This window comes from Oncorhynchus masou, chromosome 30, assembly GCF_036934945.1.
Source record: "Oncorhynchus masou masou isolate Uvic2021 chromosome 30, UVic_Omas_1.1, whole genome shotgun sequence".
In the NCBI taxonomy this organism is placed as follows: domain Eukaryota; kingdom Metazoa; phylum Chordata; class Actinopteri; order Salmoniformes; family Salmonidae; genus Oncorhynchus; species Oncorhynchus masou.
In genome coordinates this window covers 32146502-32217822 of record NC_088241.1, presented here as the reverse complement: position 1 = coordinate 32217822, position 71321 = coordinate 32146502, and the positions used below count along the sequence as shown (strand labels likewise).

General features: G+C 44.3%; 3 protein-coding genes across 9 annotated transcripts in view; 1 reads left to right on the top strand and 2 right to left on the bottom strand.

Annotated features, from left to right (window-relative positions):
* Positions 1-12156: 12156 nt before the first annotated feature.
* LOC135522532 (cyclin-dependent kinase 13-like) lies at positions 12157-26480 on the bottom strand. Of its 2 annotated transcripts, none has more exons than XM_064948882.1 (14): positions 24496-26471; positions 19273-19836; positions 18997-19167; positions 18695-18834; positions 17833-18003; positions 17443-17632; positions 17168-17224; positions 16926-17027; positions 16710-16787; positions 15887-16003; positions 15636-15767; positions 14495-14694; positions 13899-14351; positions 12157-13719 (listed from the first exon to the last, which is right to left on the bottom strand). In XM_064948882.1, exons 1-14 carry the CDS (start codon positions 25632-25634, stop codon positions 13034-13036), a joined length of 4200 nt encoding a protein of 1399 aa, XP_064804954.1. In that variant the 5' UTR covers positions 25635-26471; the 3' UTR covers positions 12157-13033. The 2 variants fall into 2 exon arrangements, with proteins under 2 accessions (XP_064804954.1, XP_064804955.1); XM_064948883.1 differs by having other exon boundaries at positions 13472-13719; positions 13864-14351; positions 24496-26480.
* A 3730-nt stretch (positions 26481-30210) lies between these two features.
* LOC135522529 (uncharacterized) lies at positions 30211-60920 on the bottom strand. 6 transcript variants are annotated; one of them, XM_064948875.1, is made up of 18 exons: positions 60816-60920; positions 60435-60731; positions 60083-60157; positions 57637-57867; positions 56656-56796; positions 56197-56421; positions 55886-55990; positions 54529-54762; positions 54243-54338; positions 53071-53295; positions 46777-46891; positions 46662-46685; positions 46229-46272; positions 45893-46132; positions 45588-45713; positions 30883-31125; positions 30692-30796; positions 30211-30535 (listed from the first exon to the last, which is right to left on the bottom strand). In XM_064948875.1, exons 2-18 carry the CDS (start codon positions 60555-60557, stop codon positions 30506-30508), a joined length of 2382 nt encoding a protein of 793 aa, XP_064804947.1. In that variant the 5' UTR covers positions 60558-60731; positions 60816-60920; the 3' UTR covers positions 30211-30505. The 6 variants fall into 6 exon arrangements, with proteins under 6 accessions (XP_064804947.1, XP_064804951.1, XP_064804948.1 ...); XM_064948879.1 differs by having other exon boundaries at positions 54631-54762; XM_064948876.1 differs by having other exon boundaries at positions 57637-57858.
* Positions 60921-68200: 7280 nt separating this feature from the next.
* Positions 68201-71321, top strand: part of LOC135522528 (inositol monophosphatase 1-like) — an 8749-nt gene continuing 5628 nt past the window's right edge. The window contains exons 1-3 of the mRNA XM_064948874.1: positions 68201-68288; positions 68677-68774; positions 71035-71168. Of these exons, the coding sequence (XP_064804946.1) occupies positions 68712-68774; positions 71035-71168 (197 nt within the window). The 5' untranslated portion in view covers positions 68201-68288; positions 68677-68711. The remainder of the gene's footprint in view (positions 68289-68676; positions 68775-71034; positions 71169-71321) is intronic.

Sequence of the window (71321 nt, the reverse complement as noted above, 5' to 3'; positions counted from 1 at the left end):
CTGCATCCTGGGATGGTGTGATGGAGGAAGAGGGGGGATGTCGGGATTACGGATGGTGTTCTCACCGGTAGATATGGAGCAGGGGAGCATCGGGTGAGTCTCCTGGTTTTTTTTCTGCCTGGGTTTAGAATTTGAGTGTATTACATGTTTTTATTTTTTCATGGAGTCTAATTTTACTTTTGTTAGTTTAAATGTAAGGGGTTTAAGGGATTTTGTTAAGAGGAGGGCGGTTTTTAGTTATTTGGAGGGTGTGGGGTTTGATTTTTGTTTTTTACAGGAGGTTCACCTGAGGGATGGAGGGGATGTTAGTAGGTTTAAGAGGGAGTGGGACAAGGGGGAGTCGGTTTGGGGTGTTGGGGGGGTGCACTCATCGGGGGTAGGGATTTTGTGTGGGCACAGGGAGGTAAAAGTGGATGATTCTTTTGTGTTAATGCATGGGAGGGTTATAGGGGTGGATGTCACGATAAGGGATTGTAAATTTAGATTAGTGGTGGTGTATGGGCCACAGGTGGTGGCAGACAGGACAGGAGATGGTGGACTGTCTGACGCCCCTGTGTGTCACAAATAGGAAATTAGTGATAGGGGGGGATTTTAATACAGATTTAGGAAGAGGGGGATAGCAGTGCAGGCGCCATTGCCAGGCTAATGGCTTGCCATGGTCTGGTAGATGGTGGTCTGCACACTACTCCGAAAATGGACGGTCCTACATGGCGCAACTCCAGGGGGGTTGAGCGGAGGCTCGACTATATTTTTGTACCCAGGTCTTTGGGTAAGTTGTCTGGGCGGCTGTTGCCTGTTTTCTTTTCGGATCACGACGGGGTGCTCCTGCAGGTGGGGTCGCCAGTCTGCCTCTTTGGTAGGGGGTACTGGAAGCTAGATCGGGATGTGCTGGAGGAGCAGGCTTTTGTTGACGGGTTTTATGGTTTCTTTTGGAGGCTTGAGGGCCTCTGGTCCATGTGCGAGGGAGTGTTAGAGTGGTGGGAATTAGTTAAGGTGAGGATTAGGGCTTTTATAATAGGGTATTGCAAGAGGAAAAAAAGGGAGGAGAGGAGGGAGGTGGATCGTATCCAAAGGTTAATTGAACTCGAATACGAGGCAGGCAACCTCGGCGGGTCGTTTGACTGGGAGAGATCCGCAACCCTAAAGGCGCAGCTCAGGGAGTTGCAGGAGCGGAAGGCTCGAGCTTTCCTGGAGCGTTCGCATAGTGGCTTTCTAGAACATAATGAGACTTGTTCTGCTATGTTCTTTAAGTTGGTTAGGGCAAGACAGAGTAGGAAGGTAATGCATGGTGTTAGGGAAGAAAATGGTAGTATAGTTAGAGAACCAGAGGATATGGTCAGGGTGACAACTGATCATTTCCAAGGTTTATTTAAGGAAAGGGAAATAGATGTAGAGCAGGGAAATGTGTTTTTTGAACACTTGTCCAGGTGGTTGCCGGAGGACATTAGAGAAGTGATGGAGGCCCAGATCTCACTAGAAGAGGTTGAGAGCGCTCTTAGGAGGATGGGAAAAGGGAAGGTGCCTGGGATGGATGGGCTGCCGGCTGAGTTTTATCTCAAGTTTTGGGGTATACTTGGACAAGTGGTCCTCGAAGTCTTGAAGGCCATCCTTGAGACGGGGGTCCCGGGGGGGATCAATGGCTGTTGGTGTGCTGTCACTTTTATATAAGAAGGGGGAAGTAACAGACCTTGGCAACTGGCGGCCGTTGACCATGCTGTGTGTAGATTACAAGCTACTTGCAAAGGTTTTCAGACGTGCGGGGTAGAGGGCCGCTCTATTAGATGGAACCTACAGTTAATCAGGGACTCCATCGCTTGGGTTGAAGATAGAGGACTGCCTTTTATGGTAGCAGTGCTAGATCAGGCGAAAGCCTTCGATCGCGTGAATAGATCCTTTTTATTCAGAGTGTTAGGTCGATTAGGATTTGGGGAGAAGTTTATAGGATGGATTCGTACATTATATGTCGGAGCGGGGTGCCGAGTTAGTGTAAATAGTCACTTGGGTGACGATTTTGACCTCTCGTCTGGGGTCAGGCAGGGGTGCCCACTCTCGGCTCTCCTCTTCGTTCTGTACATGGAGCCTCTGGGGGCTTCCATTAGGGCAGACACAGGGGTGGAAGGTTTGCTGATCCCTGGAAGTGGTGGGCTGCGTGTTAAGATGACGCAGTACGCCGACGACACTTCCTTGCTGTTGTGCAAGGACTCGTACCTGACAAGGTCCCTTGCCATCTTTGGGGATTTCACCCGAGCGTCGGGAGCAGTTCTGAACCATGCAAAGTCTTCCGTCAAGTTTTTCGGAAGATGGCGCGGTAGAACGGATGTGCCTGGGGGGTTATCTCTCTGTGAGGGGGCCCTGAGGATTCTCGGGGTCATTTACATTTACATTTAAGTCATTTAGCAGACGCTCTTATCCAGAGCGACTTACAAATTGGTGAATTCACCTTCTGACATCCAGTGGAACAGCCACTTTACAATAGTGCATCTAAATCATTAAGGGGGGGGGTGAGAAGGATTACTTATCCTATCCTAGGTATTCCTTGAAGAGGTGGGGTTTCAGGTGTCTCCGGAAGGTGGTGATTGACTCCGCTGTCCTGGCGTCGTGAGGGAGTTTGTTCCACCATTGGGGGGCCAGAGCAGCGAACAGTTTTGACTGGGCTGAGCGGGAACTGTACTTCCTCAATGGTAGGGAGGCGAGCAGGCCAGAGGTGGATGAACGCAGTGCCCTTGCTTGGGTGTAGGGCCTGATCAGAGCCTGGAGGTACTGCGGTGCCGTTCCCCTCACAGCTCCGTAGGCAAGCACCATGGTCTTGTAGCGGATGCGAGCTTCAACTGGAAGCCAGTGGAGAGAGCGGAGGAGCGGGGTGACGTGAGAGAACTTGGGAAGGTTGAACACCAGACGGGCTGCGGCGTTCTGGATGAGTTGTAGGGGTTTAATGGCACAGGCAGGGAGCCCAGCCAACAGCGAGTTGCAGTAATCCAGACGGGAGATGACAAGTGCCTGGATTAGGACCTGCGCCGCTTCCTGTGTGAGGCAGGGTCGTACTCTGCGGATGTTGTAGAGCATGAACCTACAGGAACGGGCCACCGCCATGATGTTGGTTGAGAACGACAGGGTGTTGTCCAGGATCACGCCAAGGTTCTTAGCGCTCTGGGAGGAGGACACAATGGAGTTGTCAACCGTGATGGCGAGATCATGGAACGGGCAGTCCTTCCCCGGGAGGAAGAGCAGCTCCGTCTTGCCGAGGTTCAGCTTGAGGTGGTGATCCGTCATCCACACTGATATGTCTGCCAGACATGCAGAGATGCGATTCGCCACCTGGTCATCAGAAGGGGGAAAGGAGAAGATTAATTGTGTGTCGTCTGCATAGCAATGATAGGAGAGACCATGTGAGGTTATGACAGAGCCAAGTGACTTGGTGTATAGCGAGAATAGGAGAGGGCCTAGAACAGAGCCCTGGGGGACACCAGTGGTGAGAGCGCGTGGCGAGGAGACAGATTCTCGCCACGCCACCTGGTAGGAGCGACCTGTCAGGTAGGACGCAATCCAAGCGTGGGCCGCGCCGGAGATGCCCAACTCGGAGAGGGTGGAGAGGAGGATCTGATGGTTCACAGTATCGAAGGCAGCCGATAGGTCTAGAAGGATGAGAGCAGAGGAGAGAGAGTTAGCTTTAGCAGTGCGGAGCGCCTCCGTGATGCAGAGAAGAGCAGTCTCAGTTGAATGACTAGTCTTGAAACCTGACTGATTTGGATCAAGAAGGTCATTCTGAGAGAGATAGCGGGAGAGCTGGCCAAGGACGGCACGTTCAAGAGTTTTGGAGAGAAAAGAAAGAAGGGATACTGGTCTGTAGTTGTTGACATCGGAGGGATCGAGTGTAGGTTTCTTCAGAAGGGGTGCAACTCTCGCTCTCTTGAAGACGGAAGGGACGTAGCCAGCGGTCAGGGATGAGTTGATGAGCGAGGTGAGGTAAGGGAGAAGGTCCCCGGAAATGGTCTGGAGGAGAGAGGAGGGGATAGGGTCGAGCGGGCAGGTTGTTGGGCGGCCGGCCGTCACAAGAAGCGAGATTTCATCTGGAGAGAGAGGGGAGAAAGAGGTCAGAGCACAGGGTAGGGCAGTGTGAGCAGAACCAGCGGTGTCGTTTGACTTAGCAAACGAGGATCGGATGTCGTCGACCTTCTTTTCAAAATGGTTGACGAAGTCATCTGCAGAGAGGGAGGAGGGGGGGGGAGGATTCAGGAGGGAGGAGAAGGTGGCAAAGAGCTTCCTAGGGTTAGAGGCAGATGCTTGGAATTTAGAGTGGTAGAAAGTGGCTTTAGCAGCAGAGACAGAGGAGGAAAATGTAGAGAGGAGGGAGTGAAAGGATGCCAGGTCCGCAGGGAGGCGAGTTTTCCTCCATTTCCGCTCGGCTGCCCGGAGCTCTGTTCTGTGAGCTCGCAATGAGTCATCGAGCCACGGAGCGGGAGGGGAGGACCGAGCCGGCCTGGAGGATAGGGGACATAGAGAGTCAAAGGATGCAGAAAGGGAAGAGAGGAGGGTTGAGGAGGCAGAGTCAGGAGAAAGGTTGGAGAAGGTATGAGCAGAGGGAAGAGATGAAAGGATGGAAGAGGAAAGAGTAGCGGGGGAGAGAGAGCGAAGGTTGGGACGGCGCGATACCATCCGAGTAGGGGCAGTGTGGGAAGTGTTGGATGAGAGCGAGAGGGAAAAGGATACAAGGTAGTGGTCGGAGACTTGGAGGGGAGTTGCAGTGAGGTTAGTGGAAGAACAGCATCTAGTAAAGATGAGGTCGAGCGTATTGCCTGCCTTGTGAGTAGGGGGGAAGGTGAGAGGGTGAGGTCAAAGAGGAGAGGAGTGGAAAGAAGGAGGCAGAGAGGAATGAGTCAAAGGTAGACGTGGGGAGGTTAAAGTCGCCCAGGACTGTGAGAGGTGAGCCGTCCTCAGGAAAGGAGCTTATCAAGGCATCAAGCTCATTGATGAACTCTCCGAGGGAACCTGGAGGGCGATAAATGATAAGAATGTTAAGCTTGAAAGGGCTGGTAACTGTGACAGCATGGAATTCAAAGGAGGCGATAGATAGATGGGTAAGGGGAGAGAGAGAGAATGACCACTTGGGAGAGATGAGGATCCCGGTGCCACCACCCCGCTGACCAGAAGCTCTCGGGGTGTGCGAGAACACGTGGGCGGACGAAGAGAGAGCAGTAGGAGTAGCAGTGTTATCTGTGGTGATCCATGTTTCCGTCAGTGCCAGGAAGTCGAGGGACTGGAGGGAGGCATAGGCTGAGATGAACTCTGCCTTGTTGGCCGCAGATCGGCAGTTCCAGAGGCTACCGGAGACCAGGAACTCCACGTGGGTCGTGCGCGCTGGGACCACCAGATTAGGGTGGCCGCGGCCACGCGGTGTGGAGCGTTTGTATGGTCTGTGCAGAGAGGAGAGAACAGGGATAGATAGACACATAGTTAACAGGGTACAGAAGAGGCTACGCTAATGCAAAGGAGATTGGAATGACAAGTGGACTACACGTCTCGAATGTTCAGAAAGTTAAGCTTACGTAGCAAGAATCTTATTGACTAAAATGATTGAAATGAAACAGTACTGCTGGAGTAGGCTAGCTGGTAGTGGCTGCGATGTTGACACTACACTAAGGGAGGAGAGGAAGTGGGGGCAGCATGCTGCTCGGGAGAGGTGGAAGGGGGGTTTAGGGCTGGGTGTCATTTTGAGACCTCCGGCTCAGCGACACTAAACTGGAACATGCGTATCGCAGTGGTACAGAGGAAGCTAGCAATGTGGAAAGCTAGGTATTTGTCTTTTATGGGCAAAGTCCTGGTCCTAAAGGTGGATGTGTTGCCGTCTCTTTTGTATTTGGCATACATCTACACATTGCCGGCTGAGGAGGCCTCTAGTGAGGCTTGTGTTTCAGTTTATGTGTTTCAGTTTATGTGGAGTGGCAGGTGCGAGTGGGTCGCCAGGGCACGCATGATCTGTCCCATCGGGGAGGGAGGTAGGGGGGTACCACATTTCCCCCTCAAGCTGGACACAATTTTTGTTTCTTTCTTGTTAACGGAGCTTGCTCAGCCAGTGATACACCCGTCCGGTTACCTCCTGCGGGTGTTTTTCTCGTATCAGGCAAGAAGCATAATGGTGTGGTCTAACACGGGTCCTTGGGCGGAACAGCTGCCGTGGCACTTTGGTCATGCGGCCAAGTGGCTGCGTGCGCACCCTGAGGTTTAAGTTGCCCGAGTAGGTTTAGATCATAGGCACCTGTACGAGGAGGTCAGAAAGGCAGGGAGTCCGGCGCCTGTAGTGGGCATCTCGGAAGTGGTCTGGGAGGGAGTGCAGGCGCGGGGTCTGGACAACAGGCTCAAGGACCTGAATTGGTTGAGCCTTCATAAGTGTTTGCCGGTACGTTCCATCTTGTACCGATATAGTTTGGTGCAATCCCCCACCTGTCCAAGATCTTCTTGTGGCAGGGAGGAGACTGTGCGCCATGTCTTTTGGGACTGTGCCTTTGCCGGAGTAGTATGGGCTAGGGCACGGGTGTTGTTAGGTTTGGTAAAGGGGGATTTTGTATTGACGTGGGCCAGGTTAGAGAGGGGTGTAGGGAGAGCGAGAGGGACGGATAGGGACAGGTTTCTGCTCTGGCTTCTCATGAGTCTCTTTAAACGGGGGCTGTGGGAAGCAAGGCAGAACATGGTGAAGACAGGGAGAGATTGGGGGTGGAAGGGATAGTGAGGAGGGTGGAAGCAGATTTGGGGGGAGGATGAAGAGGGAGGAGAGGAAGTGGGGCAGCATGCTGCTCGGGAGAGGTGGAAGGGGGGTTTAGGGCTGGGTGTCATTTAGATTTGTAAGAGGATAGATTAGGGATGGGGAGATAGGGAAAGGTATTTGTAGGGTGACGGGGAGGGAAGATGCTCCCCTGAGGTTTTGTTTGGGGTTTATGTTTAGTTTAATTAGTTTAATTAAAATACCATTATTTGAGTATGTATGTAAATTATGAGTTGTAAAGAATGAATGGTATTGAAGATAATAAATTATTTTTTATAAAAAATAAAAAAAAGATAGGCTGTTTAGTTTTTTCACGTTTCCGTCTGTTGTTTTTGTACATTTCGGTATTTTCATGTCGTCATTTTTCCATCATTAAACATGAGTAACCACCACGCTGCATTTTGGTCCGCTCCTCCTTCAACAGAAGAACGTCGTTACATATGTGACACGTATTAATGCCAAAATAACATGCAAAACAGGCAACAACAACAATTTAAAATGTTTTTTTTTTGCTAAACAGGTGACGTGTTGCTACTGGCTTAAAGTATTTTGCTTCCTCTCTCAAAATAATGTTTGGTGAATCATGGATGACTTCGTCATTTGTAAAAAGTTTCTATAAATTCTAAAAAATAGTTTACATTTTTTTTCTCCCCATATTCCATCCAGTTTGGTTACTTTTTATAATATATTTCATGTGATCTTTCTTGAATAAGTCCCTCCATTTCTTTTTGTTTTTACTCTAACTTATTCTGTGCCTCTATGATACAGTTTTTATTGCTATCCATATCTGTACTGTTAGTTCCTCTATTTCCTTTTTTTAATATGAACTCTTTTGACCTAAATTGTTTTTGTTTTAAAGATTGAATTAAATGGCCTCTAAAGACACATTTATAAGTGTCCCAGAAAATAAGGGGTGGCAGGGTAGCCTAGTGGTTAGAGCGTTGGACTAGTAACCAGAAGGTTGCAAGTTCAAACCCCCGAGCTGACAAGGTACAAATCTGTCATTCTGCCCCTGAACAGGTAGTTAACCCACTGTTCCCAGGCTGTCATTGAAAATAACTGACTTGCCTGGTTAAATAAAATTAAAAAGGGGATCAGCTCTACCTACGTTATTTAGGAAAAAGGCAGTTATGGATTATTCTGCCTTGGTTAAAATCTATTAGTTATCCAGTAGGCTTTGATTAAATTTCCAATATCCTCGTCCTCACCGAAATTCTGTAAGAGTAATGTGTATACCAATGATTTGATGGTCCAACAGAATTCTGTCCCTTATCAGCACTCTTATCTTTTGGTGCCAGCGAAAATGACATAAGAAAATAGCCAGGACGACAAGCTTGATTAAGCCTCCGCCATGTATATCTCACTAGGTCAGGATATTTAAGCCTCTATATGTCCACTAGTTCCAATATATTAACAATATTAGTAATTTCCTTAAGCGCATGAGAGTGATAGTTTGTAGTGTGATTTCGTTTAAAGTCCATTGAGTTACTTAAAACTGTATTATAATCTCCCACCATAATAATGTAATCATGTATTGTCTTTAAGCTCAATAAATTATTATATACAATACCAGTCAAAGGTTCGGACACACCTACTCATTCAGGGTTTTTTCTTTATTTTTACTATTTTGTACATTGTAGAATAAAAATGAAGACATCAAAACTATGACATAACACATACGGAATCATGTAGTAACCAAAAATATTGGTGGTAGCCACCCTTTGCCTTGATGACAGCTTTGCACACTCCTCCTGTCTCAGCCTCCAGTATTTATGCTGCAGTAGTTTACGTGTTGGAGGGCTAGGGTCAGTCTGTTATCCGGTGTCCTGTGTGAATTTAAGTATGCTCTCTCTAATTCTCTCTTTCTTTCTTTCTCTCTCTCTCGGAGTACCTGAGCCCTAGGACCATGCCTCAGGACTACCTGGCTACACTCCTTGCTGTCCCCAGTCCACCTGGCCATGCTGCTGCTCCAGTTTCAACTGTTCTGCCTGTGGCTATGGAACCCTGACCTGTTCACTGGACGTGCTACCTGTCCCAGACCTGCCATTTTCAACTCTCTAGAGACAGCAGGAGCGGTAGAGATTGTAACGGTTTTCGTACTCCTCTTCTGAGGAGGAGAAGGAAGGATCGGACCAATACGCAGCGTGGTAAGGGTTCGTCATATTTTTAATTAATACTGAACACTGAACACGAATGGACGGGAGACTCCGGTAGCACAGGACAGGCAGGAGACTCCGGCAGCGCCGGAGTGAAGGGCGACTCTGGCAGCTCCTGATTGACGGGCGGCTCTGGCAGCTACTGACTGATGGGCGGCTCTGGCAGCTCCTGACTGACGGGCGGCTCTGGCAGCTCCTGACTGACGGGCGGCTCTGGCAGCTCCTGACTGACGGGCGGCTCTGGCAGCTCCTGACTGACGGGCGGCTCTGGCAGCTTCTGACTGACAGGTCCAGACAGGCAGCTCCGGACAGGAGGGAGGCTCTGGTAGCTCCGGACAGGAGGGAGGCTCTGGAAGCGCTGGACAGAAGGGAGACCCTGGAAGCTCTGGGCAGGAGGGAGCACCTGGAGGGAGGAGACGTAGAGACAGCCTGGTGCGTGGGGCTGCCACCGGAGGCCTGGTGCGTGGAGGAGGCACCGTATGGACCTGACCATGGAGGCGCACTGGAGGTCTCGAGCACCGAGCCTGCACAACCTGTCCTGGCTGGATACTCCCCGTAGCCCGGGAAGTGCGGCGGGGTGGAACAGACCGCACTGGGCTGTGCTGGCGAACCGGGGACACCGTGCGTAGGGCTGGTGCCATATAACCTAGGCCGAGGAGACGCACTAGAGACCAGATGTGCTGAGCTGGCTTCATAGCTCCTGACTCGATGCCCACTCTAGCCCGGCCGATACGAGGAGCTGCGATGTAGCGCACCGGGCTATGCCTGGGCACTAGCGACACCGTGCGCCTCACGGCATATCAGGTGCCTGCCCGGTCCACCTCTCGCTACGGTAAGCACGGGGAGTTGGCTCAGGTCTCCTAACTGACTTAGCCACACTCCTTGTGTGCATCCCCCCAAGAAATATTTGGGGCTGCCTCTCGTCCCTGTTGTGCTGCCGTGCTACCTCCTCATAATGCCGCCGCTCTGCTTTGGCTGCCTCCAGCTCTTCCCTGGGGTGGCGATATTCCCCAGCCTGTGCCTCGGGTCCCTTTCCGTCCAGAATCTCCTCCCATGTCCAGGAGTCCAGAACCCTCTGCTCCTGGTTACCACGCTGCTTGGTCCGGTTGTGGTGGGTGATTCTGTAATGGTTTTCATCCTCCTCTTCTGAGGAGGAGTAGGAAGGATCGGACCAATACGCAGCATGGTAAGTGTTCGTCATATTCTTAATTAATACTGAACACTACACAAAATGAAAACGAAACAGTTCTGTATGAAAACACAGAAAACAATCACCCACAACCAAAATGGGGAAAACAGGCTACCTTAGTATGATTCTCAATCAGAGACAACAATCGACAGCTGCCTCTGATTGAGAACCATACCAGGCCAAACACAGAAATACAACATAGAAAAAAGAACATAGACTACCCACCCCAAGGCAGCAGCTACTCTTCCTGGGGTCCAGGCAAATTTAAGCAGTTTATACAATTTTAAAAACATTACAATACATATCACAGATTTCACAACACACTGTGTTCCCTCAGGCCCCTACTCCACCACTACCACATATCTACAGTACTAAATCTATGTGTGTGTGTATAGTGCGTATGTTATTGTGGTACTGGTACTGTATATTAACATGATATATTGATTTCCACAATTGCCGAATAGTATGCGTAATAATATAAGCACTTCTACGAAGGATTGTTACCCATAACAACAGCCGGTAGTAGGAATTCTACATTTCTGTCAACAGTTGTGGGATGCATACTCATTCACTCACCCAACAACCCCTCCCCCCCAACCCACACACACACACAACAACACACAAGCACAAATATTCAACAGTTTTTCCATTTCCGAGCCTGACTTATGAGAAAACTTGTTGAGTGAATGCGTATACAGTTTGGCTTTTTAAGAAGGCATGCCAAATTGAGCAGAAATGGGAAGATTTGATTAATCAATATCTAGTCCAAGTTGATGGAGCCTGGATACCCCCCTTCCCCCTAATACAAACACAAGCTGGTCCCCCGTTGTGACCCATTTTCCCAAGCACCTCTGTGCAGTCAAACCGTTTGATTATTCTGTGCCGGGTACTCCATTGGCTAGTTATGAGGTCGTCAAGGTTCTCATTAGCAGCTTGGAGAAAATCCTTGTACATTATGCTCACCCAACCGGGGGTTACAACAATGCAGTTCAAGTAAGAGTTAAGAAAATATTTACCAAATAAACTAATGTAAAAATGATCAAAAGTACAATAAAAGAAAAATAACGAGGCTATATAGAGGTGGTACCAGTCCCGAGTCAATGTGCAGGGGTAAAGTGACTATGCATAATGTTAAGTAGCCTTTTGGTCCTAGACTTGGCACTCCGGTACCACTTGCCACCTAGCATTTAGTCATTAAACACAACCGAAGCCACAGTTGTCTTTAATGAGTCTTTCCTTCTCACACATGCCATCAGCCTTGGATATGTCGACATTTCTACCAAAATCATGACTTACTCCATTCAGCTCCTAGTGTATCTCCAGTGAACTCTGTCCTGGGTGGCTTTCTTGACTTCATCCCAGGTGGTTCCTACCTTCATCTCATTCTCATTCATCCATGCCTTCTTTTGGCAGCAAAACTACCAACCCAAAATAGTATTGTATAGAAAAAAACAAACATCTAATCACTGTCATTCATCAGTTTGTCTTTTCTAGGCGATGAATTTAAATTGTCTGTTTCTCAGACAATTGTCAAATTTTTGCTCAGTTGTTGTTTGACTTACACTGCACTCCAGTGGTTAGTATGTTCAGGTATGATAACAAAGACAGTACAGTATGAAGACAGGCTAAAACTACTTCTCCAATAGAAATCCCAGATCACACTTGTAGGCGATGTCGGCTAGCTAAGCTCATGCATAGAAACACGTCATCAGGTCTAATGGTCATCTCGCGCCAAACTGCACATGTGCAGGCTTTCAAATCATAGACACTCGTTTGATATAAAAGCTCATGAAAATGTTAGTTTCTCACTTTCACAGTTGTAGTAATAACATGTTCAACGATTTAATACATTGACTGGAATCTAGGTTGTGCCTTTAGACTGAGAAAATGTAATAAAAGGATGAATTTTTCACTTTTCCCACTGTCTTCTCAAACCCCGGCCTGATCTGTTTAGCAAGCGTTCACGTAAGTCCTGCGATGTTGCAACTCTGTGTTTAGAGAAACCGATGATACCTCATGACTATCGTTCATCAAAAAAGTACACTCAAAGAAAGCATTGTTGACATTTTTTTAATAAACATTTGCCAAATGGGGGAAGAAAAATCACATTTTAGTACAAAAGGACAGTTGCTTGTCTCCTTTTTGAATTTTGAACTTGGGTTACATCTCTTTTTGTTTTACATATGATTTTACAATGGCAATTGGCAGAGGGCTTGTGTAATTTAAAGTGAACACAGCCTTCCATCAAGTCATTCAGTAGCTATCAGTTTTACTGCATTCACCCAAGAGCTACCAGTCTTTCTGGAACCAATGATCTCTTCACTGTTGGGTAGAGCTTGCAAGTTAAGCATTTCACTGTACTTGTGGATGTGACAATAACACTTGAACCTTTCATCAAAAACAAGCCCAGAGAAGCCTTATCAACTGAGACCTCCTGGTTGCAACATATTCTTAACCCCCAAAAACTACATAACAGGTATTTTTATAATTGTGCAGATATAGCACTTCATTCATTTCATACCTAAATTGTTCTCACCTTCTTTAGTCAGTAGTGCAAAAAAAATATTAATTAGTCTGCTCGGGAGTAATTAAAGAACGGCTAAAGTACATATTTAAAACGCATACCTAGCCTGGTACACTTGAAAAATGTGTGTTTAATTTAAAAGACAGAAGTAGAATAGATTACCAAAAAAAATACAAAATGTTACGAGCAGGAAAAGCCCTCTCCTTCTGCAAGATACCCCATATTCCAGATAAATTAGGACTACAATGCTTGACAAAGATTTTTTTTTTAATTATTACAAAATCAGGTGCACATTTCCAGATCCCTCTGGTCAGCCTGAGAGAGTTTGGGGCTCAGTTTCTTTTGAGTCCTCAAGTCTGGGGTGTTTCCATCATCACACCCCGCCCCGTTCACTATGCCACAGCCAATCAGAAGGGGAGGCCTCGCCCTCGGATGGCTGTTGAGTTCACATTTGTGTTGAAGCCAAGGGGCATAGATGGGGCCCCGGCCTGGGAAGGGGAGCCCCAGGACTGGCCCGGAGGTGGGATGGGCGGGGGAGGTGTGGCATGGTTGTAGAGCTGGATGTTGGTGGGGTTGACCTGCCCTTCCACAAGCAAGGAGTGGCTTTGATTGTACTCAAAACGGTGGTCTTTGTCCCCGCTGAACACCATGCTACTGCCACCTCTACCTCCCCCTGTGCCTGAAGGGTAGGGCTCCTGGAGTGAGGGGGCCAGGGACCCGGCAGCTGAGGACGAGCCGGGGGTTGGAGCGCTGCTGGTGAACACCTCCCTCAGGGCGTGGGGGGGCAGGCCGCCCCCCAGCATGTGGCCCATGTAGCTGTTGCCAAAACCTGCAGGAGGGAAGGGTGGAGGGGGTGGGCGGCTGTAGTCACCACCATAGCCCGGTCCTTCTGCGCTGGGGTGTGGTGAGTAAACTTGCTTCGGGAACCGTCCTCCCTCACCTGAGATCAGCATGGGCAGCAGGTGGCCAGTCTTGGGCTCCATCTTCTGCCGGTAGTCCAGGTCCTCGCAGCAGGGAGGGGGCTCTGGAGGTTCAGGAGGTCTCTGGTCAGGGGGTAGGATGGGTCTGGAGGAAACTCCACTCCCCTCAGACACTAAGGGGGAAATGCACAAGACATGATGTTAATTCAATGCAAAGGGATAGTTCTAGTTGGAGTTCTATCCAACATTAAATTCATTGTGTCCAGAAATTAGAGCCTGATAGAGAGAGAGATATATATATATATAAGTGTAGTTACCTGGTGAGACAGGGATGGGACAGGGGTGTAGTTACCTGGTGAGACAGGGATGGGCTCTTGGGGCTGCTTGGGCTCAGGGGGTGGCGGAGGCCGTCCTGCTAGTGGGTTTCTGCCGACTGCCTCGTCCCTGGCCTCTTGCCTCTGTTGGGCCTGGAGGAGCTGGGCCAGCAGCATGGTGACCGCCGTCTGGGTGGCTGACGATGCTTCACCTTCAGGCTTTCCCTGCGAAACCGACGAGGGAGGTGGTGATGGGAGCTTGGGCATTGGGGGCACTCCACCCAGCAGAGGGGGCTTGGGCTCTGGGGGTGGCTCTGGGGGCTGGTTGGAGTCAGAGGGCGCTGGTGGCAGGACCTTGGAGAGCTGCTGCAGTGTCTCAGAATTGACCTTAGCGATCTGGGCTGCGTTGACAGTGCTCTTAGACTGGCCAAGCAGCTTGAGGAGGACCGCCAGCTGTTCCTGGGTCAGCTGGCAGTTGGGACCTTTTGGGTCTACGGGAGACAAGGGAAAACATGATTTACTAAAAAGTAACTATTAATTCACTCCAAGTTGTTGTTAGTGTGTAACTGACAAGGCATGAGGCAAGTATGGTGGGTTGACTTTGCAGTACTAGACTAGAGACACAGTCACTCACCCAGTAGGGCCGAGGCAGCCACAGTCTGGGCTTTGAGCCCCCCGGGTGGAGGGAAGCCCTGGGGGGTGTTGCTACGACTGTCATCTCCCAGCCCCAGCTCCTTACGGGGGGCCTTGGGAGCTGGCAGCTCCTCTGGCATTTGCTTCTGTTTCCGCCGCTTCTTACTCCACAACTCATGGCAGTCCTGCCACAGGGGGAGACTGGAAAGGAGCAATGGGGACTTCAGTTTCTTTGCAATTTCTCGCATGGAATAGCCTTCATTTCTCAGAACGACAATGTTTCAGAAGAAAGTGCTTTGTTTCTGGCTATTTTGAGCCTGTAATTGAACACACAAATGCGATTGCTCCAGATACTCAACTAGTCTAAAAGGCCAGTTTTATTGCTTCTTTAAATCAGAACAACAGTTTTCAGCTGTACTAACAATTACAAAAGGGTTTTCTAATGATCAATTAGCTTTATAAAATGATAAACATGGATTAGCTAACACAACGTGCCATTGGAACACAGGGGTGATAGTTGCTGTAAATGGGCCTCTGTACGCCTATATAGATATTCCATTAAAAAAAATCTGCCGTTTCCAGCTACATTATTCATTTACAACATTAACAATGTCTACACTGGATTTCTGATCAATCTGATGTTATTTAAAAAATATATTTTTTTTTTTACCCCTTTTTCTCCCCAATTTCGTGGTATCCAATTGTAGTAGTAGCTACTATCTTGTCTCATCGCTACAACTCCCGTACGTGCTAGAGAAAGACGAAGGTTGAAAGTCATGCGTCCTCTGATACACAACCCAACCAAGCCGCACTGCTTCTTAACACAGCGTGCATCCAACCCGGAAGCCAGCCGCACCAATGCGCCACAGGAGTCGCTGGTGCGCGATGAGACAAGGACACCCCTACCGACCAAGCCCTCCCTAACCCGGGCAACGCTAGGCCAATTGTGCGTCGCCCCACGGACCTCCCGGTCGCGGCCACCCGGGATGCCTAATTTGATGTTATTTTAATGGACATTTTTTTTTGCTTTTCTTTAAAAAACAAGAACATTTCTAAGTGCCCCCAAACTTTTGAACGGAAGTGTACAATTCTACAGTGATGGATCACAGACACTGAGGTGTAACGGCTTTTCCCAAACATACTCTGGTGGGGGCATCTTGGTTGGGTCCACGTCTTTGAGGAATTCACTGCTTAGCGCCGCCTCGGCCGCGCAGCGCCTGCTGGGGTCCAGCGACATCATGTGATCAAACAGGTCCAGGGCTGAGGGTGGAATACTGACCAGAGAGAAAGACCAAGTGATTAGTCAAACACGGCCAAAGAATAATGCTATGTATTATTTTCATACGTCAATGACGAACCCATTTACTGAATTCAAACAAGATGATTGACTCACAAAGCATACTCCTCTCTGAGCCGCCGCCGGTACTGTTTCTTTGGTTTCATGGTGTTGAAGTAGGGCAGCTTGATGACGTCTGGCCACACGGCGGGGCAGGGGCTGCCACAGATACGACTGGAAGGGAGAGAAGCCATCAGTTTGGGCTAGAGTTCAGTAATGTGCCCCATTTGGAAACACTGTCAAATGAGATAGCTGAAGGCCTTTCAGACAGTTAAAGATGCAATATGTACATTTTTGGGGGACCTAACAAAATTCACACAGAAATGTGAGTTATAGATCTGTCAATCATTGAAAGCAAATCTAAGAAGTGGCTGATCTGTTCTGTGTGTGCCATTTCTATGCTTCTTGTTTTTAAGTTTTGTTTTTGCGTCTTTTACTCTCAGTTTTGTACATCAGCTTCAAACAGCTGAAAATACAATATTTTTGGCTATGGAAAATATATTTCACAGCAGTTTAGATGGTAGAATGATTCTCTACACCAGGGCTCTCCAACCCTGTTCCTGTAGGTTTTCGCTCCAACCCCAGTTGTAACTAACCTGAGTCAGCTTATCAATCAGCTAGTTATTAGAGTCAGGTGCGCTAGATTAGGGTTGGCGTAAAAACCTACTGGACTGTTGCTCTCCAGGAAAACACGATTGGAGAGCCCTGCTCTACTCTTTATTTTCTTGTTTTGTCACATACTGAAATTCGGCGAACTATTAGCATTTTAGCAACCAGGAAATGACGACAGAGCAATTTCTTAATAGTGAATCTTTAAACGAATACTGAGAAAAAGACAATGACAGATTTATAGTACCCGTTTCCTCTGACCACAACGTACCTGATCAGCTCTAACTGGGCAAGCTCCTGGTTGGCTTGGAAAATGGGCTTCTTTGTGAACAGCTCCCCCAGAATGCACCTGGATTTCAGACAAAAACAGAATGAATACATTATCATCTTTATAGAACCATGATCATCTGTCCTTGGTTCAAGAATCATGAATCTCATAACCCAGTGAAACACCATACCGAATGTCAACGCAATGTATGTCTCTTACCCGCAGCTCCATACGTCAATGGCAGGTGTGTACCTCTCCTCCCCCAGCAAAAGCTCAGGGGGTCTGTACCACAGGGTGATCACCTTGTTGGTGTACGGGCGGCTATTACAAAATGCATCAGTGTCAATAATATCATCCACAACAAAACACAGTTGAGACCTATGTTTGATGAAACATATATACATCTGAAAATCCAATAACTATGGGCAGTAATCAACTGTAAGCAATATCGGGACACTTACCTCTCATCAGAGTTATAAAGTCGAGCCAGTCCAAAATCTGCCAGCTTTATTTGACCCCTGGCGGAGAGAACAGAACACGGCTTTAACTTGACCTCCAAACCCTTTCTGTCAGACACTGCCACCGCAGTGGATAGAAACAGGTTCTTTGACGTTGGCTACCCTTTAGCATGGTCCCAGATCTGCTTGTGCTTTGGCGTGACAATGACCATAGGAGTTGACAAGACAGCACCGACAGATATGGGACCAGCAGGCTAGCTATCCTGAGGAGCACTCACTTGTTATTGAGCAAGATGTTGGAGCACTTGATGTCCCTGTGCAGAAAGTTCTTTTTGTGGCAGTAGTCAAGGCCCTCCAGCAGCTGCCTCATGAAGGACTTGATGTGGCTCTCGTTGAAGTGGACCAGGCCTGACTCCAAGAGGCCCATCAGGTCATGGTCCATATACTCAAACACCAGGTAGAATGCACCTGTAGGAGGAGGATGGATCATATAGAAGGGAAACAGATGCATAGATAAACACAATGCAGACACATGGGGCTGCGTCCCAAACGCTTTTCCCTATAGTGCACTACATTTGACCAGGTCCTATAGGGCTCTGGTCAAAAGTGGTGCACTATTTAGGGAACGGAGTGCGGACATACTAATACAGAGGGTTTGTCATATGGACCTTTGTCGTTCTTGAAGTCAAGGGCATCCTCCTTGTCGGTGACTATCTCCTTCATGTTGATGATGCTCTTGTGGTTGAGCTGCCGGAGGATCTTGATCTCCCTGATGGCGGTGATAGGGAAGCCCTCCTTCTCGTTGTCCAGACGCACCTTCTTCAAGGCCACCATCTCAGCTACACCATGGGGATAGAGATAAAGGGCAGAGTATATTATAAAATACATTGTGGCAGACGGCAGGGAGAGGTGAGGGGAGTGGTAATTGAGGAACGATAGCTTGCAGGCTCTACCCACAAGCCTTTATATGGACTTCCTGCCCCAACAAGGCAAGACTGAATTGTTAAGCCAGGGAGTGCTTGCGGATTAAGAATGGAGCAGCCTACACAAAGGGGCAGAGGAGCTGAGACAAGAGAGAAAAATCTGTGTGATTGCCCATTGTGACCTGGGCTGTCGGACTACCCCTCCATGTACCAGACCAGATTGGCTGAGAACCCGAGTGTGAGGATTACCCCTGGAAAACGGAACGACTTGTGGACTGTGAGGTGATGGGTGAATTCCCCCTTCTTTCCCCGTGTACCAAAATCCCTAATAAACTTCCCCTTTGCATTACATTTGGGCTAGTGGTGGTGCCTGTTTTGTTATTGAACTTGGTGATGTGGAAACCCCACACCCTTGATCCTGCTACAACATGTTCACACATAAATGATACACAGGGCATAGAAAGAATTCAATTTTGAGTAGAGCGTGTAGAGACATTTAAAATGTTGATAGTGAAATAATTATTATAATATGAGCTACCAGGAAGATAGGGCGTAGCCTATGATCTACATTAAATGTTGACAAAAGAAAGCATTAAGTAGTCCTCACCTGTGTCTTTGTCTTTTGCCTTGTACACCTGGCCGTAGGTGCCCTCTCCCGTGATGCCGATAATCTCAAACTTGTCCACGCACCGTTTCCCCCAGTCTATCTCAGTCTCCTTGATCTCCCCAAAACGTGGGCCGCAGATCCTGGGAGACAAACAAACCAACTAGAGATTAGGTCAAGCAGTGGTGGTCAACAACAGGTAGTAGAAACTCAAGGAGCATTAAGAAGCATAGGCCATGGAAGAGGTAGGGTGAGTATAATGGTTTCACAGAGCAGACACAGAAGGCCAAGGGGCTCAGACATACTTGGGCCGACGGTGAAGCGCGGTGGTCTTCTTCTCATTTAATGGGCTGTGGGGGGAGGAGGCGCCGCCTCCGGGGAGCTCAGGAGGAAGGGGCAGGTCGGCAAGGAGGTGGCGGGCCTTCTGATGCTCTGCTGGCTTCTTCCCTGAGAGCGAAGGTATGACCTCCTTCAAGCTGCACAGGGGAAGAAGAGAATGAGAAGTTAGGCTATGGAACAGCACAGAGAGGTAGAGTGATGAAAACGATAATAAAAGCTATTTTCTATTACGTTCCATTTACCTGTCTGCTCCATCTAAGTGCTCGAGGACGTGCAGGGGCAGGAGTAGAGATGTCAGTGTAGAGGCAGTCGGGGCAGCTACTCGCCCCTTCTCTTTGCCCTGTCCAGATGCTGGTGCTTTCCTCTTGTCCCGTTGCTCTGAGGGGTGCCGCTCTCTGTCCCTGCTGGGCTGATGGGGCTCTGTGCTCCTCTTGGAGGTCCTGTCTGCAGGGGACTGGGGCTGGCTCAACACAGGGGTCCTGGGACCCTTCTCGGGAGGTGGCGGGGAAGGGGGCCGGCCCATCTTGATGGTGGGGTTGGCCTTAGGGCTGGGCTGGAGGGAGCCTGTAGAGGGGCCCTTGGTGGCATTGGAGGCGTTGCTGGAGCTTTTGGCCCGGGCAGCTGCCTCGGCAGCTTTTGCCTTCTTTTGCTTGCCGAGCTCGGCCGCTAGGCTGCTCTTGAAGGTCAGAGTGCTGGGGGAGAGGCTGGAAGGTCGACTGTGGGAGCAAGAGTGGCGGTGACGGCTGCGTGAGCGGGAGTGCCTCAAGGAGGAATACGGGCTCCTGCTTCGAGACTTGCCAGATCGCCTGGAGAAAGGAGACACACAGGTTGTATGATGAACCTTTATCACAGGAGAAAAGTTCTCATTAAAAAGGTGCATAATTTCTACCTAGTGCAAATCTAGCAGACTACTGAAATGGACATTTATATTTAGAGCCATTAAAAGCATCATTACAACCTTAATCACAATCTAGTAAAACAGTTCTACTAATATGTTTCACAAAGCAGAGCTTTCTCAGGCAATCCAGATTCCACCCTGACCTCATATTTACACCAATGTTTCTGAGTAGCTAGGTTTCCATCCAATTGGCCACAGATTTATGCAACTATATATATATATTTTGTAATCAGCATGAAAACAACATGCACTTTTTCCCCACAAGAGATGTGTTGCCATCAAATTAACTTGTGGATAAAATGCTGGGCGTGGTGATGAAGATTCTAAGCTAACATATAGAATTGTTTAATGATGATACCAAGGAGAATTTATCTATTTGATTTTGAATTTTAAGACCCCTTTTTATTTTATTTCACCTTTATTTAACTAGTTATTTAGGTCAGTTGAGAAGTTCTCATTTACAACTGTGACCTGGCCAAGATAAAGCAAAGCAGTGCAATAAAAACAACACAGTTACACATGAGATAAGCAAACGTACAGTCAATAACACAAGAGAAGTCCATGTACAGTGTGTGCAAATGTAGTAAGATTAGGGAGGTAAGGCAATAAATAGCCAATAGTGGCGAAATAATTACAATTTTGCATTAACACTAGAGTGACAGATGTGCAGATGATGATGTGCAAGTAGAGATACTGGGGTGCAAAATAGCAAAAAATAAATAACAATATGGAGATGAGGTAGATGGGTGTGTTATTTATAGATGGGCTGTGTACAGGTACAGTGATCGGTAAGCTGCTCTGACAGCTGATGCTTAACGTTAGTGAGGGAGATATAGGTCCTCAGCTTCAGTGGTTTTTGCAGTTCGTTCCAGTCATTGGCAGCAGAGAACTGAAAGGAAAGGTGGCCAAAGGAGGCGTTGGCTTTGGGCATGACCAGTGAAATATACCTGCTGGAGAGCGTGCTACGGGTGGGTGCTGCTATGGTGACCAGTGAGTTGAAATAAGGCGGGGCTTAACCTAGCAAAGACTTATAGATGACCTGGAGCCAGTGGGTTTGGCGACTAATATGTAGCGAGGGCCAGCCAACAAGGGCATACAGGTCGCAGTGGTGGGTAGTATATGGGGCTTTGGTGACAAAACGGATGGCACTGTAATAGACTAAATTCAATTTTCTGAGTAGAGTGTTGGAAGCTATTTTGTAAATGACATCGCCGAAGTCAAGGATCGGTAGGATAGTCAGTTTTACGAAGGTATTTTTGGCAGCATGAGTGAAGGAGGCTTTGTTGCAAAATAGGAAGCCAATTCTAGATTTAATTTTGTATTGGAGATTCTTAATGTGAGTCTGGAAGGGGAGTTTACAGTCTAACCAGACAACTAGGTATTTGTAGTTGTCCACATATTCTAAGTCAGAACCGTCCAGAGTAGTGATGCTAGGCGGGCGGGCGCATCAATCGGTTGAAGAGCATGCATTTAGTGTTAAGCTTTTAAGAGTAGTTAGAGGCCACGGGCGGAGTGTTGTATACCATTGATGCTCGTTTGGAGGTTTAACACCGTGTCCAAGGAAAGGCTAGATGTATACAGAATGGTGTTGTCTGCGTAGAGGTGGATCAGAGAATCACAAGCAGCAAGAGAGACATCATTGACATATACAGAGAGAGTCGGCCTGAGAATTGAACCCTGTGGTACCCCCATAGAGACTGCTAGAGGCCCGGACAACAGGCCCTCCGATTTGACACACTGAACTCTGAGAAGTAGTTGGTGAACCTGGCAAAGCAGTCAGGTTCACCAAAGCAGTGAGAAACCAAGGCTATTGACTCTGCACCCCTTGATGAAATACTGAATTTGGCATTACTGCTAGTATCCAATTGAAACGCATTGAACAGATGCACTAATTAAACATACATATATATACATACATATATACACACACACATATATATACACACATATGTATGTGTGTGTATATATATATATACATACACAGTGCCTTGCGAAAGTATTCGGCCCCCTTGAATTTTGCACGCCCACTTTTTCAGTTTTTGATTTGTTAAAAAGTTTGAAATATCCAATAAATGTCATTCCACTTCATGATTGTGTCCCACTTGTTGATTCTTCACAAAAAAATACAGTTTTATATCTTTATGTTTGAAGCCTGAAATGTGGCAAAAGGTCGCAATGTTCAAGGGGGCCGAATACTTTCGCAAGGCACTGTACTTCCATTCATTTTTTGTTGTTGTTGCTGGTACTGGGGAGCTTCAGACAATGGATGGGAGGTGGCCCATGCAAAAAACATCTCCCAATCTTAAAAACAGATGGATTTTGATGGGGATGTTATTAAATCGATTTCCACGGGACTGCGGAAATTGCAGGTTGAGGGGTTAATAAAGTGTTTGTAATTCAACAAGAAGCACTTAATTATTTTTTATTTTATTTTTTTAAACATCAAATTTAATGCCAGATTTCAATTTTCAGAGTATTTTGGGGAAGTGTATACTGGCTCCTGAGTCTCAAGATGGTCAAAGAGTACTATTGCGGTTTAATTGTTAAAAAAAAAATATATATACAGGGGGGTGCCGGTACAGAGTCAATGTGCAGGGGGCACCGGTTAGTTGAGGTAGTATGTACATGTAGGTAGAGTTGATTAAAGTGACTATGCATAGATGACAACAGAGAGTAGCAGTGGTGTGGAGAGGGGGGAGAAGGGCAATGCAAATAGCCCGGGTAGTCATTTGACTAGATGTTCAGGAGTCTTATGGTTTCGGGGTAGAAGCTGTTTAGAAGCCTCTTGGACCTAGACTTGGTACCCCAGTACCACTTGCCATGCGGTAGCAGAGAGAAGTCTATGACTAGGGTGGCTGGAGTCTGACAATTTTTAGGGCCTTCCTCTGACTCCGCCTGGTATAGAGGTCCTGGATGGCAGGAAGCTTGGCCCCAGTGATGTACCACTGTTGCGTCATCGGCAAACTTAATGATGGTGTTGGAGTCGTGCCTGCCCATGCAATCGGGGCAGCAGCGTAGCCTAGTGGTTAGAGCGTTGGACTAGTAAATGAAAGGCTGCAAGATCAAATCCCTGAAAAATGAAAGAGAAATGCAAACGACAGCAGTAGAGTCCTGTATGGCAATATATTCAGAAGTTAAATGGGAAGGAAATGCAAAATTAAAATTGTCACACCCCTAGTGTATATATATATGCCTTAATACATTTTTTAAATAGACTCAGCTTTCATTTGACACCCAATTTGCCATACTTCTATTTACTTCATGTTGGTGCTAATGGGTCCTTTAATATGGAAACATGAACATAAAATATTGCAGTTGTAAATAACTGCTACTGAACTAAAAATTAAGAGCTGAGAAATAAAAAGAATACCTACAGAAAGCTGTCAACAGGACAGCATTGCTTTGCCAGCAATTGGATTTTAAAATATTATACAATCAGAGCATTTCCCCCCCCCCCGGGAAAGGAGCGAGAGGCTCGCTCGACACAGCAGCAGACCCTAGTGAAACAGATACCGTGACAGGCAGACACTTTCATTACTGGAATCATGAGGATTTTAGCCTCCTAAAAAATGGGAACTGGTTGACTGAAATGGTTTCACTCTGGAGCCTTGAGGTGACATGTGTAGTCCACTGTGTAGCCTTATTTCAAACACTGAAACTTTAGTAAATAAAAACAAAGAAAATGGATGATTCAAAATATTAACTTTGTAACCATTCCCATTTAATCCCCTCAAGCCAGTGTTGCATAACTTTAGTCAACCAAAGCAAAAGATTTTGAAACTCTGGTGTCTCCTGTGGATGAAGTCAGCACACAACGTGATAAGCAGCAGAAATAATGTATCCGTCAGAATGTATGGAATACATCAAAGTGAATAGCTAGCTAACATTTTTTATCATGTTACAATGCGTATCTAGATACATTGCACTTGTACATTTGGGTACTGATACAATGGCAGGCAGCATTTAAAGCACCTAGCGGCACCATGACTGAGAGTACCAGTCAAGCGCTTACTTACTATTGATAAGCCAAATGTGCATGCTGTTACTGTCACCGTTTCCATGTGCCAAGTTAATTCAACACTTCGTAGGCCAAAGCGTTCTGTTGTCTTAAGCCATCTTGCATTTTGAAAAGGAGATGGCCTCTCTTCCAAACTAAGGCCTTCTGTGTAATCATATTTACATAATGAGGAAGTATGTGTAACGGGGGTCAGTGTACTGCTAACAGCTTAGCTTCCTCCACTGTACATACTAGACTCGAACTCTGCTTCACAACACATGTAACCGGCCTCTTCGACAACGTTCCAATGGGTTGAGCCACCCAAAGGGCACTGATTGGATGGCTCCATTTGCAACATTGCAAGCTAGCTATGCAGTGAGCTTACAGCACGTTTTTAACGCAGCAATCCATGGGCATAAAACACAATATTGAACATGATCACACAAGAGAAGCTAAAACACTGGTCCAAATCAGTCAGGTAGGTAGTTAGACGATTGACACCTGGAATTATACCAGGCGTGTTATCTTTGACTTTAATACAGGTACAGTACCATCTGATTGACTGCTTACCTTATGACTGGACTTGGGCTGAGTGACTTTCGGTATGGACTTCGTGATCGCCGACGGGTACCGTAGGGACTTGAGACAAGTTCTCCCTGTTCAAATGGACTATGTCGGCCATAGCTTGGAGAACTGCGCCTGTTGAATGGGCTCGTTGGAGACCGCTTTCTTTTGTTGCTTGAGTATGAACTGGGCGACTTTGAAATGTTGTAGGCGCCATAGACCTCAGCATCTCGGCTGTAGTATGTCAAACTCGGGGATAGCCTTTTGTTCCCATAACTGGGACTTCTTCTACATATAAACTGTTTATTATAACTACCACTAGGAGACTGGTATCCATAGGAATAAGATGTCCCATGTGGACTTTCTGCCTTGAAACCAGGACTTCTTATGGAGGCTCCGAGTTCTTCACAGTCATCTCGGTATGATTGTGGTGCATCCCTGTATGCAGTCAGGGCCTCTTTTTCAGACCGTGACTTACTTTTGTGCCGTTTAGACTCCCTTTTATCCAAAGACATGGGCGGCAATGTTGTAGACGTCTTCTTGCCGTTGCTGTCACTGTTTCTCGCACTATCTCGGTTGTTTTTGGTGGCACTAAGGCTACTTCCGCCACGAGATTTCGAGTCCCTCTCACCGCTCTGGCGTTCCTTTCTTTTCGGTTCCTTCTCTTGTCTATTCCTCTCGGATGAACCACTGGTTTGTTCATCCTTCCTGAGATGCACTATATCCCGGTCTCTTCGAGACCATCTCTCTCGGGATGTCGGTCCGTTGATGTCTGTAAACTCAATTTTGCTAAATCGATCGGCCGAAATCCGAGCATGCGGTTCTGGTTTAGGTGAAGGGCTCCCAGAAAAGCGTTCCGATTGGGAACTCACGTCGTCATATTCCACCAAAGTCCGAGGTTCACCTTCTCTTACGAGAGTGCTTCTCCGTTCACTGCCTGGTTCATCTGGCGTATGCCATGGTTCTTTCTCCCTAGCGTGACTGTGTTTCTTTCTACTAGACGACAGCCTCTTCTCCCGGTGTTTCTCTCGCTGCTGAGTAGCACCGCTTATAGTTCTAACGCTACTGCGCCGCTCCGGTCTGTCACTTCTCTGTGCGGATGGGCTTCTTCCCCGACCCTCGCGAATTACCACCGAGTTAGGCATTTATCAAAAATATGTGATATATACTTTTGGTAACATTGGTTGTCTTCAGTGTTATGTTCCTTGGTACACAAAACATTTGCAACAAATTGGCTAGCCTAGCAAGTTAATATAACTAGCTAGTCAGACGGTAACCAGCAGTGAGCTATTACAAACGACAATCCATCGCATTCATCATCTCCCAAAAAATCCATAATGTTTCCCTCGATTAAATTAATTTCATATGACAAAATAAGTAAATGATTATAATCCGGGACTGTAAGATTCCAAAGATGTGCCATCTAGCTAGCCAGAGCTAGCTAGCAACTGTAGCTAGCTAGGCAGTGTCTCGTAACTGCATTCCATGTTGAGTATAGCAGGCCCGATATCTCCTGCTCGAAAGGAAATGTTTCTTAGTAGAAAATCGCAGCTCACGTCGGCTTTAAAAATATATTCCCAAAGTGCTGAAAATAAGAAATAAAAACATTTCACTTTTTAGTAATGACATTTCTTTACGCTTGCCATAACAATCCAGTTTGGACGAACAAGGAAGTGGCTAGCACGCATCAAACTATGCTTTCTTTCTCCTTGGAGTTCAAATCAACTCCGGCAGATTCAATAAAACAAAACTATTTTAAGAATCCACGGACAGTTTACGTATTTTAGTGGATAGCCGTATTATCACATATTTTATATAAATTCAAATATTATATTTAGAGTTTTATTGGTTATATAATTACATTTTATAACCGATATGCACCGAACATAATTCGTCAACAAGATAACGTTAGATGGCCGGGCCCTCCAGTTTTCAAATTGAAGGGCTGCTGCTACTAGTACGACCACTACTACTTCTTCTTCGATGAGATTTAAGGGTGGTTGGCATCCAATAAATGTTGCATTACCCCCACCTACTAGACTGGAGTACAACTCCCTATACTTTGCTTGAAAAAATGAATAAACGAATACCCTACCATCGAACACTACACACACACACACATATTTTTATAATAATAACAAAACACCCACCCTTCTCTATTATTGAAATCTATTTAGTCCTACCTCAGGCCAACAGACTGAAAGGAGGGGACAGCACCACTTAACACACCCTGTAACTATTCTGACGTAATGTCTTGCACACCCAAAATACTTCTCTGCAGCTGCCACCACAACCTCAATTGTCTGCGACTTACATTTCATCCCTTAAGTACAGTTGATAACCATTGCTATAAATGCAAAAAAAATCCAATCAATCTTAATGAAACATATATCACTTGCTGGTTTAACCCTCTGTACTTGTACAGATCTAATACTCACACCACTCCTCTTAAGATCCCTCCCCCTTGACCCATCTTCCTCTACTTTCTTAACTGCCTCAGCATATGACAATTTCCGCACTACTTTAACCCTGGAAACCTCAACCTGCCTCTCTCGCACAGGAAATGTCTGATCCCAACCCTATGGGCAGCCCTACAATTAACACATGCCACTACCTTCCCCAATGCTACACATTCCTTTGTCTCATGTCCTTCTGCATACTTCTCACACCTAGGAACCTCCCTCCTACACACTGCTGCCACATGCTTGACACCTGTAACAACGGGATGCACCCCTTGGGATGTAGCGTTTAACAGTGCATCCCACCAACAAAATCGGCAATGTATCAAATACTTGTTCTCTCCACTGTGTGTGTGTGTGTATATTTATTTATCCTTTATTTTACTTGGCAAGTCAGTTAAGAACAAATTCTTATTTTCAATGACGGCCTAGGAACAGTGGTTTAACTGCCTGTTCAGGGGCAGAACAACAGATTAGTACCTTGTCAGCTCAGGGATTCGAACTTGCAACCTTTCGGTTATTAGTCCAACGTTCTAACCACTAGGCTACCCTGCGTGCATTAGGCATGCAGCAAGGAGGCATGAGGACTGCAGATGTGGCCAGGGCAATAAATTGCAATGTCTGTACTGTGAGACGCCTAAGACAGTGCCTCAGGGAGACAGGATGGACAACTGATCGTCCTTGCAGTGGCAGACCACGTGTAACAACAACTGCACAGGACTGGTACATCCGAACATCACACCTGCGAGACAAGTACAGGATGGCAACAACAACTGCCCGAGTTACACCAGGAACGCACAATCCCTCCATCAGTGCTCAGACTGTCCACAATAGTCTGAGAGAGGCTGGACTGAGGGCTTGTAGGCCTGTTGTAAGGCAGGTCCTCACCAGAAATCACTGGCAACAACGTCGCCTATGGGCACAAACCCACCGTCGCTGGACCAGACAGGACTGGCAAAAAGTGCTCTTCACTTACGAGTCGCGGTTTTGTCTTTATTTTTATTTTATTTTATTTTTTTCACCTTTATTTAACCAGGTAGGCTAGTTGAGAACAAGTTCTCATTTGCAACTGCGACCTGGCCAAGATAAAGCATAGCAGTGTGAACAGACAACACAGAGTTACACATGGAGTAAACAATTAACAAGTCAATAACACAGTAGAAAAAAAGGGGGAGTCTATATACAAAAGGCATGAGGAGGTAGGCGAATAATTACAATTTTGCAGATTAACACTGGAGTGATAAATGATCAGATGGTCATGTACAGGTAGAGATATTGGTGTGCAAAATAGCAGAAAAGTAAATAAATAAAAACAGTATGGGGATGAGGTAGGTGAAAATGGCTGGGCTATTTACCAATAGACTATGTACAGCTGCAGCGATCGGTTAGCTGCTCAGATAGCAGATGTTTGAAGTTGGTGAGGGAGATAAAAGTCTCCAACTTCAGGGATTTTTGCAATTCGTTCCAGTCACAGGCAGCAGAGTACTGGAACGAAAGGCGGCCAAATGAGGTGTTGGCTTTAGGGATGATCAGTGAGATACACCTGCTGGAGCGCGTGCTACGGATGGGTGTTGCCATCGTGACCAGTGAACTGAGATAAGGCGGAGCTTTACCTAGCATGGACTTGTAGATGACCTGGAGCCAGTGGGTCTGGCGACGAATATGTAGCGAGGGCCAGCCGACTAGAGCATACAAGTCGCAGTGGTGGGTGGTATAAGTTGCTTTAGTGACAAAACGGATGGCACTGTTGTAAACTGCATCCAGTTTGCTGAGTAGAGTGTTGGAAGCCATTTTGTAGATGACATCGCCGAAGTCAAGGATCAGTAGGATAGTCAGTTTTACTAGGGTAAGTTTGGCGGCGTGAGTGAAGGAGGCTTTGTTGCGGAATAGAAAGCCGACTCTTGATTTGATTTTCGATTGGAGATGTTTGATATGAGTCTGGAAGGAGAGTTTACAGTCTAGCCAGACACCAAGGTATTGTTGAAGGAATGAGCCTGTACTCTGGAGTGGGATTGATTTTAACATGGAGGGTCCGTCATGGTCTGGGGCGGTGTGTCACAGCATCATCGGACTGAGCTTTTTGTCATTGCAGGCAATCTCAACACTGTGCGTTACAGGGAAGACATCCTCCTCCCTCATGTGGTACCCTTCCTGCAGGCTCATCCTGACATTACTCTCCAGCATGACAATGCCACCAGCCATACTGCTCGTTCTGTGTGTGATTTCCTGCAAAACAGGAATGTCAGTGTTCTGCCATGCTCAACGAAGAGCCCAGATCTCAATCCCATGGGCACATCTGGTACCTGTTGAATCAGGGGGAGGAGGCCTAATGCCATTCACCCCAGAAATCACCGGGAACTTGCAGGTGCCTTGGTGGAAGAGTGGGGTAACATCTCACAGGAAGTACTGGTGCAGTCTATGAGGAGGAGATGCACTGCAGTACTTAATGCAGCTGGTGGCCACACCAGATACTGACTGTTACTTTTGATTTTGACCCACTTTGTTCAGGGACACATTATTCCATCTCTGTTAGTCACATGTCTGTGGAACTTGTTCAGTTTATGTCTGTTGTTGAATCTTATGTTCATACACGTTAAGTTTGTTGAAAATAAACACAGTTTTTTATTTTACCTTTATTTAACTACACAAGTCAGTTAAGAACTGAAGAATTCTTATTTTCAATGACGGCCTAGGAAGTGGGTTAACTGCCTGTTCAGGGGCAGAACAACAGATTTGTACCTTGTCAGGTCAGGGTTTTGAACTTGCAACCTTCCGGTTACTAGTCCAACACTCTAACCACTAGGCTAGCCTGCCACCCCAGTTGACATTGAGATGACAGTGAGATGACATTTATTTTTTTGCTGAGTTTAGCTATTCCATTTTTCATTTTTTTTTAAATAAGCCGTTTCCAGCTATGATAGTAATTTCCAACATTAACAATGTCTACACTGAATTTCTGATTCTTTTGATGTTGTTTTAAAATGGACAAAAAAAATGTGATTTCTTTCAAAAACAACAACATTTCCAAGTGCCCCCAAACTTTTGAATGGTAGTGAATTTCTTACTATGAAGGCTGAAAAATGGGTGGATTGCAAACCAGGTAGTGTGTGGGTGTCGTGTCACTTTGCCAGTGGATGATATCACCAGTCGATATTGACTTGCGTTACGGTGGCGTTTCCCACGCCACTCCTTCAATCACATCAACATAACTCCAGTCTCACTATATCTACATATCATTAAACAAATAAAGTAGACAGACATTTGCAGGGGAAAAAAATAGATTTATTGTAGGACATACTGTACATCTTATGATTGAATTATTATGAATCATCAATATTTCAATTTAATTTTCCAATGTGATCGGTGTGTGTTTTAACATTTAAATCATCAAGCAGACGCTCCTATCCAGGGCATCGTACAGTATTGATTCCATACATTTCCATACTGGTCCCCCTTGGGAATTGAACCCACAACCTTGGTGTTGCAAGCTCCATGCTCTACCAACTGAGCTACATGGTACATGGTTAGACCTCATAGAAAACATCTGGTTCTTGGCTTCAATTGTCTTTATTTCTCTCCAAATTGAGCTAGAGAAAGAGAACAGAGTGTAAAACATCAGACTTTAACAAAAATTACAATCTAATATCAGCCATATAAGATTAAAGGATATGGGAGACATACAGACACAGACAACCAAAGACAAACAGCAGTTGAAGGTCAATTGACATTAATACGTGTCATACCTCTCTGAGGTCCATCGCATCACACAGCATGTAGCGGATTCTGGGGGAAGTCCTCTTTTTCTTAATGATCACCACAATCTGCTTGTAGTGCTGATCCATTCTGGGCTGTGGAAGTATAGACTGGCTATTAGTGATCACATTTATAAATCAGAAAGACAAACAGACAAGAGACAGACGATATGTAGTTGTACCTCAGCCTCCTGAGAATCCTCCTCTAAGTCCTTGCCGATGGTGAAGAGTAATGTGCACAGGCCCTCCAGTGAACCATCATCACCATTCTTTAGTAGCTTTACAATGCAGTTGTGCATGACGGTCTCCATAATCATCTTCAGCTTGAACAACTCGCACATGAACTTGATGTTGCAAAGCAACTCCCGCTGCCCCTCTGCCTTCGTCTCCTCCAGCCCCTCCCTCAGTCGCTGTCGGTCCTCCTTCTGGAAGGAATCAGGGAGATTTTGTGAGCCTTCCTTGAACTAATGAAAATTGCATTGGACTAAACAAGGTACAAGTTAGTGAGTTGTTACAAGCGTTACAATGATCAGTTGAAGGGAATAAATTCTTCAATGCAAGGTTAACGGATAGGAGACCAAAAGTGATAGGGGGCTTCATGACCACAATCCCGGACGATCTACAGTCGTGGCCAAAAGTGTTGAGAATGACACAAATATTATTTTTCACAAAGTCTGCTGCCTCAGTTTGTGTGATGGCAATTTGCATGTCCTCCAGAATGTTATGAAGAGTGATCAGATGAATTGCAATTAATTGTAAAGTTCCTCTTTGCCATGCAAATGAACCGAATCCCCCAAAAGATTTCCACCATATTTCAGCCCTGCCACAAAAGGATCAGCTGGCATCATGTCAGTGATTCTCTCATTAACACAGGTGTGAGTGTTGGCGAAGACAAGGTTGGAGATCAATCTGTCATGCTGATTGAGTTCGAATAACAGACTGGAAGCTTCAAAAGGAGGGTGGTGCTTGTGATCATCAAATCAAATTTATTTATATAGCCCTTCGTACATCAGCTGATATCTCAAAGTGCTGTACAGAAACCCAGCCTAAAACCCCAAACAGCAAGCAATGCAGGTGTAGAAGCACGGTGGCTAGGAAAAACTCCCTAGAAAGGACAAAACCTAGGAAGAAACCTAGAGAAGAAACAGGCTATGTGGGGTGGCCAGTCCTCTTCTGGCTGTGCCGGGTGGAGATTATAACAGAACATGGCCAAGATGTTCAAATGTTCATAAATGACCAGCATGGTCGAATAATAATAAGGCAGAACAGCTGAAACTGGAGCAGCAGCACGGCCAGGTGGACTGGGGACAGCAAGGAGTCATCATGTCAGGTAGTCCTGAGGCATGGTCCTAGGGCTCAGGTCCTCCGAGAGAGAGAAAGAGAGAAATCATTGTTCTTCCTCTGTCAACCATGGTTACCTGCACGGATCTGCAAGGATCATTGCTTTGCACAAAAAGGGCTTCACTGGCAAGGATTTTGCTGCCAGTAAGATTGCACCTAAATCAACCATTTATCGGATCATCAAGAACTTCAAGGAGAGCGGTTCGATTGTTGTGAAGAAGGCTTCAGGGTGCCCAAGAAAGTCCAGCAAGCGCCAGGACCGTCTCCTAAAGTTGATTCAACTGCGGGATCGGGGCACCACCAGTACAAAGCTTGCTCAGGAATGGCAGCAGGCAGGTGTGAGTGCATCTGCACATCTGTACAGGGATTGGCCTGCTGAGGGTTGGGATAAAATAATTCTCTCTGATGAATCCCCTTTCCGATTGTTTGGGGCATCCGGAAAAAAGCTTGTCCGGAGAAGAGCAGGTGAGCGCTACCATCAGTCCTGTGTCATGCCAACAGTAAAGCATCCTGAGGCCATTCATATGTGGTGGGTTTGCTTCTCAGCCAAGGGAGTGGGCTCACTCACAATTTTGCCTAAGAACACAGCCATGAATAAAGAATGGTACCAACACATCCTCTGAAAGCAACTTCTCCCAACCATCCAGGAACCGTTTGATGATGAACAATGCCTTTTCCAGCATGATGGAGCACCTTGCCATAAGGCAAAAGTGATAACTAAGTGGCTCGGGGAACAAACATTGATATTTTGAGTCCATGGCCAGGAAACTACTCAAACCTTAATCCCATTGAGAACTTGTAGTCCACCCTCAAGAGGCGGGTGGACAAACAAAAACCCACAAATTCTGACAAACTCCAAGCATTGATTATGCAAGAATGGGCTGTCATCAGTCAGGATGTGGCCCAGAAGTTAATTGACAGCATGCTAGGGCGGATTGCAGAGGTCTTGAAAAAGAAGGGTCAACACTGCAAATATTGACTCGTTGCATCAACTTCATGTAATTGTCAATAAAAGACACTTATGAAATGCTTGTAATTATGCTTCAGTATTCCATAGTAACATCTGACAAAAATATCTAATGACACTGAGGCAGCAGACTTTGTGAAAATTAATATTAGTCTCATTCTCAAAACTTTTGGCCACGACTGTACTTCCCCAGAGTCAGATGAACTCATGGATACCATTTGTATGTCTCGGTGTTCAGTTTGAAGGAAGTTGCTAGGTAGCTTTAGCGCAATGACAAAGTCTAATAGACTTCCAGTCATTGCTCTAATGCTACTTAGCAACTTCCTTCAAACGGAACACTGAGGTATACAAATGGTATCCACAAGTTCATCTGACTCTGGGAAAGTAGGGCTTCATTTGTAAAATCTCAAACTATCCCTTTAAATCAAATACAATTGTTAAGAAAGCATAAGGCATTATAAGGAGAAATTTTGTTCATGTAATGTATACTCAACAAAAATATAAAACGCAACATGTAAAGTGTTGGTCCCATGTTTCATGAGCATGATATTGACTTCCGGCGCCGACAGAGATGGCCGCCTCGCTTCGCGTTCCTAGGAAACTATGCAGTTTTTTGTTTTTTTACGTGTTATTTCTTACATTAGTACCCCAGGTCATCTTAGGTTTCATTACATACAGCCGAGAAGAACTACTGTATATAAGATCAGCATCAACTCACCATCAGTACGACCAAGAATATGTTTTTCGCGACGCGGATCCTGTGTTCTGCCTTACAAACAGGACAACGGAATGGATCGCTTGCAGCGACCCCAAAAAACGACTCCGAAAAAGAGGGAAACGTAGCGGTCTTCTGGTCAGACTACGGAGACGGGCACATCGTGCCCCACTTCCTAGCATTCTTCTTGCCAATGTCCAGTCTCTTGACAACAAGGTTGATGAAATCCGAGCAAGGGTAGCATTCCAGAGGCACATCAGAGACTGTAACGTTCTGTGCTTCACGGAAACATGGCTCACTGGAGAGACGCTATCTGAAGCGGTGCAGCCAACGGGTTTCTCCACGCATCGCCCCGACAGAAACAAACACCTTTCTGGTAAGAAGAGGGGTGGGGGTGTATGCCTTATGGCTAACGAGGCATGGTGCGATGAAAGAAACATACAGGAACTCAAATCCTTCTGTTCACCTGATTTAGAATTCCTCACAATCAAATGTAGACCGCATTACCTACCAAGAGAATTCTCTTCGATTATAATCACAGCAGTATATATCCACCCCCAAGCAGACACATCGATGGCTCTGAACGAACTTTATTTAACTCTTTGCAAACTGGAAACCATTTATCCGGAGGCTGCATTCATCGTTGTTGGGGATTTTAACAAGGCTAATCTAAAAACAAGACTCCCTAAATTTTATCAGCATATCGATTGCGCAACCAGGGGCGGAAAAATCTTGGATCACTGTTACTCTAACTTCCGCGACGCATATAAGGCCCTGCCCCGCCCCCCTTTCGGAAAAGCTGACCACGACTCCATTTTGCTGATACCTGCCTACAGACAAAAGCTAAAAAAAGAAGCTCCCACGCTGAGGTCTGTCCAACGCTGGTCCGACCAAGCTGACTCCACACTCCAAGACTGCTTCCATCACGTGGACTGGGACATGTTTCTTATTGCGTCAAATAACAACATTGACGAATACGCTGATTCGGTGTGCGAGTTCATTAGAACGTGCGTTGAAGATGTCGTTCCCATAGCAACGATTAAAACATTCCCTAACCAGAAACCTTGGATTGATGGCAGCATTCGTGTGAAACTGAAAGCGCGAACCACTGCTTTCAATCAGGGCAAGGTGTCTGGTAACATGACTGAATACAAACAATGCAGCTATTCTTTCCGTAAGGCTATCAAACAAGCTAAGCGTCAGTACAGAGACAAAGTAGAATCCCAATTCAACGGCTCAGACACAAGAGGCATGTGGCAGGGTCTACAGTCAATCACGGACTACAGGAAGAAATCCAGCCCAGTCACGGACCAGGATGTCTTGCTCCCAGGCAGACTAAATAACTTTTTTGCCCGCTTTGAGGACAATACAGTGCCACTGACACTGCCTGCAACGGAAAAATGCGGTCTCTCCTTCACTGCAGCCGAGGTGAGTAAAACATTTAAACGTGTTAACCCTCGCAAGGCTGCAGGCCCAGACGGCATCCCCAGCCGCGCCCTCAGAGCATGCGCAATCCCTATACCAGTCTGCTGTTCCCACATGCTTCAAGAGGGCCACCATTGCTCCTGTTCCCAGGAAAGCTAAGGTAACTGAGCTAAACGACTACTGCCCCGTAGCACTCACTTCCGTCATCATGAAGTGCTTTGAGAGACTAGTCAAGGACCATATCACCTCCACCCTACCTGACACCCTAGACCCACTCCAATTTGCTTACCGCTCAAATAGGTCCACAGACGATGCAATCTCAACCACACTGCACACTGCCCTAACCCATCTGGACAAGAGGAATACCTATGTGAGAATGCTGCTCATCGACTACAGCTCGGCATTCAACACCATAGTACCCTCCAAGCTCGTCATCAAGCTCGAGACCCTGGGTCTCGACCCCGCCCTGTGCAACTGGGTACTGGGCTTCCTGACGGGCCGCCCCCAGGTGGTGAGGGTAGGTAACAACATCTCCTCCCCGCTGATCCTCAACACTGGGGCCCCACAAGGGTGCGTTCTGAGCCCTCTCCTGTACTCCCTGTTCACCCACGACTGCGTGGCCACGCACGCCTCCAACTCAATCATCAAGTTTGCGGACGACACAACAGTGGTAGGCTTGATTACCAACAACGACGAGACGGCCTACAGGGAGGAGGTGAGGGCCCTCGGAGTGTGGTGTCAGGAAAATAACCTCACACTCAACGTCAACAAAACTAAGGAGATGATTGTGGACTTCAGGAAACAGCAGAGGGAACACCCCCCTATCCACATCGATGGAACAGTAGTGGAGAGAGTAGCAAGTTTTAAGTTCATCGGCATACACATCACAGACAAACTGAATTGGTCCACTCACACAGACAGCATCGTGAAGAAGGTACAGCAGCGCCTCTTCAACCTCAGGAGGCTGAAGAAATTCGGCTTGTCACCAAAAGCACTCACAAACTTCTACAGATGCACAATCGAGAGCATCCTGGCGGGCTGTATCACCGCCTGGTACGGCAACTGCTCCACCCTCAACCGTAAGGCTCTCCAGAGGGTAGTGAGGTCTGCACAACGCATCATCGGTGTCATGTCTTATTATGTCTGTTCCTGTCCTTTCTCTTCACTCTGTCTCTCTCTGCTGGTCTTATTAGGTTACCTTCTCTTTCTCTCCTTCTCCAGCTGTTCCTCATCTCCCCTAACTAGCTCATTCACCCTTTCCCCACCTGTTCCCTTTTTTCCCTCTGATTAGGTCTCTATTTCTCTCTCTGTTCCTGCTACTTTCGGTGTCAGATTCTCGTTTGTGTTTCTCATGCCAGAAGCAAGCTATCGTCTCGTTTGCTTCCTCCTAGTCCTATCCTGTCGGAGTCTGCCTGGCAGGTGCATCCTGCACTCTACTAACTATCTTTTGTTTGCACCGTGTCCAGTTCATCATATGCTACGTGTGATCAGCTACCACCGTTCCTCTGTGACCCGCACCGACCCAGAGCGACCTGCAGCCTGTCGCCGCTACCCAGCTATTCATCAGAGGGACTTTATGTTTCATTTGTCACCCTCTCTGCGGGTATTCTATTGTGCCATTGACAACGTCGGAAGAGGATCTATGCCATTCCTGTTTTTTCATTAAAAGAACTCTGTTTCTGTTAAAACCGCTTTTGGGTCTTCACTCAAGTACATAACAGAAGAATCTGACCAAGAATGGACCCAGCGGCTCCGGACCCTTTTCACTCCGCCGTCGAGATCCAGGGAGCGATGCTAGGCAGACACGAGGAGGAATTGTCTGCTGCTCGACATGCCGTTGAGACCCTGGCCGTCCAAGTCTCCGACCTCACAAGACAGGTTCACCAACTCCACCTCGATCCACCGCCCACTTCCAGGGTTTCCGAGTCTCCGGAGCCCAGGATCAATAACCCGCCGTGTTACTCTGGGGAGCCCACTGAGTGCCGCTCATTCCTCACTCAGTGTGATGTGGTGTTCTCTCTCCAGCCCAACACTTACTCCAGGAGCACAGCCCGCATCGCCTACATCATTTCTCTCCTTACCGGACGGGCGCGTGAGTGGGGCACGGCAATCTGGGAGGCGAGGGCTGAGTGTATTAACCAGTATCAGGACTTTAAGGAGGAGATGATACGGGTTTTTGAACGTTCTGTTTTTGGGGAGGAGGCTTCCAGGGCCCTGTCTTCCCTATGTCAGGGGAATTGATCCATAACGGATTATTCTATTGAGTTTCGCACTCTCGCTGCCTCTAGTGACTGGAACGAGCCGGCTTTGCTCGCTCGTTTTCTGGAGGGTCTCCTCGCCGAGGTTAAGGATGAGATTCTCTCCCGGGAGGTTCCTTCCAGTCTGGACTCCTTAATAGCTCTCGCTATTCGCATAGAGCGACGGTTTGATCTTCGTCGCCGAGCTCGTGGAAGGGAGCGCGCGTTCTCCGTTGCCCCCCTCTCCGCATCACTGCCACCTGCCACATCACTGCCACCCTCCTCCGCCGGCTCGGATGCTGAGCCTATGCAGCTGGGGGTATCCGCATCTCGGCCAAAGAGAAGGAACGGAGAATCACCAACCGCCTCTGTCTCTACTGCGGCTCCGCTGGTCATTTTGTCACCTCATGCCCAGTAAAAGCCAGAGCTCATCAGTAAGAGGAGGGCTACTGGTGAGCGCAACTACTCAGGTCTCTCCTTCAAGATCCTGCACTACCTTTCCGGTCCATCTCCGCTGGACCGGTTCATCTGCTTCCTGCAGTGCCTTGATAGACTCTGGGGCGGAGGGCTGTTTTATGGACGAGACCTGGGCTCGGGAACATGACATTCCTCTCAGACAGTTAAGGGATCCCACGGCCTTGTTCGCTTTAGATGGTAGTTCTCTCCCCAAGATTCAGCGTGAAACGCTGCCTTTAACCCTCACTGTCTCTGGTAATCATAGCGAAACCATTTCTTTTTTAATTTTTCGTTCACCTTTTACACCTGTTGTTTTGGGTCATCCCTGGCTAGTTCGCCATAACCCTTCTATTAATTGGTCTAGTAATACTATCCTATCCTGGAATGTTTCTTGTCATGTGACCTGTTTAATGTCTGCTATCCCTCCTGTTTCCTCTGTCTCTTCTTCACAGGAGGAGCCTGGTGATTTGACAGGGGTGCCGGAGGAGTATCACGATCTGCGCACGGTGTTCAGTCGTTCCAAGGCCACTTCTCTCCTCCACACCGGTCGTATGACTGTAGTATTGATCTCCTTCCGGGAACTACTCCCCCGGGGTAGATTATACTCTCTGTCGGCTCCCGAACGTAAGGCTTTCGAGGATTATTTGTCTGTATCGCTCGACGCCGGTACCATAGTCTCCTCCTCCTCTCCCGCCGGAGCGGGGTTTTTTTTTTGTTCAGAAGAAGGACGGGTCCCTGCGCCCATGCGTGGATTATCGAGGGCTGAATGACATAACAGTTAAGAATCGTTATCCGCTTCCTCTTATGTCGTCAGCCTTCGAGATCCTGCAGGGAGCCAGGTTTTTCACCAAATTGGACCTTCGTAACGCCTACCATCTCGTGCGCATCAGGGAGGGGGACGAGTGGAAGACGGCGTTTAACACTCCGTTAGGGCACTTTGAATACCGGGTTCTTCCTTTCGGCCTCGTTAACGCTCCAGCTGTCTTTCAGGCACTAGTTAACGACGTCCTGAGAGACATGCTGAACATTTTTGTTTTCGTTTACATGGACGATATCCTGATTTTTTCACCGTCTCTCCCGATTCATGTTCAGCACGTGCGACGCGTCCTCCAGCGCCTTTTGGAGAACTGTCTTTATGTGAAGGCTGAGAAGTGCACTTTTCATGCCTCCTCTGTCCCTTTCTCGGTTCCGTTATTTCCGCTGAGGGCATTAAGATGGATCCCGCTAAGGTCCAGGCTGTCATTGATTGGCCCGTTCCTAAGTCACGCGCCGAGCTGCAGCGCTTTCTTGGCTTCGCGAATTTCTATCGTCGTTTCATCCGTAATTTCGGTCAGGTGGCAGCTCCCCTCACAGCCCTTACTTCTGTTAAGACGTGCTTTAAGTGGTCCGTTTCCGCCCAGGGAGCTTTTGATCTTCTCAAGAATCGTTTTACATCCGCACCTATTCTTGTTACACCTGACATCTCTAGACAGTTTGTTGTTGAGGTTGACGCGTCAGAGGTGGGCGTGGGAGCCATTCTTTCTCAGCGCTCCCTCTCTGACGGCAAGGTCCATCCTTGCGCGTTTTTTTCTCATCGCTTATCGCCGTCAGAACGTAATTATGATGTTGGTAATCGCGAACTGCTCGCCATCCGCTTAGCCCTAGGCGAATGGCGACAGTGGTTGGAGGGGGCGACCGTTCCTTTTGTCGTTTGGACTGACCATAGGAACCTTGAGTACATCCGTTCAGCCAAACGACTTAATGCGCGTCAGGCTCGTTGGGCTCTGTTTTTCGCTCGTTTCGAGTTCGTTATTTCTTATCGTCCGGGCTCAAAGAACACCAAGCCTGATGCTTTATCTCGTCTCTTCAGTTCTTCTGAGGTCTCCACCTTCCCGAGGGGATTCTCCCTGAGGGGCGTGTTGTCGGGTTGACTGTCTGGGGAATTGAGAGGCAGGTAAAGCAAGCACTCACTCACACTCCGTCGCCGCGAGCTTGTCCTAGGAACCTTCTGTTCGTTCCCGTTCCTACTCGTCCGGCCGTTCTTCAGTGGGCCCACTCTGCCAAGTTAGCCGGCCACCCCGGCGTTCGGGGTACGCTCGCTTCCATTCGCCAGCGTTTCTGGTGGCCCACTCGGGAACGTGACGCGCGTCGATTTGTCGCTGCTTGTTCGGTCTGCGCGCAGACTAAATCTGGGAACTCTCCTCCTGCCGGCCGTCTCAGACCGCTTCCCATTCCCTCTCGACCGTGGTCTCACATCGCTTTAGATTTTATCACCGGACTGCCTTCATCAGCGGGGAAGACAGTTATTCTTACGGTTGTCGATAGATTCTCTAAGGTGGCTCATTTCATTCCTCTCGCTAAGCTCCCTTCTGCTAAGGAGACGGCTCAGATCATTATCGAGAATGTTTTCCGAATTCATGGTCTTCCGTCAGACGTCGTTTCGGACAGAGGCCCGCAGTTCACGTCTCAATTTTGGAGGGAGTTTTGCCGTTTGATTGGGGCTTCCGTCAGTCTCTCGTCCGGCTTCCATCCCCAGTCTAACGGTCAAGCCGAACAGGCCAATCAGACTGTTGGTCGCATCTTACGCAGTCTTTCTTTTCGTAACCCTGCGTCTTGGTCAGAACAGCTCCCCTGGGCAGAGTACGCCCACAACTCGCTTCCTTCGTCTGCTACCGGTCTATCTCCTTTTCAGAGTAGCCTCGGGTACCAACCTCCGCTGTTCTCATCTCAGCTCGCCGAGTCCTGCGTTCCCTCCGCTCAGGCTTTTGTCCAGCGTTGCGAGCGCACCTGGAAGGGGGTCAGGTCGGCACTTTGCCGTTATAGGGCGCAGACTGTGAGGGCCGCTAATAAGCGTAGAACCAAGAGTCCTAGATATTGTTGCGGTCAGAGAGTATGGCTCTCCACTCAGAACCTTCCCCTTAAGACAGCTTCTCGCAAGTTGACCCCGCGGTTCATTGGTCCGTTCCGTATTTCTCAAGTCATTAATCCTGTCGCAGTGCGACTTCTTCTCCCGCGATATCTTCGTCGCGTTCACCCGGTCTTCCATGTCTCCTGTGTTAAGCCCGTTCTTCGCGCCCCGCTCGTCCCTCCCCCCATCCTTGTCGAGGCGCACCTATCTACAGGGTTCGTAAGATTTTGGACATGCGTCCTCGGGGCCGTGGTCATCAGTACCTAGTGGATTGGGAGGGGTACGGTCCTGAGGAGAGGAGTTGGGTTCCCTCTCGGGACGTGCTGGACCGTTCGCTGATCGATGATTTCCTCCGTTGCCGCCAGGTTTCCTCCTCGAGTGCGCCAGGAGGCGCTCGGTGAGTGGGGGGTACTGTCATGTCTTATTATGTCTGTTCCTGTCCTTTCTCTTCACTCTGTCTCTCTCTGCTGGTCTTATTAGGTTACCTTCTCTTTCTCTCCTTCTCCAGCTGTTCCTCATCTCCCCTAACTAGCTCATTCACCCTTTCCCCACCTGTTCCCTTTTTTCCCTCTGATTAGGTCTCTATTTCTCTCTCTGTTCCTGCTACTTTCGGTGTCAGATTCTCGTTTGTGTTTCTCATGCCAGAAGCAAGCTATCGTCTCGTTTGCTTCCTCCTAGTCCTATCCTGTCGGAGTCTGCCTGGCAGGTGCATCCTGCACTCTACTAACTATCTTTTGTTTGCACCGTGTCCAGTTCATCATATGCTACGTGTGATCAGCTACCACCGTTCCTCTGTGACCCGCACCGACCCAGAGCGACCTGCAGCCTGTCGCCGCTACCCAGCTATTCATCAGAGGGACTTTATGTTTCATTTGTCACCCTCTCTGCGGGTATTCTATTGTGCCATTGACAACGTCGGAAGAGGATCTATGCCATTCCTGTTTTTTCATTAAAAGAACTCTGTTTCTGTTAAAACCGCTTTTGGGTCTTCACTCAAGTACATAACAATCGGGGGCAAACTACCTGCCCTCCAGGACACCTACACCACCCGATGTTACAGGAAGGTCATAAAGATCATCAAGGACATCTACCACCCGAGCCACTGCCTGTTCACCCCGCTATCATCCAGAAGGCGTGGTCAGTACAGGTGCATCAAAGCTGGGACCGAGAGACTGAAAAACAGCTTCTATCTCAAGGCCATCAGACTGTTAAACAGCCACCACTAACATTGAGTGGCTGCTGCCAACACACTGTCACTGACTCAACTCCAGCCACTTTAATAATGGGAGTTGATGGGAAATGATGTAAATATATCACTAGCCACTTTAAACAATGCTACCTTATATAATGTTACTTACCCTACATTATTCATCTCATATGCATACGTATATACTGTACTCTATATCATCGACTGCATCCTTATGTAATACATGTATCACTAGCCACTTTAACTATGCCACTTTGTTTACATACTCATCTCATATGTATATACTGTACTCGATACCATCTACTATATCTTGCCTATGCTGCTCTGTACCATCACTCATTCATATATCCTTATGTACATATTCTTTATCCCCTTACACTGTGTATAAGACAGTAGATTAGGAATTGTTAGTTAGATTACTTGTTGGTTATTACTGCATTGTCGGAACTAGAAGCACAAGCATTTCGCTACACTCGCATTAACATCTGCTAACCATGTGTATGTGACAAATAAAATTTGATTTGATTTTGATTTGAAATAATAGATCCCAGGAATGTTCCATATGCACAAAAAGCTTATTTCATATGTTGTGCAGAAATGTGTTTACATCCCCATCCACCTGACTGGTGTGGAATATCAAGAAGCTGATTAACTTATTATGGCTGCAGGGGCAGTATTGAGTAGCTTGGATGAAAGGTGCCCAGAGGTTCCCAGAGTAAATGGCCTGCTCCTCAGTCCCAGTTGCTAATATATGCACATTATTAGTATTATTGGATAAAAACCACTCTGAAGTTTCTAAAACTGTTTGAATGATGTCTGTGAGTATAACAGAACTCATATGGCAGGCAAAAACCTGAGAAGAAATCCAAACAGGAAGTGAGAAATCTGAGGTTGGTATATTTTCAACCCAGGCCCTATTGAATTCACATTGGGATGTGAAGGAAGTTGCACTTCCTATGGATTTCACTAGATGTCAATCATCTTTAGAAACTTGAATGGGGCTTCTACTGTGTTGTGGGACTGAATAAGAGCTGAATGAGTCAGGTTACTGGCAGAGAGCAATTTCCTGGTCACGCGCATTCCACATGATATCGACTTGCATACCGTTGCTCCTCTCGATACAAAGGAATTTTCCGGTTGGAACATTAGTGAAGATTTATGATAAAAACATCATAATGATTGATTCTATACTTAGTTTGAAATGTTTCTTCGACCTGTAATATAACTTTTTGAAGTTTTTGTTTGAAGTAATGCACGAGCGTTTGGATTTGTATACCTAACGCGCTAACAAAAGAAGATACTTGGACATAAATAACGGACATTATCGAACAAATCAAGCATTTATTGTGGAACTAGGATCCCTGTGAGTACATTCTGTTGAAGATCATCAAAGGTAAGGGAATATTTATCATGTAATTTCTGGTTTCTGTTGACTCCAACATGGCGGCTAATTTGATTATTTTTCTGAGCGCCGTCTCAGATTATTGCATGGTTTGCTTTTTCCGTAAAGTTAAAAAAAAATCTGACACAGTGGTTGCATTAAGGAGAGGTATATCTTTAAACTTGTATTATCATCTACATTGATGATGTTGATTTCTGTTGAATCGATGTGGTTATGCAAAATCACTGGATGTTTTTGGAACTAGTGAACGTAACACGCCAATGTAAACTCAATTGGCATGCTGACTGAAGGAATGTCCACCAGAGCTGTTGCCAGAGAATTTAAAGTTAATTTCTCCACCATAAGCTGTTGTTTTAGAGAATTTGGTGGTATGTGCAACCGGCCTCACAACTGCAGACCACATCTATGGCGTATGGGCGAGCAGTTTGCTGATGTCAATGTTGTAAAATGAGTGCCCTATGATGGCGGTGGGGTTATGGTATAGGCAAGCTGAGGACAACAAACACAATTGCATTTTATTGATGACAATTTGAATGCAGTGACACCGTGACGAGATCCTGAGGCTCATTGTCGTGCCATTCATCCGCCGCCATCACCTCATGTTTCAGCATGATAATACAGTGCCTTGCGAAAGTATTCGGCCCCCTTGAACTTTGCGACCTTTTGCCACATTTCAGGCTTCAAACATAAAGATATAAAACTGTATTTTTTGTGTGAAGAATCAACAACAAGTGGGACACAATCATGAAGTGGAACGACATTTATTGGATATTTCAAACTTTTTTAACAAATCAAAAACTGAAAAATGGGGCGTGCAAAATTATTCAGCCCCCTTAAGTTAATACTTTGTAGCGCCACCTTTTGCTGCGATTACAGCTGTAAGTCGCTTGGGGTATGTCTCTATCAGTTTTGCACATCGAGAGACTGAAATTTTCAAATCGTCAAATTCAAAACAACAGAAATCCCATAATTAAAGTTCCTCAAACATACATGTATTTTACACAATTTTAAAAGCCACAGTGTTTGATTTCAAAAAGGCTTTACGACAAAAGCAAACCAAACGATTATGTTAGGTGAGTGCCTATTCACAGAATAACACAGCCATTTTTCCAGCCAAAAAGAGGATTCACAAAAGGTGAAATATAGATAAAATTAATCACTAACCTTTGATCTTCATCAGATGACACTCATAGGACTTCATGTTACACAATACATGTATGTTTTGTTCGGTAAAGTTCATATTTATATCCAAAAATCTAAGTTTACATTGGTGCCTTACGTTCCAAAACATACTTTGATTTTGCAGAGAGCCACATCAATTTACAGGAATACTCATAAAACATTGCTAAAAGATACAACTGTTATGCATGGAATTTTAGATACACTTCTCCTTAATGCAACCGCTGTGTCAGATTTCAAAAAGCTTTACGGAAAAAGCAAACAATGCTCAGAGCCCAATCAAGACACAAATATATCTCCCATATTATGCAGTCAACAAAAGTCATAAATAGCATTATAAATCTTCACTTATAACAGTCAGTAGAAACATCTCAAATGATGTATTGAATCAATCTTTAGGATGTTGTTAACATAAATCTTCAATAATGTTCCAACTGGAGAATTCGATTGTCGTCAGAAGTGCGATGGAACAGAGCTCCCTCTCATGTGAACGCGCATGGTCAGCTCATGGCAGACTTTACTTATTCCCTTCTCCTTCGGCCCCACTTCACAGTAGAAGCATCAGACAAGGTTCTAAAGACTGTTGACATCTAGTGGAAGCCTTAGGAAGTGCAACATTACCAATATCCCACTGTATACACAATAGGAGCAATTGAAAATCGACTAACCTCAGATTTCCCACTTCCTGGTTGGATTTTTCCCTCAGGTTTTTGCCTGACATATGAGTTCTGCTATACTCACAAAAAATCATTCAAACAGTTTTAGAAACTTCAGAGTGTTTTTTTATCCAAATCTACTAATAATATGCATATTCTAGCTTTTGGCTTTGTAGCAGGCCGTTTACTCTGGGCATGCTTTTCATCCGGATGTGAAAATACTGCCCCCTACCCCAAAGAAGTTAATTAATTTATTTAAAATTGACTGATATGAACTACAGTTCATATCAGCGAATTTAAATAAATTCAGTAAAATTTAAATAAACTCAGTAAAATCTTTGAAATTGTTGCCTTTTCTTTTTTTGTTCAGTATAGATCAAGTGCAAGTAATTTTGATATCAAAATGTTGGTCTACCTCAGTGATCGCGTCCAGTTCTCTCTGCATTTCCTTTAAGATCTTACTATTGTCTTTCTCAAAGCCCTTCTGGCATCGGTTCAGCAGCAGCTTGCGGAAAGGTACTGTCACTCCGGGTACTTTCAGCTGAAAAGGCAGGATATGTGGGAGGTAAAACTCATTGAAGGTTGATGGGTTGTTATTGTGTCAGAGAGAGCAAGATGGACAGAGAGAAGGAAAAAGACAAAAACAAGTATTTTTTTTGTGATCACCTCTGGGATTAAGACAGTGAGAAATAGACAGAAAACTTTAACATGTAGACTTACCCCCATGAGTTGGTGATGGTGGCACACCTTGGCGTAGACATCAGCATAGGTAGGGTATTCAATGGCATTCTTATATATGCGGTCAATAAAGCCCTTGAGTTTGTCCTCTGTGTCAATGGTAAATGCACTCACTACCTTCATCGACTGATTGAAGTTCTTAGGAGTCAGCCTGTCCAGGATGTCATCCATTTGTGCATATATTTCCTCTGTCTTCACTGTATCTAGGTCCACAAAGTCCTCCTTCAAGTCATAAATCAGGAGGCAGGTGGGGGAGTAAACAAACAATATAGAACCAGGAGATTATTACTAAACACACATGTTCTGGACAGATCTTACCAGGTCCTTTTCTTCCACCTCCTGTCTGTCAATAGAAGTGATGGCTGTGAGAGAGGGTGAGAGAGAGAGAGAGAGAGAGAGAATCTGGGATTGGTACATCAATTTTAATTAAATTGATTCTTCAGGAACATGAGTTAGAAATGCCATGTGAGCTTAGTTCAACTTTGTTATTCTACCACAAACCAAAATATGAGCTTATATAAAAACTTGTTTGTAAATCAACACATAGCTTCAAAAAACAAAACACGATCATTTTGATCTCATGGATGGTCAGTCCTCGTCCTCCATAGCACTCGCTAAGAGGTTGAGAGAAGTTAAATTTCTCCAGCTCCATCCCTCAGCTGTTTATCCCAAAAAGTGTCGGGTTGACCAGTTGTTGCCCTCGATAAGCTAGAGGTCTTTGGGCCAATTGTGCTGTAATGGCAATGCTTACTGTATGGTTCCAGCATTTCTTCAACTGTTGAAAAATAAATAAAAAAGAATGTTATGTCTGAAGGAATCTGGTTTATGCTAAAACAAATAGTACAGCTATAATCCTTAATGAGTACCTATTTCATAAAACATCTTAAATTGTCTCTTGGAGGTATTTTCAAATAGCTTTTGGATTTTAGTGGCATATATCCTCTTCACTTTTCCAAAAGCCTCAGTGATGCTGGGCAATTTCTACAGACAGACAAATAAACATTCAGTAAATCAGAAACCATACAAATCCAATTCAGAAAGACAGTAAATACACTGATGAAATGGTAAAACACAAGGTGTCCATATAAATAGTTACAGTGAAACCTAAGAGCCCATCATCATTGTCTCTGATTGTATTCACCCTGTGTGTTACAAAGTGGGGTTAAAATGGATTAAATCTTCACTCTGTAAAAAAATCCAAGTGGAAGATCAATTCTAAACATAAAAATTGATAAAAATTCCCCAATTTTCCATATTTTCTTACGTTACAGACTTATTCTAAAATGTTATTTAAAAAAAATCCTCATCAATCTACACACAATACCCCATAATGACAAAGCGAAAACATAAGTATTCAGACCCTTTGCTATGAGACTTGAAATTGAGCTCAGGTGCATCATGTTTCCATTGATCATTCTTGCTGTTTCAATAACTTGATTGGAGTCCACTTGTGGTAAATTCAATTGATTGGACATGATTTGGAAAGACTCACAACTGAATATATATAAGCTCCCAAAATCAAAATTGACAGTGCATGTCAGAGCAAAAACCAAGCCATGAGGTTGAAGGAATTGTCCGTAGAGCTCCGAAACAGGATTGTGTCAAGGCACGGATCTGGAGCAGGATACCAAAACATTTCTGCACCATTGAAGGTCCCCAATAACACAGTGGCCTCCATCATTCTTAAATGAAAGAAGTTTGGAACCACCAAGAATCTTCTTAGAGCTGGCCACCGGGCCAAACTGAGCAATCGGGAGAGAAGATCATTTGTCAGGGAGGTGATCAAGAACCCGATGGTCACTCTGAAAGAGCTCCAGAGTTCCCCTGTGGAGGAATCTTCCAGAAGGACAACCATCTCTGCAGCACTCCACCAATCAGGCCTTTATGGTAGTGGCTAGATGAAAGCCACTCCTCAGTAAAAAAAATATGACTGCCCGCTTGGAGTTTGCCAAAAGCCACCTAAAAGATGATGAAATCAACATTGAACTCTTTGGCCCGAATGCCAAACATGCTGTGGGGATGTTGTTCAGCAGCAGGGACTGGGAGAATAGTCAGGAATGAGGGAAAGATGAACGGAGCAAAGTACACAGAGATCCTTGATGAAAACCTGCCCCAGAGCGCTCAGGACCTCAGACTGGGTTCACCTTGCAACAGAACAATGATCCTAAGCACATAGCCAAGACAACGCAGGAGTGGCTTCGGGACAATTTTCTGAATGTCCTTGAGTGGGCCAGCCAGAGCCCGGACTTGAACCCAAACAAACATCCCTGGAGACCTGAAAATAGCTGTGCAGCGACGCTCCCCAACTGACAGAGCTTCAGATGATCTGCAGAGAAGAATGGGAGAAACTCCAGTACAGGTGTGTGTCACGCCTTGACCTTAGAGATCCTTTTAATTCTCTATTTGGTTAGGTCAGGGTGTGACTAGGGTGGGCAATCTGTTTTCTATTTCTTTGTTGGCCGGGTATGGTTCCCAATCAGAGGCAGCTGTCTATCGTTGTCTCTGATTGGGGATCATACTTAGGCAGCCTTTTTCCACCTGTAGTTGGTTTTATACATTTAGCTTTGTCATTATGGGGTATTGTGTGTAGATTGATGAGGGGAAAAAACAATTTAATACATTTTAGAACAAGTGGAAAGAGTGAAGGGGTCTGAATACACTGTACGCATGCATGCGCCACTTAGGGCTCCCTAGTGGCGCAGTGGTCTATTACTATACCTTTATTTCAACAAGGAACACAGACTGAGACTGAGGTCTCTTTTACAGCTGGGCCCTGCGTATACATGTTTACACATACAGTTTAGGTACAATGATTAGAAAAACAAAACGATCACAGATAACACAAAAAAAAGTACAGCAACAGATTTCATTTACACATAGGTTATTCTACTAACAGCACAAGAACTTGCATTACCTGAAAGCCATACAAAAATAAAAATGCTCCAATAAATATTTAAAATGAGCAATGGGGACAAGAGTCTCAAGTTTAAGTTTAGTCTGCAGGCTATTCCATAGGCAAGGAGCGTAACAGGAAAAGGCAGCCATACCCAACTCTGTGGAAATCGCATGGGCCTCAAGTGTAATCCATGCTTGAGACCTGGTTTTAGGAATTCTAATTCTAATATTGATGAGTGATGATAAATAAGAAGGTAGCTTATTCAGAAGTGCTTTATAGACAAACACGGGAGCATGTTGTTCTCGTCTCACGACTACGAAGTCCAACCCACATTATGATATAAAACACAGTGGTGAGTTCTGTAGCTAGCACCCGTAATAAACCTAAGTGCGCAATGATAAGTAGCATCCAGCGGTTTAAGTGTTGATGCCGTAGCATGCATGTAAATAATATCCCCATAATCTATAACAGACATAAAAGTAGCTTGCACAATTTGTCTTCTATTTGTAGAGGACAAGCATGTCCTGTTTCTATAGAGGAAGCCTAGCTTGATTTTTAGCCGTTTACAAAGTTCATCAATATGCATTTTAAAAGACAGTTTATCATCCAAACATGTCCCTAAGTATTTATATGCAGAGACCTGATTAATTCGAGAACCACTGAGCTCGTAAGTGCTAGTGTATTTTCAACCAACTTTTTGAACCTATTAAAAATCATAAAATGTGTTTTCTTTGCATTTAAAACAAGTTTCAGCTGTATAAAATACCCTTGTAATATCTTAAAATCTGTCTCCAATAGTGATAATGCTTGGTCAACCGTTGAAGCGATAGAGTACATGACAGTGTCATCAGCATATAAATGAATTTGACACTTTCTTATCTCATCACCAATATTGTTTAGGTAAAGAGTGGACAGTAATGGACCAAGTATAGAACCTTGTGGGACCCCTTTAACCAACTCCAATGGCTCTGACTGGATGTCGTCGACTCTAACAGCCGGACTTCTATCCTTTAGATAGTCATGAAACAAACAACAGGCATCCAGTCCCAGTCCTATTGACGACAGCTTACCCAAAAGTATCGCATGGTCTACAGTGTCAAAAGCTTTAGATAAATCTATGAACAAGGCGGTACAGTACTGGGTCTAAGGCACTGCAAATCAGTGCAAGAGGCATCACTACAGTCCCTGATTCGAATCCAGGCTGTATCACATCCGGCCGTGATTAGGAATCCCACAGGGGGACGCACAATTGGCCCAGCGTCATCCAGGTTTTGTCCTACATTTTTATTTTAATTTTATTTTTAATCCCAGCCACCGTCCTTGCAGGAGGCATTTGCCTTCTGGTAGGCCGTCATTGTAAATAAGAATTTGTTCTTAACGGACTTGCCTAGTTAAATAAAATAATAATCCAGTCAGGCCTTTAGAGTTTACCATTTCGAATTTTGGGGTTTTGTAGGCTAGGCTTCCTACTTTGTTATTTAGATTTATGGATTAATCCTTCTTTCCTTAAGGAGTCATTCTGATTTTGTTCCCAATGATCAACGCTTTAGTTTAATATGTCACTGTCCAGCAGTCCACGTTCTGAACTTGCGATGCACCTGACTGTCCATGTTTTTCTGTGAAATAGCCTTATGATGTGAACATTTGAAAATAACCAATAACCTGCCTGAGGAGGCCTATAACTCCATTCCTATTTTATTCAGAGTTTATAGAAATTAATTGAATAAGAGCCATTATCAGGATGTTTATGCCAGGCTACTAAAGCAATGCATGTCTGTTGAAATTTGAAATATATCCAGCTGCACTACTACTCAGCCAGTCAGTACTGCTCATATCGATGCTACATAGGCCGTTTTCAAAACGAGAAGTTGCTTTTAGGGGAAGTCGCTCTTTAAAGACCTAATGTGTGGTTTTGAGTGGTCTCAAGACCACCAGATGAAGAGTCCATGTGCCCCTTCTTCAATTGTAAGAAACTCAAGTCAACTTTTAAACTTGAGTACAATAGAGTACAGTATAGCATAGTACTGTAGAATACAGTACAGAACATTATAGACATCTATGTTTTGGCCAATTAGATGTCAAAGTTTGATATCTTGGAGGATTGAAGCCCCCCTGCTGGCTATGAATCTCAATACTTTAAAAACGTTCTCCTGAAGTGTGCACTTGTCCACATGGTGGTCCTCTGTAGCTCAGTTGGTAGAGCATGGGACATGCAACTTTTAAAATGGAGATAACCTCAATGGCGCTGCCCATGCCGTCACAGGCGCCAAGATAAGAAAGTGTTTTAAAATGTTTTTAATTACAAAAATCATGAATTGCTTTATTTTCAAACTTGAAGTTTAGGAGTCTGGGGCAGTTTGGGACAGCCACCTTAATATAAATAGGTGTACAAACAATGACTTTGTACAATATTAATTTAACAATATGTTTTTTAATGCCTTGAATTGCATTAGAACACATCATTATGTCAATAAATGTCCCATGTTTGAAGAGTTGTTTATTGTTTTTTTGGGGGTGGGACTGTAATTTGCCCCACTTCTGTAGATTCACCCATATACATACTTTACCCCTCATTCTTCTAATTTTTTATATTTTCTACATTGTAGAATAATAGTGAAGACATTAAAACTATGAAATAACACATATGGAATCGTGTAGTAACCCAAAAAATGATGTTAAACAAATCAAAATATATTTTAGATGATTCAAAGTAGCCACCCTTTGCCTTGACAGCTTTGCAAACTCTTGGCATTGCCTCAACCACCCTCACTAACAGTCTTGAAGGAGTTCCCACATATGTTGAGCATTTGTTGGCTGCTTTTCCTTCACTCCGCGGTCTAACTCATCCCAAACCATCTCAATTGGGTTGAGGTCGGGTGATTGTGGAGGCCAGGTCATCTGATGCAGCACTCCATCACTCTCCTTTTTGGTCAAATAGCCCTTACACAGCCTGGTGGTGTGTTGGGTCATTGTCCTGTTGAAAAACAAATGATAGTCCCACTAAGCGCAAACCAGATGGCATGGCATATCGCTGCAGAATGCTGTGGTAGCCATGCTGGTTAAGTGTACCTTGAATTCTAAATAAGTCACACAGTGTCACCAGCAAAACACCACCACACCTCCTCATCCATGCTTCACGGTAGGAACTACACATGGAGATCATCCGTTCACCTACTCTGCATCTCACAAAGACACAGTGGTTTTAACCAAAAATCTCAAATTTGGACATATTTCCACCGGTCTAAGGTCCATTGCTTGTGTTTCTTGGCCCAAGCAAGTCTCTTCTTCTTATTGGTCCTTTAGTAGTGGTTTCTTTGCAGTAATTTGACCATGTAGGTCTGATTCACGCTGTCTCCTCTGAACAGTTGATATTGAGATGTGTCTATTACTTGAACTCTGTGAAGCATTTATTTGGGATACAATTTCTGAGGCTGGTAACTCTAATGAACTTATCCTCTGCAGCAGAGGTAACTCTGGATCTTTCGTTCCTGTGGCAGTCCTCATGAGAGCCAGTTGCATTATAGCGCTTGATGGTTTTTTGTGACTGCACTTGAAAATCTTTCAAAGTTCGTGAAATATTCTGGATTGACTGACCTTTATGTCTTAAAGTAATGATGGACTGTCGTTTCTCTTTGCTTATTATTTGAGCTGTTCTTGCCATAATATGGACTTGGTCTTTTACCAAATAGGGCTATCTTCTGTAAACTACCCCTACCTTGTCACAACAACTGATTGGCACAAACGCATTATGAAGGAAAGAAATTCCATTAAAATGAGCTTTTAACAAGGCACACCTGTTAATTGAAATGCATTCCAGGTGACTATCTCATGAAACTGGATGAGAGAATGCCAAGAGTGTGCAAAGCTGTCAAGGCAAAGGGTGGCTATTTTGAAGAATCTCAAATATAAATATATTTTGATTTGTTCAACACTCTTTTGGTTACTACATGATTCCATGTGTTATTTCATAGTTTTGATGTCTTCACTATTATTCTACAATGTGGAAAATAGTAAAAATAAAGTAAAACTTATGAATGAGTAGGTGTATCCAACTTTTGACTGGTACCGTATATGGAAATATTACCCACCGCAAAATAATCCAAGGGGGTGAACACTTATGTAAAGAACGATATGTATGACTACCAATACAGAGAAGTAATTGCTATTGGTTCAAACTGATCGAAAAATGTTAACTTCTTAATATCAATGGTCAATCTGTCTTTTGAAAACCTGTAAAACTTTATTAGAGAGTTCCTGATCTTACCTGGAAGAAATGGGGGATGTCCTCTATGTGTGGAAGCTGCCTAGCCTCTGTTTCAGTCATCTTCAGCTCATCGAGCTCCTTCTCGAGTGTCTGTATGAGTCCCTCAGCCTCACTCACCATCTCCTGCTCTTTGGCTTGGATCCACTCTCTCACCTCTGAGCACCTTGTCTCAATCAATTTGGTGAAGAACCTCTCACCGTCCTCCAGTGTAGCCTGAGATAAGCACTGTCAAAAGACAGAGAGCGAGAAAGAGTCGTCCATGTCAAGGTGTTTGTCTCAAAGTTTGGTAAGCATCTGCTTTGTTCCGACTCTCCACACTTCCCCCAAAGTATGGACTTGCATACTCCCTGTCTTGGTTATAATTGAAATGCATTGGCTGGAGGGAGTTAAATCCATCATTGTTAAATCCATTACGGGGAGTGTGCAACTGTACACTTTGGGAGAACGGTGGAGAATAACGGAGCCATGGGATGAATATCAATTGTACTTGCTTGATTCCTCATTGAAGGAGAAGAAACTCCGGACCTTATACAGTATGACGTGATTCACCTGACAGGACCAGAGTTTTTCTAATCAGGTCACATGGTTTAAAAAAAACTTCTGGAAAAACTCCTGGCCTTGGGGAAGATGAAAACCCTGTCAAGCTGAACTTGTTCATATGAATGATCTTTTAAAAGCAGGACTGGGGGGGGGGTGCATAATATGTTAGACTACGCAGCTTCTGATGTAAGTAGCTTAGTTGATTAAACTGAAAAATAGTCTTGTTTCCATGCAATATAGCATGTCAGATCGCAAATGTATAGGTGTATAGGCTGCCACGTGTATGTAAGAGTTTTTGCTTGTTTTTGTTGGGAGTGATGTGTTATCAGCTTGTTAAATAAATACCAGAGCAAAGTGGAGAGCGCGACTTGAGCTTGTTGCGTTGTGCCCGATATGCGCCACCTGTGATTTCCGTGAATCTCAAGATATGCAAAGAGCCTGCAGCAGCACTCCAATGTGAAGGTCAGAGAAAATGTGTGAGAGTTGACAAATCATGAGGCAAATCGGTAACAAAAAAAACAGAACTTTGCCCCTCTTTTTTACACTTAACTCTGTGCAATGGAAATTCTTATTTTCGTTACAAAACGTTTTACAATGGAATCCGACTAATGAATACACCCCTGATGTCTGACCTTTAGAGACTCCACTTCCTGTCTCAGTTTCTGTAGCTCCTCCTCTCTCTCCTGGATTATCTGCTGGCATGTTTTAAAGGGCACACTAACCTTTTTCTGTGGACAAACATACAGACAGTTGTAATTGGCATCACACAATGGACCAAAACATATCCCTTTGTGATACATACATCAGCATGGTCTTTATTCAGGTTGAAATATGTCTATCTACACCAGCTGATGGGTAAAGCCTGCAACATTTCTATGTACCGCTTATCCTTAGCCTATTACGGTATCCAATGAATACCTTCTTGGTAGCCCGCCCTGCAGAGTCTGTCTCATGGTCTTCAGCTTTCAGCTTATCATCATGAGGACATACATTCTCCTGTAGTGGCGTAAATATGCTAACCAGCTCCTGTTGCTTCATGGGTGATGACTTATAATGAAGCCTCAAAACAGGTTCCGTATGTGCAGGTCCAGTGTGATCGTCAGCTTGCAGTCTGATCTTCTCCATCTTTTCAGCAAGCTGGGGTATTTCGGTCTAGAGAGAAAATGCGTACCCCCCCATCACCACCACACACACACACACCCCCCCACCACACACACAACATTATTAATATTACATAAAAAGACAATGCAATAATTAATCAATTATAGAATTTTACAGAACTGTAATTCCTGAAATGGATGCATATGTAGCAGTGTGATGTTGTTTCCCTAGATTATGCACCAAGTTGCACACAAGGACCAATTCAAATAGACCAGGTCAGGAGAGGATGTTAATAATTTGATAATAATAATAATTATTCAGTGTATTTTTTAAATTTAAATACAGCTGCATAGCTAATGTTTTTCATTGGTGGTGTACACTTTTTCATATCAATATTGTACATACATGTGATTGTAAAAGTTTTGTACATTTCGGTTTGGTCCATCGCGGGTTATCTGTATTTCCATACCCCCTTATTGTTCTGTTTTGCCTGACCTTCAGCTAGCAAGGTATGTTGTCCTTGGCTCCGAAATTGTTTAATATAAAACCGTCATAATGTTACACAATGTACTGTTATGCTACCATAAGTTTGTTACAATGTGGATAATATAAAGATTTATGTTAACAAGTTTCACAAAGCTTGCAACTAGGGTATCTATTGTAACTTGTGAGTACTTGGGACAGTGTTTGAGTGAGTGTCCATGTGCTTGCGCAGGTGCCTGAGAGCAAGGACTGCGCCAAGGGTTAACATAATGTGTGTTGTCTCTTCGTGTGCAGGTATGTCTTTTACTTTGTCTGAATCATGTTCTGTATCATTTTGCTTGTATTGTATGGTGTGCTGTTGTGCATTGAATGTGTGCACGCAGCACCTGTTATTTCCTTTTGGGGCTCTTTTGCCTGACCTTCAGCTAACAAAAAAGGTGCCTGAGAGCTAGGACCGCGCCAAGGGTTAACATAATGTGTGTTGTCTCTTCGTGTGCAGGGCAAATAAAAAAAAATCAACTAGCAGACCTCCAGTTGTGCCAGCGTCCTAATTAAAAGTACACAACGCAGAACGAACCACGCTACACATACAAACTATATATTACGGCTTTAGAGCATAGAGCAAAAAAAAGAGACAACCAAGACGTTAGATATGGATGTTAAAAGAGGAAAGAAGAATAACTGGTCATACCTTTCGGAGATCCATCACATTTTGCAGCATGCTTGTGATTCTGGGGGAGGTTGTCCTATTCTTCATGATCTTCTCAATCTGGTTGCAGTACTCATCCATTCTGGGCTGTGGAAGTAGACAGCCCAAGTGAATGCTTTTGACTGATTTATAGATTTGAATCTATTGGATGAATCTATCAGATCATCTGTGATAAAAAATGATGCAGTGTACTTATTAAATGCCATTGATTTTGCTATCATGGATTTAAAATGAATAAAAAAGATAAAAAACAGACTGATGGGAGTGATGGACAGAGAGAGACAATGTTGTACCCTGGCCAATTCCTTGCCGATGGTGGAGAGTAAGGTGCACAAACACTCCAGCGAATCCTCGTCGTGGTTCTTCAACAGTTTTACGATGGTGTCGTGCATGATGGCCTCCGTAATCATCTTCAACCTGTACAACTCGCACATGAACTGGATATTGCCTAGAGACTGCCTCCGACCCTTGGCCTTGACCTCCTCCAGCTCTTCCCTCAGTTGCTGGCCGTCCTCCTCCTGGAAGGAATCAGTAAACAAATTAAACTATACAATTGGTGACTAGTTAGATAAGAAAACGTTTTCCAATGATCAATTCAGGGGAAGAACACCATGCAAGGTTAAGGCACATAATCAATGATGCATTAGAGCATCAGTGAAATGCTGAGGGATTAATATAATTTAGATCAGAATTTCTCAAAGTGTTGGTCTATAATGTAATGGGCAGTGCGTCTAAAGAGATGAATGTGATACCTTGGTGATGGCGTCCATCTTCTTCTGCGAGATTTCATGACTGTCCCTCCCCATGTTCTCAAAGTCTGTCTTGACTCGGTTCAGAAGTATCTTGCGGAAATTTAATGTCACTCCTGGTACGGCAGCCATGGGTACTTTGAGCTGAGGGGGGGGAAGATATGCGAGGGGGGTGGGGTAAAAACAAATTGGTGGGTGTGGTGCAGCAGGGCCAAGCCAGCACCAGGAATGTTGGCTTGGGGAACAAGGTCCAGCTGAGCACTGTTCCCTTACAAGGGTGTGTCAACACTCTAATTGACTGCATAAAGACTTAAAGGTGTGCAACTCTCACCGCTGGGTAGAGCAGAATAATAACCTTTATTCATGCTTTTGTTCTCTAAATTTGAAGTCTAAGAGCCAGCATTTCATTTGCATTTTCTTACTATAAGCCTCTTTGTTTGCACCTGGCTCCTGTGCATTTACCTTTGAATCATTGCCTATGTCCGACCCCTTAGACCAGGGATCAGCAATTAGATTCAGCCGCGGGCTGATTTTTTTCTCTTTATAGGATGGTCGGGGGGCCGGAACATAATTAGTATTAGTGACCGAAAGAAACCGGACTAAAACATTAATTTCAAACCTTGCTTACATTTGTATATGATCACGTGTATCTATTATGCGTGGAAACACTTGAACAGATTTCCAAAATTAAAATGACTTAGAGTTGATTTCCTGGTGTTTTTACAGTCAGTCATGTGCCCAACAATAAAAACAGATTTTATGAATAAAATGTAATTATAAATAAAAGACCCGCCAGTTGGGGAACACTGCCCTAGAAAGTGTTAAACCCTTTGCACTGTAACAGTTGATTAAAGGCAAAACCTGTAAGATTTCCAACTGTTCTCCATGTCTGGTCATTGGCATTTGACAAAACAAATAGCAAACACCTCTGTGAGAGACAGACAAAATACAGACAGACGGAGAATTGTACAGATACAGACTTACCCCCATGAGGTAATGGCACATGTTGGCATAGACCACAGAGCTGGCAGGGTGTGATATGGCCCTCTCATATATGAGGTCAGTGATGGCCCTCAGTTTGCCCTCTGTGTTAATGGTGAACTCAGTTATTGCATTCATTGATTGCTGGAAGTTGTTTTGAGTCACCCTATCCAGGATGTCATCCATTTGGGCATACAGTTCCTGTGTCTTCCCTGGCTCTGGATCCTGAAACTCCTTAAAGTTATAAGTTGGGGGCAGGTGAGCCAGTCACATACAGACATTCAAGTTATCAGCATGATATCACCAATAATATTAAATCAGGAGGGTATTACTGAACACACATGTACAGACTGTGTACATACAGTGGTTCCCCTTTTAAAACTTGCAGCTTACTGCGGCGCAGCTTGCATGGTGCTGCAGAATTCTATGGCACGTTATTTAAGTGTGCACCACTGGTATCATTAATGCTAAATTAGTGCTAGTTTGACCACCAGAGGGCATCTTTGAGAAGCATTTGATAGCCTTCAATAACATCTGTACTAGACAATGCGGGCGCGCGGGAGACCAGGGTTCAATTCCCAAGAATTTGTTCTTAACTGATTCCATGTGTTATTTCACAGTTGTGATGTATTCTACAATATGGAAAATAGTAAAAATAAAGAAAAACTGGAATGAGTAGGTGTGTTCAAACTTTTGACTGGAACTTGCGTAATTAATTTGCTTAATATTATGGTGTTTCTATTCCAAGGAAAACGAAAAACCCTCTGGGTTTCCATTAGGATGAAGCCGAAATCATGGCGCTGTACAATGTTATTTTAATGTTAGGTTGGGATTACAGTACTGGGCTATTTAGCTAAAAATCCAGTCTCCTGTGGGCACGCGGGAGACTGGGGTTCAATTTCCCATTGGGGAGGAATGACTTGGCTGTCCTTGTGAATTAGATTTTGTTCATAACTGACTTGCCTAGTTAAAAAAAAAGGTTACACTAAGAGCATAACATTTCTACACCCTAATTTTCAAATTCTTGTCTAACTAATACCCAAACTGAGATTCTGTGAAAATAAAGATCTTATTGATTTATCAAGACCAGTCCCCATGCTTGTCTCAGAGCAGCGCAAAACGGTGCTAAAATAGTTGAAGGCCATTGCTTCAAATCCTATTGCTTCTATCTTCAATATGCTCTTTAAATAAACAAGACCTACACCACTTTTAACAGCACATTACTCAACATTAGTGAGAATCATGTTGCCTCCGGTGGGCCTACAGTATATTGAAAAATATGACGTGACTCTCTGCCAATAATTGCATATAGAGAATTGGAGGATATTTCTGTAATTCAGTGATATTTATTCCCATAGTAATTCGTTATGGATCCATAACTAAATAAACATTGGCATTTTGAAAGAGTATTTCTTATCATTATTTTATTAATGAAATTTATTACATTGTTTTAGTTTGAACGTGCAGACTGGCACTAAGAACAGAACAGTGGGAACGTTTCCCAAGTCAGCGCCATTATTAGTGCAATGCCCCTTAAAGTGTTGCCAGTGTGGTGGTGGTGGTGGTGGTGGTGGCTCCCTTCCCCATGGGCTACGTCCGTCTTCTGTGCACAGCTCTGCTGCCCATGCCGTGCCCCCTGTCCTCGTGCCTTAAACCTTACGCGCTTTCAGTGGATACAGCTGGAGAACTGCAAGGCAGTCCCATTGTGACCCACTCGGGTGCCATGATCAATATGACCAATATATATTGTCCTGCTAATAACAGGGTTAATAATATATCTGTGAGAATATCCAACAGGCTTTTATATAATTATAAATTAATAATAATAATTGCTTTGTTTAAAAAATAACAATATTTTGGAGATGATTTTGTTTTCAAATAATATAAAATGAGCGAGAAAAAGGAAATTCTTGAACATGGGGTGAGACATTGTTACTAATTTGTAAATAAAGTCAGTTTGTTATTTAGAATGATTAATTTCTGTTTTTAAGAGGGAGAAAAACCTACTGTCATCTCTTGCGTCTCCCAGTCAAGACCGGCACGGGTATTGAACCAGCATCTGTAGCAACACAGCTTGTGTCTTAGAACATTGCGCCATTCTGGCACTGTACAATGTGACCTGTCGGGAGTGGCCTACAGCAAAGAGCAAAATGATCCTAACAAAATAAAGTAATAAAAAGCTAAGTGTAACAACAGTTTTAGTAAGTAATAATGTAGTCGTGTACAATTACCAGTTTCTATTTAGTTTTATGTCACCCATTCATTGTCAGTTAGAGACACAGTAGGACACAAAAGCACAATCAGTGCTCTAACTTCCCCTTGCTCTGGTCTGGAGCAATGAAGTGGTGATGCAGGGTACCATACTAAACCACAAATTACCGCTTAGTCCAGCGGTGTAAGCTCGCAACTTTTAAAGGAGGAACCACTGTACTAACTTGCCAGAGCTTACCAAGTCCTGTCCGCTGGAAGAGGGAGCTGGTGACTGGGCTTCTTGTTTGCGTGTCTTGCTCCCACACATATTTTTCTGTTGGCAAACACGCAGTGGTATTGAGGCAATAATACTGTGGTATTAGAACATTATTCTCTGTGTGATATACACTCTTCCTGAATCTTGGATTGTTCTTGGACTGTGTCTCTGCCTGTTCTGGTAGATGAATGGCGTCTGTGTAATCTTCACATGACCTCCAAAGTACATTGTACAAAGTAGGCTACAGCTATTATTTCATAATAAGTCACATTTCTTTCTACATCTCCTCTATGTAGTTGAGTCACTGTAGACAGGAAATAGTTATTATCCATACCTTGTTCATGCTGACCAGGTGCTGATTTCTCACCATATGTTTGCAGAGTATCTCCTCAGTATGTTTCCTCAGTATTTCCTCAGTATATGACTTGGAGTATATGACTTCCAGATCCAGTGTCATCAGCTTGCAGTCCAGTCTTTTCTATTTTTTCCACCACTTCATCAAGATTGGTGTTTGTATATAGCGCAGGTCTTGGGGTGTGGTAGGGATCATTTTGGTGATCCTGAACCCAGTTACCAATACAGACTTTACAGTAACTCTGTCCACAGGGAATACTCAGCGGATCCAGTAAACCTACACAGATTAGACAATAGAACTTTTGAATAAAAAAAAGTTAAATAGTTTCAGCCACCTTACTACAGCGAATTCGATACATACCAGAGTGTTAGATCTTTGCTATTACTACCAAGACTCGGTGTAATCTACTGCTGTCTCAGCTCAGCTGTTGGTTTCAATTCTCTGGAATCGTGAGAGGGGAGTGGCTTTCATATGTCAGGAAGAGGGGGGTAAGCTGCAGTGTTGCCATGTTCGTAGTTTTTCTGTAAATTGGGCTACTTTGAAAACGATGTCGCGGGTGAAACTGTATTGGTATAGGGTTTTGGGGCTATTTCTAAGTTGCACCGCGGCCGCCATGGCATTTATCTTAAAATACATATATTTCAATGTGACCTGCTCTTGACTGTCAAGCAGTGATACAGGCTGTTGTTGAGTGAGGGCCGGGTGTGTTGAGAGAGCACTACAAGTAACGTGAGGCACGTGATCGAGAGGAGAGAGCAGCACACGCGCAAGTTGTGACAACTTTGTACCAGTTGTAGGTAGGCTATTTAGATTGTGATTATGGTGACAGCTATTTCCAAACCATTTTTCCATAAAATATATTAATACTCTGGAACTGATGCACATCAAGAAATAAGGGAGACAAAGCACTAGAAAACGACGTTTGGCGCACGAGAGCGCATACTATTACCAGTCAAAAGTTTGGACACACCTAATCATTCAAGGGTTTTTCTTTCGTAGAATAATAGTGAAGACATCAACACTTTGAAATAACACATATAGAATCATGTAGAAACCAAAATAGTGTTAAACAAATTCTTCAAAGTAGCCACTTTTTGCCTTGACCGCTTTGCACGCTCTTGGTATTCTCACAACCAGCTTCAAGATGTAGGTACCTGGAATGTGTTTTGTCTTGTTAAAAGTTAGTTTGTGGAATTTATTTCCTTCTTAATGCGTTTGAGCCAATCAGTTGTTGTGGCAAGGTAGGGGTGGTATACAGAAGATAGCCCTATTTTGTAAAAGATCAAGTTCATATTATGGCAAGAACAGCTTTTAATTGTTTTTAACTAGGCAAGTCATTTAAGAACAAATTCTTATTTACAATGATGGCCTACCACAGCCTGCGCTTTGTCAATTGCGCACCGCCCTAATGGGACTCCCAATCACACCCGGATGCGATGCAGCCTGGATTCAAACCAGAGACTGCAGCGACGCCTCTTGCCCTGAGATGCAGTATCTTAGACCGCTGCGCCACTCGGGAGCCAAAAATAAGGAAAGAGAAACAGTCCATCATTACTTTAAGACATGAAGGTCAGTCAATCTGGAAAATGTCAAGAACTTTTCAAGTTTCTTCAAGTGTAGTCGCAAGGAAAGGAAGAACCAGAGTTACCTCTGCTGCAGAGGATAAGTTAGAGTTACCAGCCTCAAATTGCAGCCCAAATAAATGCTTCACAGTTCAAGTAACAGACACATCTCAACACCAACTTTTCAGAGGAGACAGGCCTTCATGGTTGAATTTATGCAAAGAAACGACTACTAAAGGAAACCAATAATAAGACGAGACTTGCTTGGGCCAAAAAAACATGCGCAATGGACATTAGACCGGTGGAAATCTGTCCTTTGGTCTGATGAGTTCAAATGTGAGATTTTTGGTTCCAACCGCTGTGTCTTTGTGAGATCTCCACATGTGTGGTTCCCACCGTGAAGAATGGAGGTATGATGGTGTGGGGGTGCTTTGCTGGTGACATTGTCAGTGATTTATTTAGAATTCCAATCAAATAAAATTGTATTTGTCACAAGCACCAAATACATCAGGTGTAGACCTTACAGTGAAATGCTTATTTACTAACGATGCAGTTAAGAAAAATAAGTGTTAAGTAAAAAATAGATGAGTAAAAATGTATTTTTTGAATTATTTTGTGAGTGTAGTGTTAGATGGTGGTAGAGTACAACTCTTATACTTTGCTTGAAGAAAATACATGAAAACAATGACTACATTTCCTTTTTTGCAGCTAACCTGTATGCTAACCAGAGCCATGTATGTGTAAAAAATAATAATACATATTTTGGATAAATAGCTAATCTGTCCCAGTTATTGTTTTGTTATTTTTCAGCTACATTGGGACAAAAAAGTATTTAGTCAGCCACCAATTGTGCAAGTTCTCCCACTTAAAAAGATGAGAGGCCTGTAATTTATATCATACACTTGAGGGGAAGAAAAAAAACAGGAAAATCACATTGTAGGATTTTTAATGAATTTATTTGCAAATTATGGTGGAAAATAAGTATTTGGTCTAACAAAAGTTTCTCAATACTTTGTTATATACCCTTTGTTGGCAAAGACAGAGGTCAAATGTTTTCTGTAAGTCGTCACAAGGTTTTCACACACTGTTGCTGATATTTTGGCCCATTCCTCCATGCAGATCTCATCGAGAGCAGTGATGTTTTGGGGCTGTTGCTGGGCAACACAGACTTTCAACTCCCTCCAAAGATTTTCTATGGGGTTGAGACCTGGAGACTGGTTAGGCCACTCCAGGACCTTGAAATGCTTCTTACGAAGCCACTCCTTCGTTGCCCAGGCGGTGTGTTTGGGATCATTGTCATGCTGAAAGACCCAGCCACATTTCATCTTCAATGCCCTTGCTGATGGAAGGAGGTTTTCACTCAAAATCTCACGATACATGGCCCCATTCATTTTTTCCTTTACACGGATCAGTCGTCCTGGTCCCTTTGCAGAAAAACAGCCCCAAAGCATGATGTTTCCACCCCCATGCTTCACAGTAGGTATGGTGTTGTTTGGTTGCAACTCAGCATTCTATGTCCTCCAAACACGACCAGTTGAGTTTTTACCAAAAAGTTATATTTTGGTTTGATCTGACCATATGACATTCTCCCAATCTTCTTTTGGATCATCCAAATGCTCTCTAGCAAACTTCAGACGGGCCTGGACATGTACTGCCTTAAGCAGGGGGACACGTCTGGCACTGCAGGATTTGAGTCCCTGGCGGCGTAGTGTGTTACTGATGGTAGGCTTTGTTACATTGGACCCAGCCCTCTGCAGGTCATTCACTAGGTCCCCCTGTGTGGTTCTGGGATTTTTACTCACCGTTCTTGTGATCATTTGACCCCACGGGGTGAGATCTTGCGTGGAGCCCCAGATCGAGGGAGATTATCAGTGGTCTTGTATGTCTTCCATTTCCTAATAATTGCTCCCACAGTTGATTTCTTCAAACCGAGCTGCTTACCTATTGCAGATTCAGTCTTCCCAGCCTGGTGCAGGTCTACAATTTTGTTTCTGGTGTCCTTTGACAGCTCTTTGGTCTTGGCCATAGTGGAGTTTGGAGTGTGACTGTTTGAGGTTGTGGACAGGTGTCTTTTATACTGATAACAAGTTCAAACAGGTGCCATTAATACAGGTAACGAGTGGAGGACAGAGGATCCTCTTAAAGAAGAAGTTACAGTTCTGTGAGAGCCAGAAATATTGTTTGTTTGTAGGTGACCAAATACTTATTTTCCAGCATAATTTGCAAATTAATTAATTACAAATCCTACAATGTGATTTTCTGGATTTTTTTTCTCATTTTGTCTGTCATAGTTGAAGTGTACCTATGATGAAAATTAGAGGCCTCTCTCATCATTAAGTGGGAGAACTTGCACAATTGGTGGATGACTAAATACTTTTTGCCCCACTGTATTTTGTTTGAACACCATGACCACAAGGTGCCAGCCTGCGTGGTAGCGAGGTGGATATTCCGGCCTCAGCCATTGCATTGGCTATCTTGTCAGCACGTATGGATGAATGCAGATGTCAGTCAATTATTACATGTCGACTATGGCTTACTGTATGTCTGGCATACATACAGTACGCCATAGTCGACATGTAATAATTACACTTTTGATTTGAGAATTGTTTTCCTCATCTAGCTACCAGATTTGAACTAGTTGCCTGCTTGATTATTGGAAGTTAATGTTTTACACAAAAAAATAACCTCTGTTTAACAGACGACATTATTGCTTGACTGATATCATTTATTAATGAATAAACAAGCACGGTCTATCGTATTGCTCGTTGATTGCGAACTAACAGTTTTGGACGTGGCTCACTAACCTCACATAGCTACGTAATGAATGGATCTATTGGCTCACAACTGCCATCTGCAAGGTAATTTCGAGATTACACCATGAAATAGCACTACGACATTTACAATGATCATGTTCGTTGGAAAGTCGATTACACCAGCTCCTTACTGTAATGTCATTATGCGGTTAATGATTTGCAAACACAGAGCACAACCATGCAGAGAACCCTAATAAAACCATGCACAGAACACAATTTTTTTCCATCTGGAACTAAATTTGTTTGCTATTGTGACATCATGGTGATCTCTCGTATTGGCTCGTTCTAGAATGTATTAGCATATTTCAATTAGGAAACGTCTACTCTGATTTTATTGCGTGTGCAATAACTCTATTTCACTCGTGTACTCCTTCCAAAAAAACACAATTTAAAAAAAACTTTGGCAAAGGACAAAATCTGTTGGTAACATATTGTATTTTTGGAAACATAAAACTGTATTGAGATCAAATGTGCAGAATTTCGGTCAAAATCCATCTTCTCTCACAGCCGTCTACTGGGTTTCTTCTCATCACCATATTTGGCGGGGAATGGAATTGCCAACCGGATGCTTCAGGTTTATAACATCTGGCTAAAAGTCTGGCTCATTATTCTACCTGTGGTATTACCTAAGAGTTGATATTATATTGACAAGATCACGCGACTAACAATGGCAATACATGGAAAGCAGGCGGGATCAGATGGGATCATTCTCTGGCCAATGAGACGGCAGACACGCTTGTAAACAACAGCACGACTCTGAATTCATGTTTGTAATATTTTTGCCGAAATGCCACGTGCGTCCACTTATACCAGTGCATTCCTAACAACCTAACCACTACACAACTTCTATTCGATCAAATAAGCCTCACACAGCAAATTAGCAATTACATTTTTGTTGACCAAATTTGACACTCTCATTGACTTCTTGGTATTCTTTTCATGGACAGATTCCGGGGGGTAAAACCCTCTCGTTTTGCCTTTTCTAGTCTGGAATTACCCACTCTGCTGGCAGCAGATCATTATGCTGACAGTGCAAACACGGATTTATTTTCTTCAAAACAAGAGTCACCCTGCAAAAACGCTTAGCCTGGGAATATCGATTTTTGTTGTTGCACAGGATTGCAGCCACATAGGAAACAAATACAGATACAATTATTATTAATACCAGCATTATTGTAAGTTTTAAAGTTTACATAAATACTGGTATTTTTAAACCAATTATGTATATTTAAGGAATTTCCCTTTAATAACATAAGCTATCTACCAAGAGAGTTCTCATCTATGGTATTCATAGCCGTCTATATACCACCACACATCGATGCTGGCACTAAGACCGCACTCAACAAGCTTTATAAGGCCATAAGCAAACAAGAAAATGCTCATCAAGAAGTGGCGCTCCGAGTAGCCGGGAACTTTAACTTAGGGCTAGGCCCTTTTTTCTCAATTTCCGCCTGACTAACGTGCCCAAAGTAAACTGCCTGTTCCTCAGGCCTTTTTCCAATTGGTACCATTGGAAATAAAACACTTTGAAGTTTGTAGAAATGTTAAAATAATGTAGGAGACTATAACATTATAGCTATGGTAGGAGAAAATCCAAAGAAAAACCAACCTGAGTGTTTAGTTGTTGTTGAGAAGCCATGCTCTTACAATGGAAAGTTTAGGGGCATACTGAATTCCAGTTCCCAGGATGCAATTCCTATGGCTTCCACGGGGTGTCAGCAGTCCATTTCCAAGGTGTCAGGTTTGTAACTTCCAAAACGAATAAGAAATATCAGTTTTAGTACAGGGACACAGTCTTGGAAATTCGTGTTTGGGCGCGCCATGAAGACAAGATGCACCTGCTAAAATCGGTTTCCTATTGAACATACTTCTTTCCATAAGAAATATTATAGATTACATTTTAGGGTATCTGAGTAGTAAATAGAAATGTATTTTGACTTTTTGAAACGAGTGGATTACTCAATTGATGGTGCCATCTCAACTGACTTTTTGGGATATAAAGAAGGATTTTATCTAACAAAACGACACTACATGTTATAGCTGGGACCCTTTGGATGACTAATCAGAGGAAGATTTTCAACAAGTAAGTGAATATTTTATCGCTATTTGTGAATTTATGAAACCTGTGCCAGTGGAAAAATATTTGATCGCCATCCTCAAACAATCGCATAGCATGCTTTCGCTGTATTAACTACTGTAAATCGGACAGTGCAATTAGACTAACAAGAATTTAAGCTTTCAACCAATAAGACACTTGTATGTACATAAATATTTAATATCCATAATTTCTATGATTATTTATTTGAATTGCATCCTCCTGTTTCACCTAAAGTTGCCCCCCTAGCGGGACGCCTATCACCGTGAGGATGTATTAATGCAGGCAAACTTAATCTATTCCACCTAGTTTCTACCAGCATGTCACGTGTAAAAAAAAAAAAAATTCTAGACAACCTTTACTCCACACACAGAGATGGCAAATCTGACCATATCTCTATCCTCCTGATTCCTGCTTACAAGCTAAATCTAAAGCAGGAAGTACCAGTTACTTGCTCAATATGGAAGTGGTCCGTTGTGGCGGATGGTACGCTATACAAGACTGTTTTTCTAGCACAGACTGGAATATGTTCCGTGATTCATCCAATGGCATTGAGGAGTTTACCACCGCAGTCACCGGCTTCATCAATAAGTGCATTGAGGACGTCGTCCCCACAGTGACCGTACGTACATATCCCAACCAGAAGCCAACCAGAAGCCATGGATTACAGGCAACATCTGCACTGAGCTAAAGGCTAGGCTGCTGCTTTCAAGGAGCAGGACACTAATCCGGACACTTATATGAAATCCTGATATGCCCTCAGACAAACCATCAAACGGCCAAAGTGTCAATACAGGACTAAGACTGAAACCTACTACTTTTTACAGCCCTCAATACACTGTAATACATATTGGGTTGTTGATATACTTTTTTTTCTAACTGTCTCTTTTTTTTCTAACTGTCTGAGTGGGTTTGGTAAATACTCAGTAGGGTCTTTACTAACCACATATTTTTTGTTTTTGAGGGGGACCATGCTGCATTGCCTGCTGCTGGCTTTTCTCTGTCCCCTATTTGGTTAGTAGAGACCCTACTGAGTATTTCCCATCCCACTTAGCTGATACAGGTAGTAAAGTTTTTTTCTCTACATCCCAATATTCTCAACATACCAGTGTCAACATTGTATTTTTTTTTAAACATATGTTTAAATCCGTTTTCATAAATTCCTAATTGCCTTTCTTGATGCCAAAATAAAAGCGGCCAATAATTAAATTGCAATATCCTTTTAATCAGCTAATGATATTACAACGGTATTCAAGTGCTGGCTTTTATTTTGAAGGTTTTGTCATTGCTATAGGAAAATGATGTCATAATTTGTGCTGCTGGCAGAATAGTAGTGCAGAGGTTAGAAAAGGGAAACAATACAGTAAGTTTCGGTTTTCAAACGGTCTTTGCTGGCAAATCGATTGTTGTTACAATTTATAGGGCGGTTATCTGGTCACTAGCTAGCTGTTGTGTATCCTTGCTGATTTAGCTAGTGATCAATCCCGGGAAGACCTCATAGCCTGTCAGCTGGCTAGCTAACGTTAGCTTGGTTATGTGTAACATTTTCGACGTTGATTATTTATTTTTCTATTTAGGTAGAATCATTTGTTAACCTCTTGCAAATTATTCTCCAGGGCTGGGTTTCCTGAAAAGCATCGTAGTACTAATATAATATTTTGTTCATTTTAGTTTCAATTGAATTAATACGATTTTAGTGCTACAATGCTTTTGGGAAATCCAGCTCCGGTTTGAATATAATTCTCCTATAGGGTGTTGTTACTTGTTTGTTTAGGTTGTCGTCATCATGGCAGACCCTTGGAAAGAGTGCATGGACCACTGCCTTGAGGTGACCAAAGAGGCTGGGAAGGTGAGAAAACAGCATTATACACTACTAGCTAGGTTACAGTGAATAATATTACGTTATGTCAGGGATCATCAACTAGATTCCGATTTTTTTTCTTGACCGGATAGTCAGTGGGCCATAACATAATTACAAATAATTTGTAGACTGCAAATTGACCGCAAGAAGCCCAAACAGATAGAATATTATACTAAATAATAATAATTTCAAACCTCGCTTACATTTGTACACGATCACATAAAGTGCTTTCAGAAAGTATTCATACCTCTTGATTTATTCCACATGTTGTTGTGTTACAGCCTGAATTCAAAATATACATTTTTAATCACCCATCTACACACAATACCCCATAATGACAAAGTGAAAACATGTTTTTTAGAAATGTTCGCAAATGTATTGAATATGAAATACAGAAATAACTCATTTACATAAGTATTCAGACCACTGAGTCAATACTTTGTAGAAGCACCTTTAGCAGTGATTACAACTGAGTCTTTATGGGTAAATCTCTAAGTTTTCCACACCTGGATTGTGCAATATTTACCCATTTGTTTTTTTTTCAAAATTCTTCAAGCTCTGTAAAATTGGTTGTTGATCAATGCTACACAACCATTTGCAGGTCTTCCCATAGATTTTCAAGTAGTTTTAATGTGTTTTTTTAGTTAGTGATTAGTGATTTGCCTCAAACATAACACTTTGTACAGTATTACTTGTGTGCCTTGTTGCAAACACGATGCATGTTTTGGAATATTTGTATTCTGTATTCTACCAGTAGGTGCCCTACTTTGCAAGGCAATGGAAAATCTCCCTGGTCTTTGTGGTTGAATCTGTGTTTGAAATTCACTTGTCGACTGAGGGACCGTGCAGATAATTGTATGTGTCGGGTAAAGAGACGAGGTAGTCATTCAAAAATCATGTTAAACACTATTATTGTACACAGTGACTCCATACACATCTTAACTCCTGAACTTATTTAGTCTTGCCATAAAGCGGTTGAATACTTATTGACTCAAGACTTTTCAGCTTTTCATTTTTAATTAATTTGTAAATATTTCAAAAAATATAATTTCACTATGTCATTAATGGGGTATTATGTGAAGGCCAGTGACCAAAGAAAATCTATTTAATCCATTTTAAATTCAGGCTGTAACACAACAAAATGTGAAAAAGTCAAGGGGTGTGAATACTTTAACTCTATTATGCATGGGAGTACTTTGGAACAGATGTCCTAAATTAATATCACTTGGAGCTGATTTGCTTGTTTTTACAAGAATTGTACAAGAATTTCCATAATTTATTTTTATGCCTAGAAAACTTGGGGGGCCAAATAAAATCACCTGCGGACCAAATTCAGCCCGTGGGAAACCTGCCTTATGGTCTATCAATGCCTTGTAGTCTATCTTACTCTCATGAGGGTGCTGTGCTCATATAAACCGTTATAATGAAAACGTTTCAGTAATGAAACAGTGATCTGTCATCGCCAAAGTGGGTGCTAAAAATTGGTGGTGGAAGAGGTGAGTTGTCACCTAAAACCATCACAAACCTTTGAAGGTTTGAGAGCATTTGAGAGCATCCTGTCGGGCTGTATCACCGCCTGGTACGGCAACTGCACCGCCCACAAACGGCAGGGCTCTCCAGAGGGTGGTGCGGTCTGCACAACGCATCACCAGGGGCAAACTACCTGCCCTCCAGGACACCTACAGCACCTGATGTCACAGTTAGTCCAAAAAGATCATCAAGGACAACAACCACCCGAGCCACTGCCTGTTCACCTCGCTACCATCCAGAAGGCGAGGTCCGTACAGGTGCATCAAACCTGGGACAGAAAGACGGCTTCTATCTCAAAGCCATTGGACTGTTGAACAGCCATTATTAATACAGAGAGGCTGCTGCCTACATACAGATTTGAAATCATTGGCCACTTTAATAAATGGAACACTAGTCACTTTAATAATGTTTACATATCTTGCATTACTCATTTCGTATGGATTTTACAACATCTATTGCATCTTGCCTATGCCACTTTGTCATTACTCATCCATATATTTACATATTTTTATTCCATTCCTTTACTTAGATTTGTGCATATTAGGTAGTTGTTGTGGAATTGTTAGATTAATTGTTGCACTGTCGGAACTAGAAGCATAAGCATTTCACTACACTCGCAATAACATCTGCTAACCAATAAAATTTGATTCAAACAATTATTTAATCCCTCATGTGACTAGCTGGCTGACACTCTCTCTTTTTCATCTCTCTCTGTCAGATGATCCAAGAAGCGTTGCAGAAGGACATCTCCATCATGCAGAAGAGCTCTCCTGTGGACCTGGTCACTGAGACCGACCAGAAGGTGGAGCAGCTCATCATCTCCTCCATCAAGGAGAAGTTCCCCACACACAGGTACAGTAGCTCACTGCAGATCTTTACATTGTTCCCAGCAGACTTGGGTCAAATGCATAACTAAAATGCTTGAAATTGATTTAGCTTGCGTGGTATAATGGAACCCAATTCATTAGTCCCAAAAGTGCACATTTTGCCAGCTTTGCATGCAGG

What these genes read in the sequence shown, in the direction of transcription:
- LOC135522532 (XM_064948882.1), bottom strand. Translation starts at nt 25,634, where the DNA reads ATGCCTAACTCGGTGGTAATTCGCGAGGGTCGGGGAAGAAGCCCATCC. An exon ending in TGACTTCAAGAACGACAAAG is followed by an intron (nt 17,633 to 17,832) that starts GTCCATATGACA and finishes CTCCTCCTACAG; the next exon opens with GTGCATTCTACCTGGTGTTT. An exon ending in GCCCATCCCTGTCTCACCAG is followed by an intron (nt 13,720 to 13,898) that starts GTAACTACACCC and finishes TTTCCCCCTTAG; the next exon opens with TGTCTGAGGGGAGTGGAGTT.
- LOC135522529 (XM_064948875.1), bottom strand. Translation starts at nt 60,557, where the DNA reads ATGACACTGGATCTGGAAGTCATATACTCCAAGTCATATACTGAGGAA. An exon ending in CTTCCAGCGGACAGGACTTG is followed by an intron (nt 57,868 to 60,082) that starts GTAAGCTCTGGC and finishes TATAACTTTAAG; the next exon opens with GAGTTTCAGGATCCAGAGCC. An exon ending in ACCATCACCAACTCATGGGG is followed by an intron (nt 45,714 to 45,892) that starts GTAAGTCTACAT and finishes CTGCCTTTTCAG; the next exon opens with CTGAAAGTACCCGGAGTGAC.